Source organism: Lissotriton vulgaris, chromosome 12, assembly GCF_964263255.1.
Source record: "Lissotriton vulgaris chromosome 12, aLisVul1.2, whole genome shotgun sequence".
Classification (NCBI taxonomy): domain Eukaryota; kingdom Metazoa; phylum Chordata; class Amphibia; order Caudata; family Salamandridae; genus Lissotriton; species Lissotriton vulgaris.
The window spans coordinates 400,057,361-400,129,449 of NC_141700.1; positions in this window are offsets into that span (position 1 = coordinate 400,057,361).

A 72,089-nucleotide genomic window follows, 5' to 3' on the forward strand; every position below is an offset into this window, starting at 1 on the left:
GACTACCCCTTGACTACTGCACCTAACACAGGGACTACCCTCTCCTGCCCCCCAGTCCTGGCTTCTCAGACAGCCACCACAAACCCCAATCAGTCAGGAGTCAGGAGCCAGGACCCAGTCAGAGTGTGTAGTCTGTTCTACAGCTGAGGGCAGTGGGGCTAGGTGTGAGAGGAGGGCCAATGTGGATCCCCTGCGTAAGTCCACTGATGAGATGGGCACCCAGGCTGCCATACCACAGGTTCTGGCTCTGTACCAGGACTATCAAGGTGAGATTGGCCAGTTTGTCAGCGAAGTCAAGGAAATGTAGGAGTTGCACCAGTTCACATACCAGGGGGTTACAGATATCTGGGGCAATATGGCAGGCCTCAACACGAGGTAGCAGGCCTACATACTGAGGGTGGCAGGGCCCAAGCCGTGTTGGCTGGCATATGTTCTGTAGTAGCCTCCATGTTCATGGTGCTTAGGGATATCAAAAGCACTTTCTGTAGAACTTTACCCCCAACAGCACACTCACCCTGTGTGCCAATCTCATCACCACCACCAGCCTCTGCAGCTGACACAGGAAGGGAGTCTCTGAGAGGAGTTTACACTCATAGGCACCCCTGGCTCAGCAGCTCCTGATCCCCTCTCACCCTGAAAGAGGGGACATCCTTGTAAGACTTCAGCAGGAAAGGGTAGCAAGACCGGAGCCACCGGCAGAGAACCACCTCACCACTGATGTCTATGCTGTGTGTGCCACACATTCATGCTGTTGACTCCACCTCCCCATATTTCCTGCTCTGATGTGAGGAGTTATTTTGACCTTGGTACCCGGAAACTAGGGACTCTACTTCAATGTTTTCATCCACCATGATTGTGTCCTCCACTTAAAATGTTTTTTTTATCCCCAATCCTATCACTGGTGTCCTCACAATCGCTCATAATTTTTGTACTTGTATTATCATACACATAAATTCAGATATCGCCCAATAATGATACTCCCCAGTGTATTATTTCAAGTATTTTTTCATGTGATGAATCATCCATTGTCAAATAGCATTGTTTGTTTGTAAAGCAAAAATAGATTACTCCTATGGAAATTAAGTTGTGTGTGCACATAAAAAGGGTGCTGTCCCCTCAGTACAGTAGTAGCTCACATGAGGATAGAAACACATCATCTCATCACCTACATCACTGAATCTGTACATAATGAGACCGTCTAAATGTGTGTCAGGTCAGTTATGTATCGTCAGCAGGACTTGCTACAAAGCCTAAAATCTGTACGACCACTAGTTTTTACAACTTTGTATCATAATACAAAGTAGTCATCAACTCACTTCATGTGAAGAACAATTAATTAATCAAAGCAAATATGACATGCACATGTGGTTTGCCTCAAAGATCATTTAATTAAAATAGCAGATATACATTAAGTGCACAGGTACATTTCTTAACCACAGTCCTTGACCCCAGGAACATAACAATCATGTGTTGCCTACATCTGGTGGCATAACACATGTACAAGTCAGTCATGGGAGACAAGAAGACTCAAACATCATGATAAGACACAGAAACAGTCAAATGCAGGTCAGAGGCAATGAGGCCATGTGAAGTCATATTAACATTAACTACCTTATTCCAAGTTTTGTTGTGACACATGATGGAACACAATGAGACAAAATATCAAGAAAAACAAGGTACTTGCCAAACCATTGTTGTACAAGCTGCACTTACAAAGATGTGTCATACCCATCAACTATGACACAAATCCCCAGGAAGAATCCAAGGTCCCTCCATTTCCTCAGAAACAGCAACATATACCAGCTGCAGTCACAACTCGTTTATGAGCAGATGAAGACGACATAGTGCACGGACCTACAAGTGAACAATACAGTGATCAGTTCTGTAGTAAATATATACACATACCCCATTTCTGCTTTTTCAGAGGCTCAACATTTTTAAGCAATGACGCTTCACATTGGCATCAATAATCACATTGAAAAAGTGATACCACAGCACTTCCCCTTGTCTCAACATGGTTTTATTCACTGAAAACAATTCCTCTGTCTGTACTATATGGCATGAATGCAGTTATTTAGTCCCAGATCTCTGTACTGTGGTGCATGTATGACATTATTCTGCATTCTGTCCACCAACTGTTGATTTTGCATTTGTCACCCCGAGTGGGAAGGGTATGCTCAGACGTGAGTCCTGTGCTCTCCACACCACTGGAGTCAAACTATCCTGGCTGATGAAGGCTGATAGCCAGAAACCGGTCCCAGGATGCTTGATTCCGGTCCAGGGAAGACATGGCTTGGCAGTTCGGGCTGGATTGATCCCATGAGGCACAGGGCAAGGCTGATTTGCATATGGCCATGTCTGAACTGAGGTGGTGTGGAGTGCAAAAAAACGATGTATTTAGGCCCGGATCTCTGTACTGAGGTGAATGTATGACATTGTTCTGAATTCTGTCCATCAATTATTGTTTTTGCATGTATTGACATGCTGCCACACATGGAATGAGGCTACTCTGAATGATGTTAGTCATGTGTAATGGTCATCATGACAATTAATATCTGTTTGAAATAGATAGCACAGGCTCACCCATATGCTGGTCTGTTCGTAAACATGTTCATTGGAAACAATCAATGTTTCCCATTAGTATTGTGCTAAAGTGTCATATTTAAAAAATATTCCAGTGTATCTATTACAGTTGTCTTGACATATATCCCAGGGACTGGTGTGAAAATTATGGAGCTTAAATACTACACTTGTAAGGTACCCTTTCTGCCATTAAACTCAGTTTGAAGCAAAGAATTGTGTATTGGAACACCTATGAAATTTTGCACTCCATATTACAAGCATTCAACCTCTTCCTCAGTGAATTTGTACGTGGAACATTGGATACTGACTCAGTAATGTATAAACACACCAATGTGTCACATGGTGGCCCCTGCTAGTGTAACCGTGGTTCGAGAGAATGATGGTTTACATTAAATGTCATGTATGATTGATTTCAGTGGCAGATCCAGCATTGTTGTCATAAATAACAAGATGTATCCCCTCTGTATCCATGTTGGAACATGCTTGTGCTAGTACATTGATTCAGACAGGCTCCTCCTGACACTCAGGCCAGCGAGTACTGACATGCCTGAGGGGATAGCTGTCTCAGGCTGAATCCTCTGTTTAAACACAATCTGCCTCTCACACATAGGCGCCTTTATGCCATGGTACCAGCGCACACAGTCTCTGTGGTGTATTCTAAGATAGCTCAGTGATACCAGACCCTGATCATTTGTGTGCCTTTAGTGGTGGTTTTCATATAAAGATATTCGCAATGGACCAGATTATATTGTCACAGTTCATATTTCTGTTCAATTGGTATCTACAGTGACTGTGCTTACTAAACTCTTATGGTCACAAATGCATCCATGAGAATTACCACGTTGGAATATCACACAGCAATGAACAAATGTGTGTCCAATATGTCAATAACAAAAGTGGCACGTTGGAGATGTCCATTTTAAATGCAAGCTGGATGAAGGCTAACGCCTAAATGCGTTCTTGCTAATAAAACTGTAAAATTGGCCCGTGAGTGCAACAAATCTCTTTTGGGATGTGCGCGTGATTTATGAATATGGACCCACCACCATGTAACGTGTGCACCCGCCGTGAAGTGTGCAGCAGCAGCCCATGGCGGATTTGGAGCGGAATTATATATATATATATATATATATATATATATATATATATATATATATATTACCTACTGGCGGTCGCCAGTAGGTATATATATTTAGGATTTTTTTGAATAGGGATTTCTGAAAATTCTATGTTGAATAACTTTGGCGTTGATGGACGGAATTGGCTGACATTTTCAGGAAAATGGCACATTTTGTTTCTGAGCGTCCCCTGAAAGTTTGGGGGGGTTTTGGCAAGCGGGGGCCGAGAAAAAAGGGGGGTCCCAAAACGTGTTTTTAACATTGAGTTTTCCATAGGGCGGTTGGACTCACTTTTAGCTCGAACGGCTGAATGGATTTCCACAAAACTTGGCAAAATTGTAGGGACTGGTAGCCCAATGTGCCTTTGCTATGTCTCAAGATATATGCTCCAGTGGTTTTTACGAAAATTTACTTTGAAAAATATATATTGGGCTACATTGGGCTATATATATGTTAGAGCCCAAATGTAGCCCAATGTAGCCCAATGTAGCCCAAAGATGGCCACCAGAGACAAAAAAAACAAATGTAGCCCAAATATCAGCCAGATGTAGCCCAACTATAGCCCAGTGACAGAATGTCCCAGAGTGTTCTAAAGAACAACTAGAGCGCTAACAGTCTTACTTATGACAAAAGTATGGCACACCTGAAGTCATCTTGATTGGAATAAAGTGTTAACATTTGAAACATTTAATTTGGAAAGGAACAAAATGAGGGGTTTCATTTTGCCATAGAAATGTTATATATATATATATATATATATATATATACTAGCAGCCCGCCCCAGCGTTGCCTGGGGCAGAAAGGGGCTTGGGGCAGTACACCCGCTCCTGCCCCGACCCCCTCCCACACCGACTCCCTCCCGCCCGACTCACTCGCACCCCCCTCCTGCCCAGACTCACTCGCGCCCCCTCCCGCCCAGACTCACTCGCGCCCCCCTCCCTCCCAGACTTACTCGCGCCCCCCTCCCGCCCAGACTCACTCGTGCCTCTACCTCCTCCAAAACTGCTGCCTCCACACCTTTCCTTGGGCCCCGCAAACTTCGGCTGCTCCGAGCCCCGTTCAGTGATCTCAAGTGCGGACCCTCGGCTCCACCGCACTCCCCGTTTTCGCCATCTCGCACACAGCTCGCTGCAGAGCCGTAGTCATAAAAGAGAGACACGGCCCTGACAGACTGAAATCGAGGCATTACTGCACCGCCCTCCTCCTTGTCGTCATGACGCACGTCGCGTCGTGGCCAGCGCTAGGCACCGGCCGGCGCTACTTTCTTGTTGGGACTACTTTGTTTACAAACGTAATTTTTTTTATTTACTTTTTTTTTGTAATTAATATAGCCTATGTCCATCTACACACCCTGACATTTTCATAGATGTATCGGGTGTGTAGATTGGCCCTGTGGTTCCTGAGTTTACCTTGCCAAAAGGTGCAAGTTCTCTCTTTATAATAGTAGTGTATATATATATATATATATATATATATATATATATATATATATATATTCACTGAAAAAACCATAGGTTTCACACCAGTTATAGTTAGCTGGAAATTTTACTGATATAAAACCATTGAAATTCCCACGTTATAGTTAGTCGGACTCACTATAACTTGCGCGTACAATGCACTGCTGATGACATCACTCATGACATCACTGATGAGACCATCCAGTGAATGTGTGTCTTTCTGAAAAATAAATTTGTTTTATATATGTATTTGTAAAGGTCGATGGAAGAATAAATGTTTAAATAAGTGTGTAAATGGATGTTTTTTTAAAAAAAATTGGTTGGGTAACTGGCATATTATGTGTATCTTAGTGAATACATATATTAGCGAGTATTGTTTAAATATTTAAATGTTTGTATCAGTGTTTCTCTTTGTGTATAAGTGGCTGCATGGGGTTGGTGACTGACTCACTGTTTGTATGTGTTTTGAAGACAGCATATGTGCAGGACTGTATGGGTGGATGAGTGTATATATGTGTGTGTTAGTGAGTGAATGACTGTCTCACTAGTGTCTTCATTAGTAACGACATATGTTTTAATCTAGTATATGTGAGTATTGATGTATATAAGTGAGTATAGTATATATAGTGAGAGATTGTAGGAGTTCCTGTGTAAATAAGTATGTGTTTCTATAAGTGATTGTTTAAGAGAGTAAGTATGGGTAAGTTTCCTTAGAAGTAAGGTGGCAGTGTGTGTATAAATGTATATGCAAATAAATGGATGTTCAATAGTTTATTTGCATGTGTGAGTATGTGTGTGAGTAACTTTTGGATGATTGCTGATGTGTAACAGGATGTGTAGGTGTATCACTACATATGATGAGTGAGTATATATGAGTGACTATATAGAACTGTTGGTGAATGAGTGGATGTGTATATAGATGGTGGAATTACTGAATTGGTTGTTGTTACTGGTTTGGGTATCTCCATTTTTTTGAAAATGTTTGTTTCTATTTTTGAATATGTGTTTCAAGCGTTACATTACACTGAAATTAGGTCTGTCACTCTGTCACAAGGATGGTGTCATCAGTGATGTCATGAGTGATGTCATCAGCAGTGCATTGTACGCGCAAGTTATAGTGAGTCCGACTAACTATAACGTGGGAATTTCAATGGTTTTATATCAGTAAAATTTCCAGCTAACTATAACTGGTGTGAAACCTATGGTTTTTTCAGTGAATTTAATAGGTTTTTAAAATGCTAATTCCTAACTATAACTGGTGTGAAACCTATGGTTTTTTCAGTGAATTTCATAGGTTTTTTAAATGCTAATTCCTAACTATAACTGGTGTGAAACCTATGGTTTTTTCAGTGAATTTCATAGGTTTTTTTAATGCTAATTCCTAACTTTCTATACAGACTCATACCTATGTGTTTTTTAGTGAATTGCTAAAGTATGTTTTTGTAAAAATGAACACTATAATGTATATTGAGATAATATTTTTAATTTAAAATATTTTTTTTTTATATTTCACTTTGGTGCGCTTCCGGTGCGCGCACCGGTGCGCGTACCGTCAGCGCACTAACAAAAAAAAAAGAAAAAAAAATGAAGGAGTGACTGTGTAATAGATAGTAAGACAGATAAAAAGTTTAAAAGGAAGTAACTGAGAAAAGAAAAATGAATAAGGGAGCAAAAGAAAGAAGAAATAGGAAGAACACTAAAGTAGAGGTTAAGGGAGAATATAAATGGATATTGAAAGTAAAAAGAAGGACAGATAAGTATGAGAATGACAGGTAGTGACGGAATCAGAGGAAAAGAATAGCAGTGATTGAGGGAAAGTAAATATCAGTGAATATAAGTAAAGAGGGGTGAAACAGGGTACATATAAGTGAATAAGGGCAACACATGGGGAGTAATAGAGAGAAAGAAGAGAGAGAGTAAAAGAAAGACAAAAGGAAGAACTAACTGAACTACAGTACAATGAGTGTGAAAGAAAAAAAAATGGAGAAAGAGAAAGAGGGTTAGGAAACTAAAGCAGTGGTACTAAGAGAATATAAAAAAGATAAAAAGTGGTGGAAGGAACTGAGGAAATGCAGATAGTTCTTATTACATTAAGAAGTTGTGAATGAAGTACAGTAAAGAAACAGCAATGAAAAAAGAGTGTAAATTAGTAAAGAGAGGTAAATAAGGGTGAAGAAGAAAATGAGTGCATAACAATGTGAACACAATATAAATTACATAATGCAAACTACACAATAACTTCTACAATATGTTACATTATTTATTTTTGCTGTTCTCAGAATATATTGAATTCCACTTAAATTAGTGAGTTCAAAGTCTTCATCATATAACAGCGGGAAAAAAAAAACACAATCTAAAAGATTGTGTTTAAAAAAACCCATTCAAACATACATCTCATATATGTACACTAATCTTTGATTCACTTACTTTTCCATGAGGCCAAGTAGAAGATAGTGAAGGTCCTTTTGGTAGAAAAAAAGTCTGCTGTTCCTTATAAGTTCCATTTCATCGACTTCCTATGAAAAAAGATCTAAAAACATCATACCATACACAATCCTCACGGCCAATTTGTGTCTGATATATCGGTATTTTTTACTTTGAGATCCACTTAAAGTATCTACATGAGATAAATAATTTAAAATATTAGATTAACTAACTAACTAACTAACTTTTATTAACTATTCCCGTCTTCAAAGGCCAATTCCCCTTACTAAAACTTTGGTTTTAAAAACACTAGATAAGAATTTGTAGAGTCATAAGGCAAACGTTGTTTATAAGTTAAATGAGAATCATTGCAGTAACTCCATCCATTTTCAGATTTTAAGTAGCATGTATAATGTCCTGAGGTGGTCGAAGGTCCATCATGATAAATAATAGCTTCAGTTGTAAAGGTCCTTCCAGAAATTGATAACTGAGAAGCCACAAAATTTTTTATAGAAGTTGTCAATTTAGTTCCATCAGGTCTACATCGTTGGAAAACTAAAATGATATACTGCCCATACCTTTGTATAAATAATGTGGACAGCATTGTACAGTTACATTGGGTACACACCATATTATGATCTGCTGCTTTAACTAGATTTTTAAAAGACACTGAATTACAGTCTGGTAAAGTCAAATATATAAATCTTTCAGTGTCTATTCTAGTAGTACTTGATAAACTACAATTGTGGCAGTCATGCTGCCATTGATAAGAAAGACTGAAAAGATTATCTACATCTACTCCTTCATCTTCCAAAACACCAAACATATACATTAAAAATTCCTGACAATCCTGCTGAATGTTTTGTGAAAATTTATCTTGACCAGAACACAAATCTAAAATATTTCGAATTTCCGTTACACTTTCTATTTGTGGTGTACCACTGCTACATTTCTGAAACACAGAATTCAATAAACCACACAATCTTTGATCCCGATTTTCAACAATCTGTTCTTGTAAACTTTTAAGAAAAAAAACAACATTAACCACTACATTAGCATAGCAGTTGACACCAGAACTATTTTCAAACTGAAATCCAACAACATTTTCTCCACAATTCTTTTTCTTCCTGTTTTCAATTACAGTTTTCTCTACTTTTTGTCTTTTTGCAACTACCTCACTACAATTATCCTCATTTCTTCTTTTTCGGCCTACCACACGTTTTTCAAACAGAGGATATTGAGGCAAATGTGGAGCATACTCTCTTCTTAACCTATTGTATTCTTTAACACAATCTAGATCGGCAGAAATCTTTGTCTCATCACACGCAATCAAGTACAATCCTGATAAAGTTCTGACTCGAGATAATGCCACATATGCCATACCCTCTTTAAACACAGATCTTCCAATGTTCACCAATGCACTATCTACACTTAAACCTTGAGATTTATGAATTGTCACCGCATACGCTAAACAAACAGGAAACTGTTTTCGGCGAACATATAAGTCTTTTACAAGTAAAAATCTAGCAGAACAACGACTTATTTGTTGTACTTCTTCAATGCCATCAAATTTTATTTTTAAAAATTCAATTCCATCTCTATTTCTGTAATTCACAAAATCAACAACATAACCCATTGCTCCATTTACCAGACCGCTTTCAACATTTAAATTCCTTCTCAAAATGATACGACAATTTAAACACACATTCAGAGTCTTTTCAAAACCAGCTGTTTTTGAAATACTTTTCTCCAATGAATGCAATTTAGTTTTCAAATTTTCTGACAAAACAATTGTTGCACCCAAATGCTCTATTTTATCTATTGCTTCCAGTTTCACAATCTCTTCATTTTCTAAGTCTAACATTTTTTGATTGAAGATGGAACATTCTTGCAGAGTTGGCATCAAACATATCCCAGATTTCTTCTCAGTCATTTTTTTAAAAATATTTTCTGGAAGAATGTTTTCATTTGCATACAAATTTGAAATTAATCGACTATGCAAAGCTTTTTTCCCTTTCTCAGTCATTTTTCCAATTCTTACATCTTGTAGAATATTTTTATAATCTTCATCCTTGGCCTGTCGCATATTTTGAAGCAGTTCAGCATATTTAAAATTTAGCCATATATTAACATTTCCAATGCTTCCAAGGGACTTCCTGGTATCTTCATGCGTGAGCATTTTAAACACTGGTTGTCCTTTTACTGGAGTCAACTGCAATAGATCTCCAAAAACAATAATGTGTTTTCCTCCAAATAACACATCATAGTCTGTTTTAAGAATTTCTTGCATTCTCAAATGCACAAAAGCAAGCATTAGATTTGAGACCATGCTTACTTCATCTATGATAAGAAGTTTCATTTTCTTCAAGACTCTTGAAACTTCAGAACACGCATCTCCAGATAGCTTGTTGTAATGCAATTTATTATCATGTTCAACTGGCAGCATCAATAAACGATGTAGAGTAATCCCTTTAATATTATGTGCTGCCAGACCAGTTGGAGCAGTTACAACACAAGACAGTGGTGAATCAGTCCTTTTCTGCAGATAACTTGCAACGGCTTTAATTAGAAAACTTTTTCCTGTCCCCGCTTCTCCACTTACATACAGTCGGACAGGGTCAAATAATATACATGAGCACTCTTTTTTCTCATGTCTGAATCCATGTTCAATCTGCTCTGTGACTTCATCATATATCTTTTTCTGCTCAATGTTTAGTTGCTTTACCAAATCTTCTAAGTTAACTCCATCTTCTTGAGCTTGTTCCATAGCTCTTTCCACCTCATCCATGGCAGTGGCAGCTTCATTTTGGATAATTGGTCCTCCTAGTGGATCCTGGCTCAATGAAGTAGAACTCTGACTATCTTGAGAACTGTTTCTAGCTATCTCTTCAGCAATTGTGGTTTCTTGCTCCATTTCTTCATTCAACATTTGCAGATAATTTAGAAAAATAGGACATTCTATGGTATCCTTAGTTGCATTAAAAGAGTCTTCATAACACAGAAAATCTCCAAGTAGTTCCTCTTCTGTACGCCATGGCTTAAAGAGTTGCAAAAGAGCTAAATAGTAAAATTCTCTTTTGTCTGGAACTTCACAACTCAATTTTCGATGATTAATCAAATGGCCTTTTTTCTGCTTCACTAGACATCCTTCATTGCCAATGAGTGCATATTTTCCATTATTGATATCTTCTGTGATGTTCCTCTTATAACTGTAGTTTTGAAGAACTTCATACAAACATGTGTTCTCAAGGTGAGTACTTCTATTTGGATAGTATGTATCCAACATATTTGTCTTCAAAATATCTGTACTGTTTGGTTCTTTTTCCGCCAAATATTCAATTTCTTGTACAGATTTCAAAACTCGGTTTCGTGTTGCAGCAAGACCAAGACTCACCCAAATGATTGTTCTTGATTTGGCATAGAGACTTGCTGATGATAACCGATCAGAACATTCATATGCTCCAATTTCTCGATGCGACAACATCTTCAGACTGAAACTGTATAATTTCTTGCTTAGACTCTTTTCATGTGAAATGTCCTCCCACATTTCCTTCAGTTCTGTCTTTTCTTTTTTGGTGATGTAAGATGTCACATATCGAGCCACAGCAATAGAGTTGTCAGCAACGAACTGAATATCCATGTTAGCATTCCACATGGACAAAATCACTGGGTTGTAATCGTTGATGTACTTAGATTCTTCATTTCTTTTCAAATTATATGTGTTTTTGGGAGATTTTCTCGTCACAGTATGTCGTAGAGATGACATCAAATTATTTACTCTTCCCTTAGAAATCACTGGTCGAGGAAATGCAAAACGACATTTCGTGTAGTACTTTTCCTTGTTTTTAAATTTTCGACGACAGTACTTTCCACAACGATGAGATTGAAAACGTAAAACTTGTTGCCTTAAATTGTTTTCTTCAGTAGATTTTGGAACAGCACATGTTGAATACTCTTCAATGAAACTCATCACTGTTTCATCTGAATCTGATCCAAATTTGGGTGCATCTTTAATCCACAACAACATATGTATATGAGGAGCACCTCTCGCTTGATATTCCTTCCTCCAAAAGAAATCCAAAACCTCTCCAAGGGGAGGATTTTTTTTGTTGGTAATAAAAGACATCATAGCTTCAAATCTATGATTAAAATATCTGCAAACATTCACTGGATCTAAAGAACACAGTTCTCCTGGTGTTTTCAATTCTATATTTCGTATGTTTTCATTTGCCTCTCGTAGAAATTGAAGTAAATCGTCCCATGCATACTCAGCACAGCTAAGAGTGAGGAACCATGTAGGAGTTCCTAAGTTTCTTAGCATACATTTCAATTCTCCGTGACGACGAAACCAATACTCGTTGGTTCCACGTTGACATGCCATGAGATTGATTAGCTGAGATTCCAAAATACTGTCTTGCAGATTAACTTTCTCCATAAAGTCCCTCGCACAAACATTCTGCAAATGAGGTCCACTTTTTAATATATGATTAACTGCATAAGAAAGCCCAGACAAATCACTTTCAAACAGTAGATGAAATAAATAAGGAATGCATTGACGAAACCTTGGATCTTCTGCATATAATCTTAGAGTCCGGTATTCAGCTGCAGGAATTTGAACTGGTCGATCATCATATCGTCCACCACAACCTGTTGGAAATAATTGTGGAAAACAACGAGCTTCCAAACTTTCTTCCCATACACTAATGGGACTTCCTTTTGCTGCTTTCATTTGAAATAAGTCAATTGCATTTCCCATTACTTCTTTGGAATGCAAAGGATGAACAGTATAATGTTCATATATTTCTTCAGTTCTAGACACATCAACTTTTTCAATTTGACCAACTGAAGAATCACTATCTTCTTCTGCAGCTGTTTCCTCTACTCCAACACTTACATTTTTGTAGTACTCATTGTTTTTAACTAAATACAACGTTGCCTTCTTGACTTTTTTAACATCCACTAAATCTTGCCAAATTTTCTTACTCTTTGTTGGAACCCCATTAACTAGAATAACTAAAGGATCTTCTTCTACTCTTTCTACACCAATTGTATTAATATTTTTCTTTACATCTAGAGGCAAATAAACAACTCTTCCCTTTAATCCTCTCAGTAAATCTGATGGAGGCAATTTCCCTGTCTTAGGCTCCATGCGTACAATAGCCTGAAAAGGATGGACACATTGAATCAAAATAGATTCATAAGTATTTAGATCCATCAATTCAGAAGGGATATCTATCAACTGAAGATTATTATAAACTGCTCTTGCAGGCATTCTATTTTCATTTAATTTTTTCAAACAATAATTGCAAATACGCTGATCCAAACTCAAATCAAAAGAATTCTCCACCAACAAATAACTTACAAAATCCTCCCATTCACTATTATTTTCCAATTCACTTTTTGCATATAAATCAACTAACCTAGTCTGAATTTTATAATGAGTCCGTCGACAACACACACAAGTTACATTAGGCCTCTCACTTGATTTCACCTTAAACTTGATAATTTCCTCATCAAACTTTTCAATACTTGAAATTTGTCCATTATCTTCTGCATTACCATCCATTACTATATCTATTTCTACACTGTCCTCTTTGTTCCCAAAATAACAAAACTCAATTTCTTCACAAATAGTCTTCACATCCACTTCAGATCCATGCAAAAGAGCACTATTTAACTGTTTAACCCTATTAGTGCCCATTGAAAATCCTTCAGTGCTAAGCCATTTAATGACTTTTTGGAGTGTTTTGCTTTAACATGCTGTAGTTTGTGTAATTATGATTATAATGTTGGGAAACTATACATTTTTGGTTTCAGTACTTCTTGAACTATTAATTTGCATATAAAACTTACATTTATAAAACACCCTGAAGTCACATGACACAATTCAAGATGGCCGCCAGGTGACTGAGAAAATGATAAGTGTAAATGACCGCGTTGGTAGGGTAATAAAAAAAATAGTGTTTTCCAAAAGCAGATACTCAGAAATATTTATTAGTTCGTTTTCTCAATGGTAATAGGGCAGATTTTGATTTTGATTTTGTTTTTTTTGTGTTTTTTATGGCTCTTTGTCAAACTATGACATAGATATAAACACAAACATTTGTCATGTTTTTTCTATTGTTGTGCAGAATCTAAACTTATAAGCCTAGCAGAATTGGTTCACAGAAGTAAAATGGATGGTTCAGAGACTACCGTTAGTAAATTTATGAAAATACATATTTTTGCTGCTTTTGATAGCACTTTACATGCTACAAAATGGCCGACATGCTGTTTCAACTGTTGGGGTTTTTCATATAATGATCTCAATCTTGTTATTGGACATATGTTCAACATCTCAAAATATATTTTCTGACTTTTAGGCTCAGTAGTGATGCATATTATGTGAATGGTTGGCATATGATTTCATGCATATAACTCCTGAAGGTCACAGTCCTTGACCTTTGACCCTAAATGGTAGCTACTGGAAGTGTGCAAAGGAGATATCTTTGTAACAGTGAAATTGTTTTTGCAAAGTGAGGTATCTTTGTAAAGGTCGTTGTCTGATCTCTCAGGTCAACTAGTCAAATTTTATAAGAGGTGGAAAAAACGTGACCTTTGACCCCTAAATACACGTTTTTTTAACCTTTTTTCTGTTTATTCTGTTACCCTTGGATCAATTTCAACAAGTGTGGCATTATTGGATTCGGCATGCAAAGTACTATTTTTTCCCTTGTTCAAATTATTGTAGAGGTCATAAAATTTGACCTTTGACCTCTATTTGCCCTTATTGCAGATGTATACGGAGTTTATTCCATTACGGTGAGACCATTGTTTACAAGTGTTGCAGTGTTTGAATTGTAATGATAATTACTTACATTTTTGTTCATTAAATTGGTGGGAGGGGGGGTCATGTGGTTTGACCTTTGACCTCTATTTACACTGTTCTAAGTGTTTCATGGCCTTTAATCCATTACTATTAGATCATTTGTTACAATTGAGGCATTATTGGAATTGTAATGATGAGTACCTGCATGCTCCTTAGTTATAGTGTTGGAGGCGGTTATGCTTTATGACCTTTGACCTCTAATTATACTTGTTTAGGTGTATCAAGGTCGTTATTGCACACTACCCTTGGATAATGTGTTACTAGTGTCGCATTATTGTAATTGTCTTGATAAATACTTGTGCCTTCATTGGTTTCATTGGTGTCGGGGATCATGTCTGTTGACCTTTGACCTTTAATTACACTTTTCCAAGTTTTTCAATGTCATTAATGCATTATGGCTGGATCCTTCCTGCCCATATGACCCTCTACACCTCTACTTACCTCTGCTATCATTGGTCTCTCGCCTGCAACCTCCGGTGCCACGCCTGCAGACTTTTTGGCAAAAGAAGAAACTCTATTGAGAAGCATTGGGTGCCTGGAACTTAATTGGCACCCTGCACTTGGCCACCCCTGTGCCCCTGGTGGTGTATGTTTGGTTCTACTCTGAAGCCCCCCCCTGTGCTTGTGCTAACCCCCATTGCTTGTACAAAAGGGGGTGGTGATGGACGGAGCATCCAAATCAATCAAGCACTCACACCCAGTCAAAAGATCTGGGTTTAATCCATCACTGTTCTTTAGCCCACTCTGCCACCCCAGTTCAGACATGGCTATATGTAAATCAGTCTGACCCTGTGCCTCATGGGAACAGTCCAGCCCGAACTGCCAAGCCATGTCTTCCCTGGACCGGAATCAAGCATCCTAGGACCGGTTTCTGTCATTCCAGCCGTCTTCAGCCCGGCTTGCTTGAATCCAGTGGCAAAGTGAGCAAGGGACTCACGTCTGAGCATACCCTGCCACACTTATGGTGGCCAAAGGCGGTACAAAAGGGGGTGGTGATGGACAGAGCATCTGAATCAATCAAACACTCACACCCAGTCAAAAGATCTGGGTTTAATCCATCACCACCCCCTTTTGTAACCCCAAAGCTTGGCACCTGCAACCAATCTACTTCTCTGCAAGCAGTGTAGCTCTAGGCATTCCCAGTCTCCATTTGAATGCATTGGGCCAACCTCCGACTTTGACTTCTGTACTAAGCTGCCCCGGTGTCACTGGTGGTGCAGTTTTGGTACTCTCCTTACCCTTTGCCCTAGCTGACCTTTCCAAAATTACCATGAATCCTTAATGGCCACTGCAATAGTTCCTATCTAAGACACATGTGAAGCACTGCAAAATGGCAAAACATCTTATACAGTTTCCTGGTATCCTGGAAACTCCCTTAGAGGTATTCTGCACACAGGGAGAAAAAATGACTAACATTAAGGTATCTGGATGAATACGTCAGACAGGCAGACTCAGTATCCCATGGACACATGTTGAAACCCTGTGGTACCTCCAGTCGGGGTTGCATGTGCGGTCATATTTCATACTGGGGATAACTGTAAGGTGATTGATTAAATCCTTGTTAAGTGCTATGAATATATGATTCAAATGTATGTTGTGAAATAAAGATATGTTAAAAAAATAACATTCTTGGCAGAGCCAGGAGAGACAAAACAAGAGCGAGGTTGCCTTGAACCAACTGTAAAAGTGGTGCTGTGGCTCTGCTGGCAGTAAACGCAACTCAGTGAGGGCATTAGCTCAAGGAAAGCTGTCCTACAAGCAAGGAAAGCTGTCCTACAAGCTGTCCTTAGGCTAAACATATGTAGTTGATGGTTGTTGAAGTTCTGGTCCACCGAGAAGCGGAAAAAGAGAGAGGGAGTGTGCCCTCAACCTGTCTCTGTTCAAAACATTCATGGCAGAGCAAGGAGACAAAAAAGGGGAGGCAGGGCACCTTGAACCAACTGTACAAAGGGGTGCTGTAATAACTGACTAACATGTCCTCCACTCAAATTACTTTCACTTTTCACAATACAAATTCACCACTAATCCTTTTTGGGTTCCGGAGGAAAATAAAAGCGATTTGACGTCTGGTCAGGGATAGTAAACGCTAAATAATTGCAATTATAATTACACTTAGAATTGAAATGTTAAGAATAGACCTGTCTTTAGCCTCCATCACTACTATGTATGGGTTGCACCAGTCCAGCCACAGATATGCAGCCACTTTTAAAACTTCTCTCACTGTGCAGTCAGAGAAAGAAAAGTAAAGCTGGATACAATGGAAAGATTCAAAGCGATTAACTATCAGGAAATGGAAATAAGACCATCATTACAGTAGAGGTTAACATTACAAACAAATTCAGTCACCAGTATTAAAAGTATTATCAGCTATTCAAAATTAGCAGAGAAAATATATGTATAATACCTATTTCGCTATAAGCAGAATTAGCAGAAGAAAAATAAGTCATGTTGGTAATATCAAATTTGTTTTAGGCTATCTTTTTCAGTTTGTGAAAAATATATATGGCTGCGTTGCTTTTGAAAAATTACCTCAAACAGTTATTACAAAATGGCCGACTCTTTCCACTGAAAGGTGCACTGTGTCTGCTTGTCCTTCTTCTCTGTCAGCGTACTCCTGCCATGAGCAGCCAAAAAGATACATTAGCCCCCTCACTGACAGAAATTTCTCTGACAGGGATTTGGGTGTGCTGGAGAGTGGTTGGGTTTTTAGGAGCTTGTGAGAGAATTACTAATCTATAATTGTTTTGTTTTTTCAATGCTACAGATTCTTTTTTTGTGAATATATAGGGTGTGTTAGAATTCATTTTTCAATATTTTAAGTAAAACTTGGGCAGTGTGAAGGAGGGTTTGGATTGTTTTTCTGTTTGGTTTGGTTTTTTTACATTAACCATAGTCCTCAACAATTTTTGGGGAGTAGGACGTGTTGGTTAATCATTTTTACCTCACAGAAGTTACACAACTAAGGCTTGTCAGGGAGGGTGCTAATTTTTTCACCTGTGCATTTTTTCAAATTAAGAACATGAACACCAAACGATTTAAGATTGACACAGAGGAATCTTTGTTCAAATGTTTGGATGAAGCTCCAGATATTTATTCAGAGGGTGACAGTGACATTGAGGTGGATTCTGGGGAGGGTCTGGAGTCCAGCAGTGGGGAAGAGAGTGTAGGTGATGAGGACCTTGGTGAGTGTGGAGGAGAAGAAGAAGAAGATTTATCTCAAGAAGATCTGTATGAGACTGTCTGGGATGAAATTGCACCAGGCAATGATAATAACAATTATGGTATTGAGTTTATTGTGAGGAATCCAGGAGTCCGGAAAGTTCCACCAAGAAATTCCCCCCCAGTTGCATATTTGCAATTGTTTTTAACTATGGAACTGCTTGTACACATAGTTCGTGAAACAAACAAATATGCAAGAGATTTGCTGGACAAAATGGCAAACTGGATCAGTGAGCATCCCCATTCACGGCTACGTCGATGGATGAATGGGGGCTTGACTGTAGGCCTCTTGAAAAAATGGATTGGTTTATCTATTAACATGGGCCTCATAAAGAAACGTAACGTGAAACATTACTGGGATTTGTCACACCCTTCTCAGGCCACACCTTTCTTTGGGCAAGTCATGCCATTGTGGCAATACCTTATTGTCACAAGAATGCTTCACATAAATGACAATGCCACGGCAAAGGTGAGGGGAGTTGAAGGTTATGACCCGTGGCATAAGATTAGGCCAGTACTTGATTCATTGAACCATGCTTTCAAGCGGTACTATGTGCCACATCAGGTGATTTGTATTGACGAATCAATGATTGGCATGAAAAATAGGGTGGCTTACATTCAATACATGCCTAATAAAAGGCATGCTAGGTTTGGCATTAAGAAATTTGAGGTATGCGACAGCAGTAACAGTTATGTCCTTCATGTAGATTTATATACTGGGAAGGATAAAACAATAGGAACAGAAAAGGGGTTTGTGTTCAACAAGGTGATGAGTCTTCTCCGCTCATGTGATTTACTAGGTAAAGGGTATCATCTAATGACTGATAACTATTACACAAGTGTCAGTCTAGCGGAGGAGCTACTTGAGAACAAAACTCTATTAACAGGCACAGTGCGGGCAAACTCTAAGGGGCTGCCTCCAGAGATTGCAAGGGCCAAATTGCAGGCAGAAATGTCTAAGTATATGAGAAAGAAAGGGGTATTGGCATGCGCCTTTAGAGAAAAGAAAAGCCAACGCAAGCCTGTTCTACTGCTGTCCACCTCTAGCCTAGCAGATGATGTGACTGTACAGACAAGGTCTGGGAAGTCAATCATCAAACCTCAAGTCATTCTAGACTACAATAAAGGAATGGGTGGGGTTGATGTAAGCGACCGCAAAATATACGAATTCGCAGCAGAGAGATCAACACACAGATACTGGTCCAAGGTTTGGCGTAATCTGATTGATGTGTCGATCATGAATGCTTACGAATTGTATAAATTGAATACTGATCCATGCAATGTTCAGAGTCGCCACAGTTTTATAGTGAGTCTTGTAGAGGCACTTTGTCTACGGCAGAATGGTTTCTCTCAAGAACAAATACCTACAACACCACTACTTTCTCTTTGCAGTGAGGAGCACGGCTTTGCGCTGTTGCCTGGGCGAAAAGAGAGAGACTGTGCTGTGTGCTCTGACAGGAGTCAACCTGGGGGGAGAAAGAGGTCCCGCCACTGGTGTCCTGCATGTAAACTTGGTGTTCATGAGCAATGTTATCCCCAGTTAAGTCACTGTCATCCCTCTCCTAGTATTCAGGAGGAACAGAACTAGCTTTTTGTTGCCTTACAATTTTCTTCATAACTATCATAATATTTTACATTATTATTACTATATTACTATTTTAAATATTTCGGTGTTTGCAGTTTATTTGAAGTAGTTGTAGGTTGAGTAAGTAACAGTTATAATTTTTTTTTTAAAAAAACAAAAAAAATATAAAAATGTAAAAAATAAAAAAAAGTTTATTCTTTTTTTGTTCATTCTTTATAGTTCAAACCTGTAGTATAGTATATTTAAAGATTTTTTGAGTACCTTTTACGGAGGTTGCCTTGCACCAACTGTACAAAGTGGTGCTGTGGGTCTCCTGCCACCAAAAGCACCTCAGTGAGGGCATTAGCACAAGGCAAGCTGCCATAAACCTACAAGCTGTCCCTAGGCTAAACATGTGTACTTGACGGTTGTTGAAGACCCGGTCCACCTAGAGGGAAAAAAGAGAGAGAGTGTGCCTATAATCTGACCCTTTACTAAACATTGTTGGTACAGCCAGGAGAAACCAAAGCAGACGGAGGTTGCCTTGAACCAACTGTACAAAGTGGTGCTGTGGGTCTCCTGCCACCAAAAGCACCTCAGTGAGGGCATTAGCACAAGGCAAGCTGCCATAAACCTACAAGCTGTCCCTAGGCTAAACATGTGTACTTGACGGTTGTTGAAGACCCGGTCCACCTAGAGGGAAAAAAGAGAGAGAGCGTGCCTATAATCTGACCCTTTACTAAACATTGTTGGTACAGCCAGGAGAAACCAAAGCAGACGGAGGTTGCCTTGAACCAACTGTACAAAGTGGTGCTGTGGGTCTCCTGCCACCAAAAGCACCTCAGTGAGGGCATTAGCACAAGGCAAGCTGCCATAAACCTACAAGCTGTCCCTAGGCTAAACATGTGTACTTGACGGTTGTTGAAGACCCGGTCCACCTAGAGGGAAAAAAGAGAGAGAGTGTGCCTATAATCTGACCCTTTACTAAACATTGTTGGTACAGCCAGGAGAAACCAAAGCAGACGGAGGTTGCCTTGAACCAACTGTACAAAGTGGTGCTGTGGGTCTCCTGCCACCAAAAGCACCTCAGTGAGGGCATTAGCACAAGGCAAGCTGCCATAAACCTACAAGCTGTCCCTAGGCTAAACATGTGTACTTGACGGTTGTTGAAGACCCAGTCCACCTAGAGGGAAAAAAGAGAGAGAGCGTGCCTATAATCTGACCCTTTACTAAACATTGTTGGTACAGCCAGGAGAAACCAAAGCAGACGGAGGTTGCCTTGAACCAACTGTACAAAGTGGTGCTGTCGGTCTCCTGCCACCAAAAGCACATCAGTGAGGGCATTAGCACAAGGCAAGCTGCCCTAAACCTACAAGCTGTCCCTAGGCTAAACATGTGTACTTGACGGTTGTTGAAGACCCGGTCCACCTAGAGGGAAAAAAGAGAGAGAGCGTGCCTACAATCTGACCCTTTACTAAACATTGTTGGTACAGACAGGAGAAACCAAAGCAGACGGAGGTTGCCTTGAACCAACTGTACAAAGTGGTGCTGTGGGTCTCCTGCCACCAAAAGCACCTCAGTGAGGGCATTAGCACAAGGCAAGCTGCCATAAACCTACAAGCTGTCCCTAGGCTAAACATGTGTACTTGACGGTTGTTGAAGACCCGGTCCACCTAGAGGGAAAAAAGAGAGAGAGCGTGCCTACAATCTGACCCTTTACTAAACATTGTTGGTACAGCCAGGAGAAACCAAAGCAGACGGAGGTTGCCTTGAACCAACAAGCTGACCCTATGCTAAACGTGTAGTTGACTATTGTTGAAGTTCCTAGTACACTTAGGAGGGAAAAAAGAGTATGTCTATAACCTGACCCTGTGCTCCTCTTGTTGAAAGAGTAAAAACTAGATCCGGATTCCTAGAGCGTATACCAAGATGCTTCCCAGGAGGTCAACAGATTTGGTATACCTTCTAGTCACCGACTTACCTGAATGATGCTTCTTTGGCAACATCCAACAGTCTTTCCAGCGTGACATGATTATTCATCTTCTTCACCTTCATCACAGACACCATCCAAGTGTTCTCATGAGTACGGTTTCCAGCATGTGAAGAAAAAACATGATTTAATGATTAAGTACTACTAGTCACACATCCCCAAATCGCACAAATCCATTTATTTGATACTCGCCCTCTTACTATGCAGATTTGGATTGGAAGTAGCATTTTCAGAAGCAGCGCATCCCATCAGAAACTCTCATGCAGAACACGGTGGGTATTAGTGAAACCATGTGGTGCTAAACCAAGGGCAATCAAATCACGTCTAAAAAGACATTGGTCACTCTCTCTCACCCCATATCAAATGTGACTGACTTTGCACTGGTTTATATCCACCCACTTGTCAGTCAAGACAGTATGCTTCTCTTTATCCTTGCCTGATAAGTTAGACTGCTATTTATTATGCAGAGTAGAGCAGTTCTATTTACTCTGCACTGTCCATAAGGCATGCAAGGCTAAGCTCATTATTTATCCAAGCTGAGATCAAAAGATAGTCACATAACAGGACCCTTCCTTCTACACTAACAACCCATCTGACCATCCCCCTGCCAACAAGATACCAAGAGACCAATGCTTGCTTCAGGTTCACCAAACAAGCCATGTAGCTAGAGGCCTATGCACGATATCAGATATCCATGTTATGTCATGTTATCCCAGAAGGGTATCCTGGTGCTGAAGCAGGAAATATTTCGGCCAAAGTAGGTGCTAGATCAAGAGTCAGGGCTTCACTTCCTAGTGGAATTCAAGAACTGAGGTGGTGGATCTGATGCACAGGGGCAGATCATTCCTGACTTTAAGAGGGAGGAGAGAGCATGACTGCCAGATCTGCCTCTGTATATGTAGGGGTGTGTGTGAGTCAAATGCCAAGGTTCACAAACACATAATAAGGAGTCGGGCCAAAAACTGAATTTCTAATGAGAGACTAAGTGTGGTAAACTGAAAAAGATAATAGTGAGTAAAAGACACAGAGAGAGCAGTTAGGCTGTTTATGCCACTGTAGGTAGAGGACAGTTGGAGAAATTAGCTGGTTAACCCCTCCAGTGCTGATGACAAAGCCAGCTCGTCATGGGCTTTACCTGCCCTGTGCTTATGACGAGCTGGCTTTGTCATGTAAAGTGGGATTTAGTGAATGGCAGCACCCAGCGGGAAAACCCCTAGCAGCCAAGGTGTTAATTAGTGTGGTGCATGACTTACCTTGAGACTGTCTTTACCTGCCAATATGCCATCAGATACCCTAACAACGCCAACCCCTTTCACAGGTGGCCCAAGAACAACACTGTACCAGCACTCCAAGTTCTCTAAAAGCCTCTAGGCTCCCTCCACACAATTCCAACCTATACACAAAACAGGAGCGAGATTGGCTCGAACTAACTGTATAAATGTTGTTTCTTTGGCAACTTTCAACAGTCTTGCCAGCGTGACGTGATTGTTCATCTTCTTCTAGTAGTCACACATCCCCAAATCACATCCATTCATTTCTTTTATACTCACTCTCTTACCACGCAGAGTTGGATAGTAATTATTATTATTCATAGGTTTTTTATCACGCTAGCTACACCCAATGGTATCAGAGCGCTTTACATATCGATCTGTGTCATTACATAGAAGAAACATACAAAATAGAATGATCAACAATATAAAGGTAAATTATCAAAATAAACATGCCAAGGGAATAGATTATGCAGTCAAGAATCTTTACAGGGCATTAAAAACAGGATTATGGTGAAAGACAAAGCGGAAGCTGAAAAAACATCAGAATCATACGCCTGCCTGTAAGGACTGGAAGGATTGTGTGACTTAGGAGCAAGCTTAGGTAGAATCAGTATTAAAGTATTTGTTGTGTAAAAGGAGTTTAAGGTCCCGTTTGAAGCAAGGGAAGGATGGGTTACAGCGGAGGTCACTGGGGAGTGTATTCCAGAACCTAGGAGCATTACTAGAGAATGAGCGAATCTGGCCTCTATCCAGCATCACAGCTAATTTTCGACGGTAGATATGGGGAGAAAGCACACCTGCCCAGCCTCGACAAAGCTCACGATTGTTTTTGGGCTGATGAAAGCGTTACTAAACTTGAGTTTCAACTCGGGCACCTGCTTTCTTTATATCTGTAAGTGTTTCCTGTTGAGGTTTACTTTTTGTGACAGGAACATCATGCCAGAATGAACCCTGCCCTTCATATTTATCCAAGAAGAGGTCACCGGTGTGTGCGATACCTCTACTCAACTGCCCAAAATCCACCCTCGAGCGGATTTGCTAATTTTTCGGCAATTTCGCGAGATTCACGGATCGCGAAATTGCAGAAAATCCGCAAAATCCGCGAGCGGAACGGATTTTGCCTCCACGCTTACTGGCTTGGCAAAGTTGTGGTAAGGGGCTGAGGATATAGTGCTCTGATCCCTCGCTGAGGTAAAGCCCCGTGCAACGACCAGTCAGAGTGCATTGCAGCAGTGAAGCCGAGTGGAGCTCTTGATCGAGACACCAGGTGTGCGGTGTGTTCTAGCAGTCTGGGCTTGTTCCCTCCGATGGCTGGCAAGCCTTACATACTGTAACACTAATCGTAATCTGTTTGCATCTTTACAGCCCCTTACTTGCAGGTCAAAAGACATTTGGTATCCCCAGAAGGCCTATCTCCTTCAAATTAGCTTCACCCCTGCAGCAAAACAACCAGCGGGTATTGTCCCCATTGGTGTGAGTTAGGTTTAATTTTAATGGGGGGAGTGGCTAACCGTCAAGTATGGCGGATGTAGTTTAGCTGGGCTCCGAGCCAGGCCCTGTATCCTAGTAATAATTATGCTTTGGCTTGGCCACCTACTTTCCTAACCAGTTCAGAGTGACTCCGACACCACTGGATACCACAGCGGGAACAAAAGATATCTTCCAACTGTAACCGGCATCGAAGATATCAGGACTGGCGCTTGCAAACTTTAATCACAAAACCTATCTAGGAAAAACATTTTCTGACCAAAATCCACTGGAGATGACACTCAACTGGGGGACAATCCCCACAGCAGTACCTACATTGAGACTGCAGCCCTTAATTCTAGAAGATTCTTTGCCACACTATCAACAGCCAGCTCTAACTATTTTGAAGAGAAACACTGCGAGTTCCCGACAGATGGAATGGGAGGCATTTAAAATGGCAAGAAGGGGAGTGCCATTAGCACAAAAGTAGCTTCCCGTAGCACACTAGACAGAGAATTGCAAGAGATAGAGGATCGAACCTCTAACAATACGAAAAAGGTCGCTCTAGACGAGGCTAATGTTTGTCATGCAGAGCTTCTTGAACAGCTAAGAGTAATAGATTACGGCATGTAAACACAGAAGCAGCGAGAATTATAAAGGATGCACCGACAGTAACCCCTATACAGTAGATTGTTACTCTAGAGGGTATGATAGTAACTACGCAATAAGACATCAATACAGCATTCGGTAGATACTATGAGTCACTATATGCACTGCCAGCAGAGCTCCAAGAGGAGGAAATTGAAAGCTTCCTCGATGGGCTACAATTCCCCAAGTTACTATACAACCATAAGAAAGAGCTAGCAATGTCCCTACCCAAAGCAGAAATCAGTTCCGCAATTAAAGATCTTACATGCAACAAAATCCCGGCCTGGACGGCTTGCCAGTGGAGTTCTATGAAACTTTCTCAGCCTCCTTTTTGCACATGACTTGGAGCTGTCCTGGAATAGGGAAAAATTGGTCTGATACTGATATACTTTGTCTTGTTAACGAAATCCTTGCTACTCAATTATCCCCAACCCCACAATTGTGTCTCTTGGGCTATATAAGGCTGTCCTACCCGGACAGCGAAAATTGTTGGCTTTGTTGCTACTCCTGGCCAAACGGGGCGTTGTGATGCACTGGGGCAAATGACAGCCACCCACTACCACCTCTTGGATATTAGATGTTACAACTCAATACCTATTGGGAACTCCTGCCTATGGTTTCCCAACCCAAAGATATTTGGAGCCCGTTTCTTACATGGCTGTCCTCTCGCAGCACGGACACTACTCAAACTTCAGGAGCCAATATTGTAACTGATTGACTTGTCTTTCATATGTGTCCTCTCAACTTTTTTAACTTCTATAGACACGACACCCCGCCATTGATTTTTTCATTTTCTTTTTTCCAGCTCTCAAATAATTGTTTCATGCCGCAGGTTCATATTTAGATCAAATATGCATTGTAAATCTATTACTGTATTTTCAAAATGCTGCCACGTTTTTCTTTGCATTTCATTTTGTTAAATCAAATGTCAATCCTTGGGTTACATTATCATAGCATTCCTGTTATACACTGTATATGACCTTTTTTCAAATGCCAATAAACACAATTAAAAAAACAAAAAAGCACACCAATCACCCTGAAGACACTACGATACACCCAGAGATACCCTCATACACCCAAAAGAACAAAGACCAAGACTTCAGACATGAGCAATATCACAGACAGCCACATACATATCCACAGACAGCAACACCCAGTCTAACATTTCACAAAACAGTACATATAAAGCAACACTTATGAATACTCAAACACTCTCACAATGTATATAATGTGCTATTTGTAATGGGAATCACCTCCCTCTTTTTTCTTGTTTCAGCATAACAGGGGAAAGAGGTTGATGGGGCGAGGCACAAGATCACAAAAACTCACCTTAGTGATAAAACCACCTACCTTTTAACCAAACTCTTCTTGCACAACACAGCCTTGTGAATACGTAGCTCCTTCCAACCCAACAAGGACTGCAAATTTTAGTCTGTGAGGATGTTTTATTTTTGCAAAAATGCATGCATCTATTTTTGCAAATGGGTAGGAAACCGGGGGCCTCATTTATGAAAAGTGACGCATCGCTGCGTTAAAACAGCGATGCGTCACTTTTCACTGCGCACTCCTTGCGACACCAATGATGCGTCATATTTAATGTATGGCGCATCATGTCACAAGGACTTACAGATACGTCAGTATTTCTGACGCATCTGTAAGCGCAAAAGTGACGCATTGCTGGAGTGCGTCACAAAAGAGACGCAACTCCAGCAATGCGTCCTTTCACATGGGGAAAGCCCCATGTGAAAGGGCTTGCGTCAGTCTTACGCCTGCTGTGAGGCAGGCGCAAGATTTTGACGCAACCGCATCCTAAAAGTGACGCAGTGAAATCTCATAGATTTCACTGCGTCACTATTACGAGGCTTTTTGCGGGGGAACGCCCCCTCTGCATACATTATACCTGACGCAAGTATAATGTGGCGCAGGGGTTTAAAAAGTGACGCATCTACCTAGATGCGTCACTTTTTAAATATGGCGCAACAAGGCGCATGTTTTACGCTGCCGATGCGTCACAAAAAGTGACGCATCCGCAGCGCAAAAGTGACGCAAGGCCTCATAAATGAGGCCCCAAGCTTCTAAAGAGTAAACAGAGGCCGGTTGCTTTTGTGGCTTGCAATTGGGCCTCGGCTTCTAAATACTACTGTGTGTCTTTGTATGCATTAGTTGTGTAGTTAGCAAAAAATTTGTATGATTGCGATATCAAACAATAACATCTAACACAGTAAAAAAAAACTCACATACAACTACATATGCCAATATTCATATGATAGGTAGTGGGTAATAGGAGCCAGGTGTCTATAGCCACACTGGCCTTGGCATGATGTTTTGTACAAGCAGATTCCTTGCAGCTGCTAAATAATAACAGCTTGTGACATCAGGGAGCTAGACACATGAAGTGCTTTCTCAGAAACTGGCTAAGCATTATGTGCCTTTTTCATCTCTCAACTGGTATTACTGGGTGCAAGACTCTGACAGTCTGGGGCAAATTTCATTGCTGCTGGTAATTACTCAGCCCACCTCCCTGACTCAAACCTCATCAACCTTGTCACTGTGCCTGCTCCTTACATACAACCTGAATTCACAAAAAACGTACAGGTCTTTCTGAAAAAAGTAGTCTGAAGCCTATCAACAATTGCGGCCACAGTATTGAAAACACATGCATTTGTCCTTCCATCAACCCTACATGAAATAATTAAACTAGTTGTCTCCCTGTGTGTTCAAGTTGCAGGCTGCAAAAACATGTACATGCCACAACTTGAAAAAGTGTGAAACCACAGCTTGCAACCTTGAGCCTTTCGTTTGTAAAGCTGCTTTATGGGAAATACCAGTTAGGAAGCAGCAAATTGTGTTTTCATTTCATGAGAGAGATCTTTACTCATAAATCGTTCTTACTGATAAGCTTGTCAGGTAAGACAGGCCGAGATAATTGCACATCTACTAAAAATTAAATAATAGCGAAGTATATCTTCAGTTTGAATAGGTCAGATTGCAAAAGCACGCTCAACTGAAATGTACCCATTAGCGCAGGAAACATTACTTCTGTCACATGCATGCATCACTGTTCTCTTATTTGATCCATTTTATATTTTATAAGATATTCACTGCACACTTTGATGCTCGAATTTTAGCACAAATATTTTTTACAAATCGGCCTGCATGATTCAATGTAATGAAAGTATGGTGTGCCCTGCTTCATTCATGTCACAACCCCTGATTACTCTATGTTGTACTGCCCCATAAGAACATTAATAAATTCACCCCTGCTACAAATGTGTTAAACTTCAATACAACTCTGGAACTTGCCTGCGTATGCTATTTTCATTGTGCCATGCTTACAAGGCCTGCTGCCACTGCTGGGATATGAAAGAACGGAATGGACGAAGCTATAGTACATAGCTGCCATGGTTTCAGGTCAGTGACTATGAATTGTCATGAGAACATGAAGCAATGAAGACGAGGTAAACATAAATAATATCAAAAATTACACCCATTTGAGCAATTAGAAACTAAGAAGTCACAGAACTAAAGTGGGCCACAGGCAGCAGCTATAAACTGAGCAAAGTCAGACTGCGTGACTGCATAGTTCTTAGCGCTACAGGCAACTTAATTGAAGCATTAATGTTATTTATTCAGAGCAGCCTTCACCCACATTGCCCCCTGGATCCTCCTTGCTGCCAGAAATCAGTCAAGTCAAAGGCTGTGAGGCCCCAACATGAAAAACACGGACCAAAACACGGACCACAGCTGTATTGTCTCAGTAGTAAATACTTGTTCTCGAGTCTTGCTTATTCAGTGCTGCATGTAGTGCGATAGTCAGACTCACTGTGCAGACATCTTGTGCAATGGTAGCAGGCTTCGTGTCACTATTATTCAGTCAGTCCGCTGCTCCATGTGTGATTTCCAATTGTTTCCTCTCCCGGCTGGAGCTTTGGTGCTACCTGTTCAATAAAACTACATTCATAAGTAAAATGGAAAGCATGGAGCCTTTTTCTGTGTGTGGGCTGTTAGGCTCAATTCAGAGGGGAGGCGCCGGCCTGTGCCTTTTGAAAGAATAGTGGTGCAGTGCTACTGGCATGGAAGGCAGCAGGTGGGTTTGAACAACTTAGCCAAATTGATTCTGACAGCTCATACACAGAAAAAGGCTCAATGGTTTTAATTTTACGTACGTAGCCTGAGGCTGACACAATCGGGAAACAAGCAGCTGCACTCATGGAGCACTGGCTCCATAATAGTAACGGAAATGGGGAATCAGGGAAAGAGCATTTGTAAAAAAAGCAGAATACACGTATCACCCGAGATTCAAACGTAAAGTGAAAGTATTATTTGGGAAATAAATGAGCCCTACCTGCGCTGGTTTCTGTGTGTTTCTGAATCCCAAAACGAGTCAGTCAAGTCACGTGGCTGCACTGTCTCTAGGGCTGACGGCAGATTAGAGCAATGTCTCTGCGCCCTCTGCTGGTGGAGAAGGACCTGTGCAGCTTTGAGCAGACTGGGTTCTATCCTGTAAACATGATTTCTACGCAACGTTTTAGAAACGAAATATCTGCAAGTCTGACTGAATTAACACAAATACAGCTATGTGAAGAAAGAGGGACATGTTTTTGAGAGGAATTAGAGGTTAGTTTCAATTTTCAAGAGGCATAATAGTAAATAAACCCCTCCCAAATGAGTGCCTGCTCATGGGCCGATAAGATCGGCCTGAGCACTTTCACTTTTAACACAGGGCCGATTAGATCGGCCCGTGGCACTTCTTAGGTTAAGCTTAAGTGCAGGACTTTTTGCATAATACAACTTCCTCACTAATTTCCTTACGTTATTATGATGCACTGCTAACATCCTAAAATGATGAAAAACACTCCGACAAACTTTTCTAGAAAGACATGCTAGTGAATGCCCTTGCAAACCTGTGCTTTCTCTCACTCTGCAAGGATCTAACTCTTGCAGGATCTTCATTTTTTGTTTGAGACTTTTTTTACTATATGTACGTAAGAAATTTCGAAGCAAATCAATTGATTCCTGTCGCACACTACAAATACTACTGCATTTCCATGTGTACACTGGACCCTTAGTACGTCTCCCTAAAACTTCATCAGCTAACACCTCTTCTGCATCTCTAGATACAAGTTTCTCTTTTTCCATCACACAACTATCTTTCACCTCATATGCACGACCACTGGTGTCAACTGCATGCACCAAATCATTTTCCTGAAAGTAACTCTCCTCATTAAAAAAAGGCTCAGAACTTGAACTATGCATCCATTCACCAGAAAATACTTCACAAAAATTACTCCGATTAATAATTCTTTTCCATCTACTGTTCGATTTGAAAACATCCATTGCCTTATTAAGTATCCTAATTCTATTGATTATTAAAATAAATAATTTTTTCTTAACTTCAAAAGCCTGATCAACAATCTTTTCTACACTTTTCTTTTTCTTGTAAAAAGCAGCTTTTAGTTTACTTTTCTTATCATTTTTTAGCAAATTTAAAACTACCCTATTGCGAAACATTCGCCTACGAATGTCCCTAAAAACATTTACCCTTCTATTGCTAACCATTCTCTTCTCTCCTGGTCCAATGGAAACATTTTTTGTGGGCTTCTCTTTCCTTTTTAGATTTGTTGACTTTTTCTGTATATTCACATTAGCAATTTCATTTTTTTTCCTACGACATATGTTGCGAAGAAAGGACTTAATTGGCTTACCAGAAGCTTTTCTGGTGTTTTTTAAAGTACTTGTTGAAGAGGATTCCATAAAGTCTGTTGTTGATGTTCTCCTTTTCCGTATGGTATTTTTGATATTTCTTTGCCTTGAAGGCATTTTTGCTTCCTTTTCAGAAGTTGATTTGAATCTGTTGTTCTGTTAAAAAAACACATTAAAGACCACTATTAGCAAACAACAAAGTAATGTTAAAAAGCAAACAATATAAACAATAAATTGCAACATATTTAAGTTTATACAATAGCAACTCATGGCTTTATTTTTAAAGGCCTTGCGCCACAAGTGCGTCACTTATTACCCATGTTTAAAGTGATGCATCAGCTGCACATGGCATTCATAAATAAGGGCCAAATGCAAATACCAATCAATTGCACCCAAAAATCGATTTTTGAATAACATGTAAGAAACACTGCGCAGAACCTATGTACAACTACTCAATATCATCAAACAAAGTCAGGGTCTGATTTATAAAGGCCTTGCGCCACCAGTGCATCACTTATTACCCATGTTTAAAGTGATGCATCAGCTGCACATGGCAATCATAAAAAAGGGCCAAATGCATATACCAATCAATTGCACCCAAAAATCGATTTTTGAATAACATATAAGAAACACTGGGCAGAACCTATGTACAACCACTCAATATCATCAAAGAAAGTCAGGGCCTTATTTATGAAAGCCTTGCGCCACCAGTGCATCACTTATTACCCATGTTTAAAGTGATGCATCAGCTCCACATGGCATTCATAAATAAGGGCCAAATGCATATACCAATCAATTGCACCCAAAAATCGATTTTTGAATAACATATAAGAAACACTGGGCAGAACCTATGTACAACTACTCAATATCATCAAACAAAGTCAGGGTCTGATTTATAAAGGCCTTGCGCCACCAGTGCATCACTTATTACCCATGTTTTAAGTGATGCATCAGCTCCACATGGCATTCATAAATAAGGGCCAAATGCATATACCAATCAATTGCACCCAAAAATCGATTTTTGAATAACATATAAGAAACACTGGGCAGAACCTATGTACAACTACTCAATATCATCAAACAAAGTCAGGGTCTGATTTATAAAGGCCTTGCGCCACCAGTGCATCACTTATTACCCATGTTTAAAGTGATACATCAGCTCCACATGGCATTCATAAATAAGGGCCAAATGCATATACCAATCAATTGCACCCAAAAATCGATTTTTGAATAACATATAAGAAACACTGGGCAGAACCTATGTACAACTACTCAATATCATCAAACAAAGTCAGGGTCTGATTTATAAAGGCCTTGCGCCACCAGTGCATCACTTATTACCCATGTTTAAAGTGATACAGCAGCTCCACATGGCATTCATAAATAAGGGCCAAATGCATATACCAATCAATTGCACCCAAAAATCGATTTTTGAATAACATATAAGAAACACTGGGCAGAACCTATGTACAACTACTCAATATCATCAAACAAAGTCAGGGTCTGATTTATAAAGGCCTTGCGCCACCAGTGCATCACTTATTACCCATGTTTAAAGTGATACAGCAGCTCCACATGGCATTCATAAATAAGGGCCAAATGCATATACCAATCAATTGCACCCAAAAATCGATTTTTGAATAACATATAAGAAACACTGGGCAGAACCTATGTACAACTACTCAATATCATCAAACAAAGTCAGGGTCTGATTTATAAAGGCCTTGCGCCACCAGTGCATCACTTATTACCCATGTTTAAAGTGATACATCAGCTCCACATGGCATTCATAAATAAGGGCCAAATGCATATACCAATCAATTGCACCCAAAAATCGATTTTTGAATAACATATAAGAAACACTGGGCAGAACCTATGTACAACTACTCAATATCATCAAACAAAGTCAGGGTCCGATTTATAAAGGCCTTGCGCCACCAGTGCATCACTTATTACCCATGTTTAAAGTGATACATCAGCTCCACATGGCATTCATAAATAAGGGCCAAATGCATATGCCAATCAATTGCACCCAAAAATCGATTTTTCAATAACATGTAGGAAACACTGGGCAGAACCTATGTACAACCACTCAATATCATCAAAGAAAGTCAGGGTCTTATTTATAAAGGCCTTGCGCCACCAGTGCATCACTTATTACCCATGTTTAAAGTGATACATCAGCTCCACATGGCATTCATAAATAAGGGCCAAATGCATATACCAATCAATTGCACCAAAAAATCGATTTTTGAATAACATGTAAGAAACACTGCGCAGAACCTATGTACAACCACTCAATATCATCAAACAAAGTCAGGGCCTGATTTATAAAGGCCTTGCACTACCAGTGCATCACTTATTACCCATGTTTAAAGTGATGCATCAGCTGCACATGGCAATCATAAAAAAGGGCCAAATGCATATACCAATCAATTGCACCCAAAAATCGATTTTTGAATAACATATAAGAAACACTGGGCAGAACCTATGTACAACCACTCAATATCATCAAACAAAGTCAGGGCCTGATTTATAAAGGCCTTGCACCACCAGTGCATCACTTATTACCCATGTTTAAAGTGATGCATCAGCTCCACATGGCATTCATAAATAAGGGCCAAATGCATATACCAATCAATTGCACCCAAAAATCGATTTTTGAATAACATATAAGAAACACTGGGCAGAACCTATGTACAACTACTCAATATCATCAAACAAAGTCAGGGTCTGATTTATAAAGGCCTTGCGCCACCAGTGCATCACTTATTACCCATGTTTAAAGTGATACAGCAGCTCCACATGGCATTCATAAATAAGGGCCAAATGCATATGCCAATCAATTGCACCCAAAAATCGATTTTTCAATAACATGTAAGAAACACTTCGCAGAACCTATGTACAACTACTCAATATCATCAAACAAAGTCAGGGCCTGATTTATAAAGGCCTTGCACCACCAGTGCATCACTTATTACCCATGTTTAAAGTGATGCATCAGCTGCACATGGCATTCATAAATAAGGGCCAAATGCATATACCAATCAATTGCACCCAAAAATCGATTTTTGAATAACATGTAAGAAACACTGCGCAGAACCTATGTACAACCACTCAATATCATCAAACAAAGTCAGGGTCTGATTTATAAAGGCCTTGCGCCACCAGTGCATCACTTATTACCCATGTTTAAAGTGATGCACTAGCTGCACATGGCAATCATAAAAAAAGCCAAATAAAAATACAATTCATTTGCACCCAAAATCGATTTTTGAATAACATGTAAGAAACACTGCGCAGGACTTATATACTAACATACAATTTCACTTCTAAAACATAACTATCTGCTTCCAAATATTCTCCATAGAGCAAATAAATCTTTATCTAAATTAAATGAATCATTACTTACCTTTACAAATGCTTTTGGAGATTGAAAACAGTGTCAGACACACACACCAATTTTTCTTTAGCAGAGGAAAAGGTGTGCTCTCAATACACTGAAACCAAGACTGGCATAGAAAATCTCTATCTTTGTACACATATGCCTTAATTCAACCAATGAAAACTCTTCCCTCACTATTTTCAAACCAAAACCCATCCCCCTCTCAAACCTTTCTATCTGTTACCATAGCAACTCCCTCCTAACTGAACTGTAAGGTTCAAAAGTTTATCTTACAATGTTGCAAATTAACTCAGCAAGGATGTTTGACCTCTCAATACAGCAGCCTATACAGGGTATTTTTGCTTTTGGTGACTTTTTTTGAACCATTCAAATTGCTTCTTTCACACAACATAACCATGCACCCTAACTTTCAGTTTTCAACTATCTGAATCCACCAATCATTGCTTGTGATTCAAGAGCAGAGAAACTCCACAATTATTTTTTTGTAAACTCCTACTGTTCCAACTACCATTTCATTCCCACACTTCATCTGACTGGACCAGAACCTTCTCACATCATGTACTCTGTCTGGATTATTGGACATAGCTACATCCACTGGGCTCAAAGGTATGCAGCTAGCAGAAATTTTCATAACCTTGATTTATCAAATGTGGAAATCAAGTGGATTGGCCACAGAGGATTAAAATGTCACCAATTGATACCATTGGTGAAAACCTTTTTGCATCTGCCAGAACCTGACCTTATAATTGTGCACTGTGGTGGGAACGATCTAGGCACATTGACTGGGGTAGGTCTGGAAATGCTTTTAAAGGACACCTTTCATCAATTGATGATACTTTTTCCCCACACTGCCTTGGTATATTCCAATATATGCCAAAGACAGAAATGGAACTGGTCCAACCAATTTTGTCCACAATTTGAGAAAGCACGGAAACATGTGAATAAATCTGTTTCTGCTTACATGAGAGACTATGGAATGGGTTCAATATACAATAATAACTTGCGTTACAACATGCAAGACATCTACAGAGGAGATGGAGTGCACTTCTCAGATGAAGGGAATAGAGTATTCCTCCTGAATTTAAGAATGTGCATTGGAACCTACTTGTAGGTACCTAAATCAACCACAGAACCCAAAAGCTCTTTTCAGAGCTACCCTACCTCTGATCATTCAAAACGTTTATTTTTTTTAACTTTTTTCACTATTTTTCACCAAAGTACGCGTCCCGGTACGCTCCCCGGTGCGCGTACCGGGCGCTTCCCCCGCGAAAAATATCACATATTTTTTTTTTGTTTTCACCTTTATGAGCCTCCTAAGACCCCCTCAGAAAACGTAGAGGGTCAAGAAGTCTCTACTGTGCCCCCTTCTAGCCATACCGAACATTGATTGCCCTCCATCTTGTGACTCGATTGTCCCGAAACACAAAATGGAGGGCTCCCGTTACGCTGCCGGTGCGCGCACCGGAGCGCGCACCGGTAAGCGCACAATAAAAAAGGGGGGGAAAGTAAATTACGGAAAACGCAATGGAGACACTTTCATCAAATATAGAATAGGCCCTACTACATAGCAGTCCCTACCATTTGCCCAAATTTGGTGAAATTCCATTGAGACATTTAGGCTACAGGCCTGTCTAAATATCCTGAGGTAAATTACATGACAAAAACACACTTGTAATGTTAGAATTTACAACCAATTAAAAAGTATCTTTCATTTTCTACGATTATTTCCTGACGTTTGATTGGTTAAGTACAAGAATATATATAAAAGAAGAGAGGGAAACACAGCCATTTTGACTACTGCTTCCAGAAGTACATTTGAAAACAAATATCACTGACAACTTCAACTGATTTCTCTAAGGTAAATTGTTATTATGGAAGTATATTGTACCCTTTAAGTTAATTTCTGAAAAAATATTCTGTTAGTTATATGCTATCCCTCTTTAATACTTAGAGATAGAGATAGACTTCTCTGTAATAGTTATGGATTGAGTTAGGCTTCTCTGGTATACAGTACCCTAACTCTACTAATATAGTTATTTTCTATGCAATTTTCAGAAAGAAAATGGAAGGAGAAAATAAGGCAAATGATACTTCTATCAAAGTAAAGGTGGAAAAACCAGAAGAGCAAAAAAAAGAAGTTGATTTCATGGATGACTCTTTGGATGAACAGTTTATAGAATGTTTGGAACAAATGGAATCATGTACTTATAATTATGAGGAAATTCCGGACAATATTATGTTAGAAATTTTATTAAATTATGAAAAAGAATCAGAGGAATAAATTTTTATTTAATAATTTCAAATTGTTTGAGACAATATTCATTTTTATATGTAATTCATAAAGTATTACGAAAAAATTTTAAAATATAAAGTGAGACTTATAGTATACTGTTCAACTATTTTTCTATTATTACATAGTAAGTTTACTCATAGTTACTACCTTTCTCACACTATAGTATCTCCTATGTATATTTTACACCTCTTTTTCATAAGGGAGCAGGATAGACTACTCATGATCCCCTAGAAATTCTCAGGGAGTGCTTAAAAGATCTGTTTCTGCTTTCCAGACAGACTATGTTATAACTTCCATATACCACAAGAAATACAATAACAACATGCAAGATATCTACAGAGGAGATGGTGTACATTAAATTAAAGTCTCTGCATTGGTACCTACATGTAGGTACTTACAAAAAATAAAAAAAACAATTAATAAACATACAAGTTTTTTAAAGTGATTATTTTTCCAAAGTACCCTCCTTGGAGCGCTCCCCGGTGCGCTCACCGGTGCGCGTACCGGGCGCTTCCCCCGCGAAAAACGCAAAAAAAAAAATTTTTTTTTGAGGCCCCGCGGGGCCCTTTAATGGCCCCCAAATCAAACCTAGGGGGTCAGGGGGGGTCTACCCTACCCCCTTATGGTCAATTCCCCCCTTTGTTTTTGCCACCTCTTATGACTAGATTTTACCGATAGACAAGATGGCGGCCGCTCCGGACTGTTTAGAATGTTTACAGACAACTAAGAGCCAATCAGCTTTCTGCGCGCAAGTCGCGTGGCGCGCCCGGTGCGCGTACCGGAGCGCGTACCGGAGCGCGGCTACAGATATATATATTTTTTTGAACATTAATTACTCAAAATCCACTGGAGCACATATCTTGAGACATAGCAAAGGCACATCGGGCTACCAGTCCCTACAATTTTGCCAAGTTTGGTGTAAATCCATTCAGCCGTTCGGGCTAAAAGTGAAATCGACCGCCCTATGGAAATTAACATGGGGAAAACGCGTTTTGGGACCCCCCTTTTATCTCGGCCCCCGCTTGACAAATCCCCCCCAAACTTTCAGGGAAGGACCGGAACGCCGCGAGGCCATTTTCAGGAAATTTTCAGGCAGATTCGTCAACCGGCGCAAAAGTTATTCCAAATAGAATTTTGAGATTTAACATTGAAAAAAATCCTAACTATAACTACCTACTGGCGACCGCCAGTAGGTAATATATATATATATATATATATATATATATATATATATATATATATATATATATATATATATATATATATATATATATATATATATATATATATATATATATATATATATATATATATTCACTGAAAAAACCATAGGTTATAGACCATATATAGTTAGGAATTAGCATTTACAAAACCTTAAAAATTCACTGAAAAAACCATAGGTTATGGACCATATATAGTTAGGGATTAGCATTTACAAAACCTTATTTTACTCACCCAAAACCATTGAAATTCGCATATATAGTTAGTTGCACTAACTATATATCGCGCACCCGCAATCCACTGCTGATGATGTCACATATTACATCATTCATGACATGGTCAGTGACATCACTGATGACATCACTGATGACATCTCAAATGACATCACTGATGACATCACTGATGACAACATCCAGTGACTGTATGTTTCTGTAAAGTTAAAATATGTCTTACATATTGAAGAATGAGTGGATGTATAAGTGTCTGGATGAAGGATTTAGTAGGTGCATGACTGACTGTATGAGTGAGTGATTAAATGTGTCTCACTGAGTGCATGGGTTAGTGACTAAACTGTCTTAATTTGTGCATCATTATGTCTGTTGTTCTGTAAACTGCTGCATGTGTTGATCAGTAGCTATATAAGTAACTATATGGGTTATTGATTGGTTGCCCAAGTATTTGTTTGGGAGACTGAGTGTGTGTGTATAGGTGGCTGGGAGGTGTGTGACTCTGTGCATAGATGTGTGAGCAGTTGATTCACTAGATGTATGGGTTCAAAATTACATGTGGAAACAGCTGTATGGGCGGTTGACTGTGTGCATGAGTGTATTGGTGAGTGAATGGATATCTCAGTGCTACATGTTAAAGTAAGTACATATGTAAAACACAGTACATGTGAGAGTTGACATATATGAGGTAGTGTGGCTCACTGGTTAGAGGCGGCAGACCCGAGAGCAGAGGACGGCCCGGGACCAGGGTTCGATTCCCGGCGCGGCAGGTTTCTGGACCAGGGTCAGCGGACTCGATAATTCTCTCGCCTCGGTGCCCACTCTGATCAGCGATCACACTCGGCAACTCTGGGCATTAGCTTGCCTCATCTTCACTAACGGCCCCACCAGACCGCCGGGGATGCCTGGTCTCACCCTGGAGATACCCATTAAGGGACCATCTCTCAGGGAAGCCAGGAAGGGTTTCGCAGCGGTCGAAGCGCGGAGATACTCCCCCGGGAGTGATTCTAGCGCTATATAAACACGCAAATTAAATTAAATTAAATATAAATAACTGTGCATAAGAGCCAGTGAATGTGTGAGTGGCTGTATGGATCATTGTGAACTTGTATCAGGGATTGTATAAGAGAGTAAATATGTGTTGGTATATGTTTGAATAAGTAAGGTGTGTATAACTGTATAGTTGAGGAAATGGAGGTGTGATTGATTCTTTGCATGACTGACTAGGTGTGTGAGTAACTCCATGGATGAGTGACAGTCTGTGAGTGTCTGTTTACACTGATTGTATCTAAGGTTATATTAGAATCTGAAGAGGTTCATCGTATTATCACATGAATGATGTCATCAGTGATGTGATCAGTAATGTCAAATGAGATGTCATCAGTGATGTCATCAGTGATGTCATTTGAGATGTCATCAGTGATGTCATCAGTGATGTCATTTGAGATGTCATCAGTGATGTCATCAGTGAAGTCATCAGTGATGTCATTTGAGATTCCATCAGTGAAGTCATCAGTGATGTCACTGACCATGTCATGAATGATGTAATATGTGACATGATCAGCAGTGGATTGCGGGTGTGTGATATATAGTTAGTGCAACTAACTATATATGCGAATTTAAATGGTTTTGTGCGAGTAAAATAAGGTTTTGTAAATGCTAATTCCTAACTATATATGGTCTATAACCTATGGTTTTTTCAGTGTATATATATATATATATATATATATATATATATATATATATATATATATATATATATATATATATATATATATATATATATATATATATATATATATATATATATATATATATATCTGCAGGTACTGGATCCCACCAAATAGAAGGAGACAGAGACGGCACACCAGGAAATCTTGCACAAACCCTTTATTGTGCACTCGTTAACCCAAGACGACACATAACATAGGAAAACCAAGATGTGCAAATCCACCTTTGAATATAATGAAGCAAACAAAACTGTCGTACATATTTCAGATAGAACCCTAAACCACATTGAGATTTCGGTGCTACAATTAGGATTATCCTTTTGCCCCAGTACTCCATTGGACTATGTTGATACTAGGGTGGACCTTTTTCTCTTTATTAGAAAACTAAAATTGATGAAAATGTATGCAACTCGCTCCAGTAGCAAGCAACAAACCGTAGATCCAGTGGGTTCCACCAGTGCCAGTCTGCAGGTACATGACTTGTAACTACTGAAGGACATGTATCAATTGGAAATGGCAGATGGGAATGAGAGAAATGAGCATGCTATTTTACAAGCCTGTGGAGTAACAGGCGAGCGAGTCAAACACAGTGGCCTGAAATTAAAGACTAAATTCAATCCCAATGTCCCATTCGACAATATAGAAGCATACAACCAAGTGGTGATGAATGAACTTAAACGAACTCGAATGAATTTCAAGAATTCCAAATGGGATAACCTAACCAAAGAACAAAGAAGTGCACTGAAAGCGTTAGAAGATGATTGCTCTATTATAATCAAGCCCTCCGACAAGGGGGGCAATGAAGTAATAATGAATTACAAGGACTACAAAGAAGAAGCCATGAGACAGCTGAGTGACTCTTCATGTTATGAACTTATTAATTGGGAAAGGTACAGACGCACCATTAAGGAATATCACACACTACTTGGGGACTGGTATCACACTGGTCTACTAGACACTGATGAATACAAATTCCTAAAGACAGAAAATCCACGCATCCCTTGCATATACTTCCTCCCCAAGATCCATAAGGACCCCACTAGACCACCAGGGCGTCCTATCGTATCATCCAATGGAGGATTGTTGGAGAACACATCCATATTCCTAGATCTATACTTGAATGAATACGTTCAGAATCTTAACTCATTTTGCAAAGACAGCACAGACTTTCTTAGAAGATTGCATGATGTGAAATGGGAGGAGGGATACTTTATGATTAGCATGGATGTGTGTTCACTATATACTTGTATTAATCAAGTGAAGGGTGTGGAAACATGTATGCATTATTTAAGGAGTCGTCATGTGGATTGTTGGAGGCACAATACCATGCTTCAAAAAATGATGTTATTCTGTCTCCAAGAGAACATTTTTCTTTTTGAAAAGGCGGTATACCGGCAACTCTCCGGGACCGCAATGGGGACTTGTTTTGCCCCCAGCCTAGCGAATCTTTTCCTAGGCTGGTGGGAGGAACAGGTGGTCTGGGCTGAAGGGTCTGAGATGTACACTGACCACATTCTTATGTGGGTCAGGTACATCGATGACCTATTTTTAATCTGGAATGGCCCTGAGACACTAGCGAGACAGTACATCAGCCATTTAGGCAATAACAACCTTAATCTTAAATTCACTTATGTAATGAGCAACACATATTGTGAATTTTTGGATGTGGCAGTAGAGATAAAAAATGGTGAGTTGACTACACGTCTTTTCCGGAAGACCACAGTCGGAAATGCGGTCCTGCATGCGGCGAGCCACCATCCGGCTCCCCTGAAGAGAAGTATCCCCTATGGGGAGCTGTTGAGGGCCCGCCGCAATTGCAGCACCGACGTAGATTTCCATCTTGAACAGAAGGCCATGATGGAACGCTTCGCCCAAAGGGGATATAGTGACGAGGTGTTAAACAGTGCTCAGACCAAAGTTCAGGGTCTAAAACATGAGGAAGTCCTATTCAGTACATCTAAAAGTGACTCCAGACAGAAAGGATTGGAGAGTAGTACCCAACCCAATCCACCCCGGATGATAACCAACTATAGTAGGGGAGCCTGGGCTTTGGAGAAGATAATGCGAGCTAACTGGAAACTGGTAACATCTGACCCCATTATAGGTGGACTAGTGGGCAATAAACCTCAGATAACGTATCGACGGGCACGATCCCTAAAGAATAGATTAGTCCGAAGCTATCCAGGAGAAGATAGAAGCACAAAATGGCCCCCAATTCCCAATGGTTTCACTACGTGTGGGAGTTGTAAATGTGACCGCAATGGCAAATCTTGTAAAAATTACAAAACAGGATCAGGTCAAACACGCACGATCAGTCAACCCATCAATTGCAACACCGATTTCACTGTCTACGTACTGGAATGCCCATGCGGGCTCCAGTACGTGGGAAGTACTAAGCATCCTCTAAAAACTAGGATTCTGCAGCACCTTCGTGCCATCTCGAATAAAGACCATAATTACCCCATGGCCCGCCATTATGAAGAAATACATGGCAGCAACAATGGTAGTCTGAGATTCTATGGAATAGATAGAATACCAAGAACCATTAGAGGTGGGGACCGCGAAATACAGCTGAGGATGAGAGAGTCTAGGAAAATTATTGATATGGAGAGTAAGGCCCCAAAAGGACTGAATTATGGGGAAGAATTGGCATCCCACATAGGCTCCTAGAGCTGATCAGGGCTGAGCAGAAGTATACCCGCGTTGTAATGAATGGTTTGTGTGTTACACTTTTTCACGTTTTATTTTATAAGAATTTTCCTGTGTTTAGACATGCACTATACAATTAATGGGGAAGGCACAGCCTGTATGAGTTAGTAAACTATATCATGATATCCCCACTGTTTGAATTGTAAGCAATGCATATATTTATCGAACACAGGAATATGACACCATACTCAGGATAATGGATTGAAAATTGAGTTGGTTGTTAAGTATAATTTTAATGTTATGATATATATTTTTTTGAATTGTCACTGTATAAACACATTCATTTGGATTTGAATTTCTCACCTTACACTCATCCTGATTAACAGCACTCATACCTTGACCTTTACCACCAACTACCCCCTGGCAAATTTTACATGATGATCAATCTACGAGGGGAGCTCTCCTCTACTCATACAGCCCCATCCCAAGGCTCTATCGCGCATTTATAAGGGAGCTCCCATAAATAATTTCAGGACTACAGTCCCGATCCGCGGTATCTACCCAAACTACAATTCCCAAGATACCTAGCGGTGACCCGTCAGCACTTGGCTAGACATTGGCCAATGTGAGCATTGCGTCACGATGGTTATTTACCTTGACGGGCAATTTGATTAATGCGGGATATATTGCACGATAACTCACTTGCAATCTCTTCCCTTGGGAGGCTCACTGTCAATTATATATGACGATCATTGACAACCTTGCCAGCGGGGTTACCGAATACAGCCAACTTCTTTATCCCACGTACTCACCAAATTGCATACAATGATTGTCGAAATACAGACATAATGCAATATGTCTATTGTGTATTGAAACAGTTGTGGGACTATAAATATGGCAAAAAACAAAATGGTGGTTACTTGATAAAGGCTTACGCCGAAACGCGTCGTCTTGGGTTAACGAGTGCACAATAAAGGGTTTGTGCAAGATTTCCTGGTGTGCCGTCTCTGTCTCCTTCTATTTGGTGGGATCCAGTACCTGCAGACATTAAGGTAGCGGCTGCTGCTACCGACGGCATCAGCGTTGGCTGGTCGAGGGTCGTTCGAGCAGCAGTGTGAGCGTGATATATATATATATATATATATATATATCAATGAAAAAACCATTGGTTTTAGGCCATATATAGTTAGGGATTTGCATTTAGAAAACCTTATTTTACTCGCATAAAACCATTGAAATTCCATATATAGTTATAAGCGCTAACTATATATCGCGCACCCGCAATCCACTGCTGATGATGTCACATATTACATCATTCATGACATGGTTAGTGGCATCACTGATGACATCACTGATGACATCTCAAATGACATCACTGATGACATCACTGATTACAACATCCAGTGACTGTATGTTTCTGTAAAGTTAAAATATGTTTTACATATTGAAGAATGAGTGGATGTATAAGTGTCTGGATAAAGGATTTAGTAGGTGCAAGACTGACTGTATGAGTGAGTGATTAAATGTGTCTCACTGAGTGCATGGGTTAGTGACTAAACTGTTTTAATTTGTGCATCATTATATCTGTTGTTCTACAAACTGCTGCATATGTTGATCAGTAGCTATATGAGTAACTGTATGGGTTATTTATTGGTTGTCCAAGTATTTGTATGGGAAACTGAGTGTGTGTGTATGGGTGGCTGGGAGGTGTGTGACTCTGTACATAGATGTGTGAGTAGTTGATTCACTATATGTATAGATTCAAAACTGCATGTGGAAACAGCTGTATGGGCGGTTGACTGTGCATAAGTGTATTGGTGAGTGAATGGATATCTCAGTGCTACATGTCAAATTAAGTACATATGTAAAACACAGTACATGTGAGAGTTGACATCTATAAATAACTGGGCATAAGAGCTAGTGAATGTGTGAGTGGCTGTATGGATCATTGTGAACATGTATCAGAGATTGTATAAGAGAGTAAAGTAAATATGTGTTAGTATATGTTTGAATAAGTAAGGTGTGTATAACTGTATAGTTCAGAAAATGGAGGTGTGATTGATTTTTGGCATAACTGACTAGGTGTGTGAGTAACTCCATGGATGAGTGACTGTCTGTTTACACTGATTGTATCTAAGGTTATATTAGAGTCTGAAGAGGTTCATGGTATTATCACATGAATGATATCATCAGTGATGTGATCAGTCATGTCAAATGAGATGTTATCAGTGATGTCATCAGTGATGTCATTTGAGATGTCATCAGTGATGTCATCAGTGATGTCACTAACCATGTCATGAATGATGTAATATGTGACATCATCAGCAGTGGATTGCGGGTGCGCGATATATAGTTAGCGCTTATAACTATATATGGAATTTCAATGGTTTTATGCGAGTAAAATAAGGTTTTCTAAATGCAAATCCCTAACTATATATGGCCTAAAACCAATGGTTTTTTCATTGAATTTTCAAGGTTTTGTAAATGCAAATTCCTAACTATATATTGAGTATAACCTATGGTTTTTTCTGTGAATTTCAATGGTTTTTTAATAGCAAATATCAAAAGCTGTCAAATGTCAAGTACGTGATAGGTAAAAACGTTTTCGTGTTTATGCACGCTGATGTGCTTTGAACGCTGCCCCCCCCACTCCCCTCTTTTCTCTTAGTAGTACTCTCTTTGCAGATAGTGAACGGTAGTTAACTCAGACCTTTACCCCTGTTGTAATCCGTCGTACCTGCTTGTCTCTCCATTTGATTAATTATTATCCAAGCATTTACTGTTTTACAATTGGTTCTCTTTGGATCATTCTCTATTTACAAACAAGCACAAAGCCGCAATACTCTGTTTAGTCTTTGCAGATAGTGAAAAATCGTGTAAAAAAATAAAAGTAATCGAGCAAAATCAGTAGACCACTAATTCGATCTCTTTTTAACCTCGGTAAAATACAAACATTAGGAATAACCCTTCATGAGAAATACGAAAATAGTGAAATGAATTGAGCTCCACACCATGAGGGCTGCAAAACAGCTCGACTCCGCCACCCACACCGCCCAAAATAACGGCAAACCCTATGCAAATATTATAAATATACACAACACACCACCAAAGAAACAGAGTAAAACATTTTATTAAAAAACTATTTACATAACTATTTTATACTTTTTATTGCCCGATCCGGCTAGCTCAATCGATCGAGCATGAAAGTCATACACTGATAACAAGCTTTGAGAGTTTGTAGAATGATGGCTTCAGATTTTCCACATACGGTGTAGTGGCGCGAACTGGCAGGGGGCGTTTGGATTCTACCCCTTCTCCAAATAAGATTTTCATACGTGAATGTTCGTTCATGCTTTTTGTCCCTGAGTTGCTTCCATGTCACTGCCTTACATAAATGGCATAAGTCCTGGTTGTTGAGTGCCATACTTCAGAGTTCTAAGCAGCTCTTGTAACACTGTTTAAACCTTATTTGCACCTGCTGCAGCTTCACTATTCAAAGTAAGTGGGGTCCATTTGTGGACCTGACTGCATTGGAAAACAATGTGATACGGTGCCTCCCTAAACCGCTTGACGGAGGCCCCCGAGGGGCGATGAGATGGCGCGGACTGAGAGGGCGCGCTTGGCTCCTGCCCCCTCCCCAAGTCGTGTTGCCCTGGTGAGGCCTGAGATCGCCCCCGGCATAGGCGGCCGGCTCCCGGGGTCCGGCGGAATTTTTTCCCTTTTGAAGAATCTTTCATTCTGGACCTTGTCCCACAATCCGTTTCACCTGAAGACACGCTGTCGTAGGGCGCCCCTTTACCGTTTTAGTTGCCATTCCGCCCGCTTTTGGTACTCTGTGCCTCTTCCGCCATTCAGCTGTTTACCGCTCGCTCTTGCGACTACAACGTCTCCCTCACCATGTAGTTGAGTTGCTCCCGCTCTTAAGATTTGACCGAACTTTTTGGACTGCTGAAAGCGGTGGAATTCCGACCGCTGGTTGGTGGAGACATTTTGACTATATTCTGCACCTGCATTGTCGCGTAATGCGTCATATGACGCGACACGTTAGCGCACCCGGAAGTGCTCCGGTGCGCAAGGCGCAGCTTCCCGGAAACGATCCAGAGCGCGCTGCGCAGCGCGTAACATAAGCATAACAGGTCATGTGACTTGTTAATAAAACTTTTCATTGGTTCATTTTACTTTTGTTTTCCTAATGATGTAAGACTAGGTCATGTGACCTAGAAATAACACTTTTCATTGGATTAAAACATTTTTTTTCCCAAACGATGAAAGCCCCACCTTGTTTCTGGATGTTTCAGACTGAAGCTGGCGTCACCATGAGAGCACCACCATCTCGTAGCTCCGTCGTGGCCATTCCGCAAGCAATCATGGCAGCCGCTCCCCACCGGAAGCCTGCGGGAGTCGACGGCCCCCAAGACTTTTGTACAATCTTCAAGGCTGAGGGGACGCTTTCGAGAATGGAACCCAAGCCCTAGCAGACAAGCGTCCGAGTTCCAAGGTGTCCCAGGGCCATTTTACTGGACCAGGCCCAAATCCGAAGAGCCGGCCGCCATTTTAAGAGTCCTGTGGCAGCCGCCTACCGCTGCACCGCAAGAGTGGGAGCAACTCAACTACATGGTGAGCGAGACGCTGTAGCCGTAAGAGCGGGCGCTAAACAGCTGAATGGCGGAAAAGGCACAGTGTAGCAAAAGCGGGCGGAATGGCGACTGAAACGATAAAGGGGCGCCCCACTACAGCAGACAAGCCTCCGCCATGTGCTTCAAAACTGCATATGTATCTCGTGATATCAAGGTTGGGCAACCAGTACAGAACAAGCAGTTACGAGTCCCATTTACACCGGCGCCATTTTGGGCGCGGCCGGGCAGGTCCAGGATCTACTGAAACATAAAAAATGAGGCTGACGTCTCTGAAGCAGTTGACGAACAGAAGGACATAGCAAATAAACATGAACTCTCTAAAGCTGTTAACTCACTGCAGAACAAAACAAGTGAACCTGAAACCTCTGGAATAATTGTCGCTCAAAAGAACAACACACAAAACTCTGTAGAGCCTGAAGAAAAAAAAACAGAAGGGCACTGTAGTTTCAGACACACTTAACACTAATGACTAAACAAAGATATCGTCTGTTTATAAAGCAGTTATCATCTTGACAGAATTGACAAAGAACTGTACAGACACCAATGCATCAGCATTCTCGGAGATAACATCTTAAGGAACAAAGAAAGACCTGTTCACTCTTGACACCCCAGGTGCTGTGTATATTGCACTATAGTGCTGCATCGAGAAAACGGGCAACCCTATTGATGTGGATTTTTCATTATTGATTATTGTAAAGAAATGGCGACTCCCCCCTTTAGCAGATTAGCTAAATGTTTGCGTAATTTAGGCATAAAAGTTATATTATTGTTGTTGTTGTTGTTATCGTTATAGTTCTGGTTAATTTAAAAAAATGGTTAAATATATTTACAGTTTTTGTTGCGTTCGTTATATTTAAATATTAATAAAGTTTTAAAATGTAACTGTCTTGGAGTACTATATTTTTTAAAAAAAATCGGGTGAATGAGGCCTTGAATCGGGTTATTGTCATGTGTGGGCTTTGCAAGTGTACTGCTACAAGATCGGACATTTCAAACTCAAATGCACGTTCTTTTTCTTACCTTTCCGAAGCATGGAGCGCAATAGCAGGCAGAGAAAGGGTGATGCACGTGTTGAACACTGCCTGGCCTGCAAATTGCTGGCAATGCCCCCCCGCCCGCTCCTGAAAGAGGGCACACACACACCGCCGCCCCGAGTACTTCACAAATCTTTAAAAGACCATGCGCTTGTTCAATGGGAAGTGGATAACATGGCTAAGAGCATTTGCTGGATAATGCATGAATATCGCTGACTTTTCAACGATATTCATGCATTGCGGCCGTTTTTTATCGCATTTGCGATAAACCTTGCTAATAGCAAGGTTTATGTGCGATAAAATTCGCCGATGTGCGGCGATAATTTTTGTCTCTAAACAAGTTAGAGACAAAAATTACCGCTAGTTGTTGGTAATATGCCCCGGGGTTTTTCCTTGCAGGAATCGGGAAGCGAAAGACTAGCACTGAAATCAGTAGTCTCACACCTGAATCGGGAGGGTTGGCATGTCTGGATACTCTACAGCTGGAGCCATAAACTACATCCGCAGGGCTAGGTGATAGCCTAGGTCCGGCCTGGACAATCGGACACAGAGGAAGAGGAGTGTCAGAGGGTGCGGTAGTGAATAGGGTGAAAGGGAGGTGTCGGGCGGGCACAGGGTGTGATTCTCAGAGAAGAGCAGCGCAGATGGGGGAAGTATATATCCCATGCATGAGAGAGAGAGCGGGGGTGACCAGTGCGTGGGGGAGATGCTTGCGAGGGTGGGGAGCCATGCTGAGGATCGGCGGCGTGCAGAGAGTGGCCCTGGTCAAGGCATCTAAAATGGCTGTTGTACACGACAAAATTGTGGCATTGGACAAAAACGCAAGATGGCGCAGACAATGTTTATCAATAAGGATTCATTTATAACAAAATATTTACTCGCAGTGACAAAATGGTGTTCAACACTTCCTGATTTCCATCGAATCGAACGTTAACAAACGTCACGCAGCAAAAAAAAAAAAAAAAAAAAAAGCTCACGCACAGAGCAGTTTTTAGCCATGTTATCCAATGGAAGGTGGATAACATGGCTAAGAGCATTTGCTGGATAATGCATGAATATCGCTGACTTTTCAAAGATATTCATGCATTGTGGCCGATGTGCGGCGATAATTTTTGTCTCTAAACAATTAAAACGAAGCAAAAAATGGCGAATTCCCGTTTCGCTACCAGTTTGCGGCCCAGTTTGCGGCCCGTGAAGCGCTTCTACCGTGAAAAATCATTTTTTTTTATTTTCCCCACGGGACCCTTTAATAACCCCAACAACATTCCTAGGGGGTCAAGAGGGGTATACCTTGCCCCCTTTCAATAAATTCCCCCTTCGTTTTTCACCTCTCCTTCTCTCTCGATCCTACCGAGAGATAAGATGGCGGCCGCTCCGGACTATTTAGAATGTTGACAGACACCGGAGAGCCAATCAGCTTTCTGTTATCCAATGGAAGGTGGATAACATGGCTAAGAGCATTTGCTGGATAATGCATGAATATCGCTGACTTTTCAACGATATTCATGCATTGTGGCCGATGTGCGGCGATAATTTTTGTCTCTAAACAATTAAAACGAAGCACAAAATGGCGAATTCCCGTTTCGCTACCAGTTTGCGGCCCAGTTCGCGGCCCGGGAAACGCTTCTACCGTGAAAAATAATTTTTTTTTTATTTTCCCCATGGGACCCTTTAATAACCCCAACAACAATCCTAAGGGGTCAAGAGGGGTATACCTTGCACCCTTTCAATAAATTCCCCCTTCGTTTTTCACCTCTTCTCTCTCGATCCTACCGAGAGATAAGATGGCGGCCGCTCCGGACTGTTTAGAATGTTGACAGACACCGGAGAGCCAATCAGCTTTCTGCGCGCAAAGTTCCGTTTCGCGAAAAGTAAGCGGACCGGATCGCTGCCCGGAGCGCTGTTACAGATATATATCTTGTTTTGAACGTTAATTTCTCAAAAACTACTGGAGCACATATATTGAGACCTAGCAAAGGCACATCGGGCTAACAGTCCCTACAATTTTGCCAAGTTTCGTGCAAATCCATTCAGCCTTTTGAGCTAAAAGTGAGTCCAACCGCCCTATGGAAAACTCAATGTTAAAAACGCGTTTTGGGACCCCCCTTTTTTCTCAGCCCCCCCTTGACGAAACCCCCCCAAATTTCCAGGAGCTGCTCTGAAACAAAATGTGCCATTTTCCTGAAAATTCCAGCCGATTCCGTCCACAAACGCCAACGTTATTAGACATAGAATTTTCAGAAATCCCATAGGGAATTAATCCTAACTATATATACCTACTGGCGATAGCCAGTAGGTAATATATATATATATATATATATATATATATATATATATATATATATATATATATATATATATATATATATATATATATATATATATATATATATATATATATATATATATATATATATATATATATATATATATTCACTGAAAAAAAACCATAGGTTTTAGGGATGTTATAGTTAGCTAGACATTTCACTCGTACAAAACCATTGAAATTCCTCCATTATAGTTAGTTGTACTAACTATAACTCGCGCGCCCGCAATCCACTGCTGATAATGTCACATATTACATCATTCATGACATGGTCAGTGACATCACTGATTACATCTCAAATGACATCATTGATGACATCATCCAGTGAATGTTGTTTGGTTCCATATTTAAATATGTATTATATATATAGCAATCTGCATTGAAGAATGAGTGGATGTATAAGTGTCTCGATGTAGGATTTAGTAGCACTGTGATTGACTGTCTAAGTCACTAAATATATTGGATAGTGATTTCATTGTGTGGATCTCTGTTTCACTTTATCTCTTGTTGTGTAAACTACTACATACGTTGGTTACTAGGTGTGTGATAGTTTATATTAGTATTATTTAGTTAAGTGAGTATTTGTATGGGATAGTGAATGTGTGTGTGTGGTTGAGTGGGAGGTGTGTGACTGTCCAAAGATGTGTAAATAGTTGATTTAGTAGGTATATGAGGTTAAGACTGCCCGTGGAAACACTTGTTTGGGTGACTGAATCTCGTTATGGGTGTGGTGATGAGTAAATATATTTCTCAATGATACATATCCAACAAAGTAGAAATATAAAAGGCACTGTATATGACAATTGTTGTTTATAAATAAGTATACATAAGACTCAGTGATTGTGTCATTGACTGTACTGAAAACTGTATACTTTTAATAGTGATTTTATAACACACTAAGTATGAGTTACTATTTATGTCAATAAATAAAGTGGTGTTTCTATAAGTGTGTAGCTGAGTAAATGTAAGTATGATCAATTGTTTGCATAAGTGAGTAGGATGACTTCAAATGAGAATAGAATGTGTGCTGGTGTGTAATGTCGATGTAGGTGTATAAGTATATTTAATAGTTTTATATTGATCTTTGTTAGCATGTATGAGTGAATCTACAGGTAAGTGTTTAGATGTGTGTGTAGATGTGGGAAACACTGAGTACGTATTTAGAGACTTGTATTGGTGTGTCAATGGTTTGAAATATGGTATTCTCTATTTTATAATTAGTGTTGACAGGTTATAGTAGTGTATGATGAGGTGTATCAGATCGTCACGTAGATGATGTCATCAGTGATGTCCTTCGAGATGTCATCAGTGTTGTCACTGACCATGTCATGAATGATGTAATATGTGACGTCATCAGCAGTGGATTGCGGGCGCCCGAGTTATAATTAGTTCATTTAACTATACCAGAGAAATTTCAATGGTTTTGTATGAGTGAAATGTCCAGCAAACTATATAGCCCTAAAACCTGTGTTTTTTTCAGTGAATTTCAAAGGTTTTTTTAAATGATAATTCCTAACTATAACATGTCTGAAACCTATGTTTTTTTTCTGTGAATTTCAAAGGTTTTTTAAATTATACATTCTAACTATAACATGTCTGAAACCAATGGTTTTCTCAGTGAATTCCAAAGGTTTTTTCAATGATAATTTTAAATGTATTAATTATTTTTTTCATACTGTTTTACTACATTACTTTATCTATTTTTTTTAGATATTTTATTTTTTAAATTACATTAGATATATTCAATACAAATATATATTTTTTTAAATTAAAAAATATATATTTTTAATCATTTTATGTCCTTTTATATATATCTATATTATTTTCTTTATTTTTTTTAACTATTTTTTTGGAGTCGTGCACCCAATGCGCAGCCTTCTCATTCACTGCGCAGAACGTGTCCGCCATTTTAGGATTGCTGGTTAGGATCAGCGTACGGTGTGCGACAAGAACGATTTTCCCAATGTGGACGCTATGCGACTGGTACGCAACTTATTGTGCATACGCGACATGTACATATTACGCTGTGTTGTGCGGTTGCGCGTGATGTCATACGCGCATCGGACGCGGTGGGTGCGTGACCCCGGTGACATTTTTAAATGTTCAAAAACTATATTAATGAAAATACATTATCTGAACTAATTCTAAAAATAATATCCTTTAACTTTCAATAAAATTACATTACTTTTAAACGCAATTTTGCGAAGTCGCGCTGGGTGCGAGCTGCGTGCGTGCACCCTACGCGGACCCCATGTGACCAGAAAAAAAGAGATTGGTTCATTACACTTCCTATTGTAAGTATTGAAGGACCCCACACATTGCAATGACTCTTGTTAGACCTTCCTTAGGAGAAGACCTCAGCTACCAAGAACTGTTGTTTTTATTGATTCCAGGCCTGTTTGCCCTTAACATTACAAAAATGGCTTAAAATCAACCATCTTCTGATGCAGAGCAGTCCAATGAAGAGGGGGGTTTGTTCCTGAACAACTAAGCCACAAGAAATTTGAAACAATTGTTTGGACATTTTTTACATTCCCAGAAAGACTGAAGAAAACAAATGCCACAAAGGTAACCTGCAAAATGTGCAAGGTAGTTCTATCAAGAGGAGATCCCAACAAAAAATATTCTTGTGGAGCTGCCAGTGTGTTCAAACGTCTACATAGTTTGCATCCAGTGAATCTGGCAAGAGAGAAGTACAAGAGACTGCAACAGAGTGGACCACCAGCACCACATGTTGCAAGCACTTCTGGGGCGTCCACATCAACATCTACTTTGGACATCCGGCCCCAACTGGCTACTGCCAAAATTCATTGCATAAAAAGCAATTGGTTGCTTTGCCATGGGGAGCAATCAGTTGATTTGGGTTGCAGGGCTTTGGAGAACCATCACAGTTAGACTGGTTTTTTTTGCCCTAAAGTTCATTGTTCTGTTTGTCCCGTTCAGTTTTTTTTTCATTTAAAAAAAAACCCAAAAATATATATATTTTTTTAAAAAGTACAAAACTACAAAACAAAAAAAAGTACTTTTCAGAACTACTTACTCTGGTCAAAAAATGAGATAAACTTGTATGCTAGTGTGTGAAAGTTTAGGTGAATGTATCTGTAGTGCATAATTGACTGAAGGAATGCATTTGTAATGTGTGGTGAATGCATAAGTGCAGAACTATAAGGAAGTGCTGCAGCATGACACTTGTGATTCCTCATTACATTTATTTTTTCCATCTGAGTATCTTAGATTAGCGTTTTTTATTTTAGGTGTTCCTGCATTATCTGTATACAATGCTAAATCAATCTGAAATTTGGCTTGCTGGATGGTCAAATCTATTAACCATACTTCTATTGTTTTATCTGACCTTTTATTAGATGCTCAAGGTGAGCGTAGAGCCATTTTACAAAATAGAGCTGCAACAGATTACCTTTTACTTAACCCCTTCGATGCTGATGATGGAGTGGTTCCGTCATCAGCATCGGTTGGGCTGTGCTGATGACGGAACCGCTCCGTCATCAGCACCGAACTCGGGGGGAGCGCTGGCGCTCCCCCCTGGGGCACCGATCATGTTGCCAGTAGTGGGGGTGGCAGCGGAAGACTTTCCGCTGCCCCCTGCCCCCGAACTTCCTGGTGACGTCAGCGCGCTGTTGCGCGCGCCAACCTCATCAGGAAGTGCTAGACGCGCTGGAAGCCATTTGCTTCCAGAGCGTCGAGCAGGTAGGTGTGTTTCCTGCTCTCCGGTGAGGCGGGGGGGCCGTTCCTCGGTGCCTTGAGGCATCAGGGGAGAGGAAACACTGTTTCCTCTCCCCTGATGTCCCAATGCAGGGCATGCCTGGTTCAGGATCGCGCACAGCGTCGCGATCCTGCACCAGGAATGCCCCACTAGACACCAGGGATGTTTTTTTTTTAAAAGGAAGCGACCCCTTGGGCAAGGGTCGCTTCCAGGGGCCTAATAATTTGAAACAGACTTTTCTGCCCCCCCTGGGGGAAGATTGCCCAATTAGCGCGTGAGCTGGACCCGGGGGGGGGCAGAAAAGCCCACTGGACACCAGGGATTATGTTTTTTGATGAAAGGAAGCGATCCCTTGGGTAAGGGTCGCTTCCTGGGCATGTAATTTTTGTTTAGACTTTTCTTCCCCCCCTGGGGGCAGATCGACCGTTGTTTACGGGAATCTGGACCCAGGGGGGGCTGAAAAGCCCACTAGACACCAGGGATTGTGTTTATATTAGTAAAGGAAGTGACTCCTTGGGCAAGGGTCGGTTCCAGGGGCATAAAAATTCAGTATAGACTTTTCTGCCCCCCCTGGGGGCAGATCGCCCATGTTAGCACGTGATCTGGACCCAGGGGGGGCAGAAAAGCCCACTGGACACCAGGGATTATTATTTTTGTTGATTGGAAGCGACCCCTTGGGTAAGGGTCGCTTCCTGGAGCATATTATTTTAGTTTAGACTTTTCTGCCCCCCCTGGGGGCAGATTGCCCATTCTTTAGGGGAATCTGGACCCAGGGGGGGGCAGAAAACCCTACTAGACACCAGGGATTGTGTTTATATTAGCAAAGGAAGCAACCCCTTGGGCAAGGGTCGCTACAAGGGACATAAAAATGTAGTATAGACTATCTGCCCCCCCTGGGGGCAGATCGCCCATGTTAGCGCGTGATCTGGACCTGGGGGGGGGCAGAAAAGGCCACTAGACACCAGGGATTATATTATATTTATAAAGGAAGCGACCCCTTGGGCAAGGGTCCCTTCCAGGGTGCAATATAAATATTGTAGACTGTTCTGCCCCCCTGGGGGCAGATCGGCTGTTTTTTTACAGTTTCTGGACCCAGGGGGGGGATAGAAAAGCCCACTAGACTCCAGGGATTGTTTTTTTTTATAGGGAGCGACCCCTTGGCCAAGGGTTGCTTCCTTGGGCCCATTTGTTTTCAAAAGTATGTTCTGCTGTGTCTGTATTTGGCCTCTCTGCCCTCCGTAGGGTTGCTTCCAGGGGGCCCACGTTTATAATGATTTATATTCTGCCCCCCATGGGGACAGACACCCCATTTGTGACATACCCTGTGACATAGCCTGTTGTAATGTGTGTTGTTTTTGTTTCTTCTAATGTGTTTTTTTTATTTTCTCTTTAGATTGTTGCAGTGTGCGGTTCCGTTACTGGTGGTTCTGTTGTTCTGCTGTTTCTGTAGTTGCATGTGTTTGGTCAGAGATCTTTTTTTGTTCAATTGTAATGTAAATGTTTATTTTGCAAAGTGTGTAGTAATACAAGTATGTTTGGTTCCAGCGCGTCGAGCAGGTAGGTGTGTTTTCTGCTCTCCGGTGGGGCGGGGGGCCATTTCTCCGTGCCTTGAGGCATCAGGGGGAGGAAACACTGTTTCCTCTCCCCTGATGTCCCAATGCAGGGCATTCCTGGTTCAGGATCGCGCACAGCGTCGCGATCCTGCACCAGGAATGCCCCACTAGACACCAGGGATGTTTTTTTTGGAAAAGGAAGCGACCCCTTGGGCAAGGGTCGCTTCCAGGGGCCTAATAATTTGAAACAGACTTTTCTGCCCCCCCTGGGGGAAGATTGCCCGATTAGCGCGTGATCTGGACCCAGGGGGGGGGCAGAAAAGCCCACTGGACACCAGGGATTATGTTTTTTGATGAAAGGAAGCGACCCCTTGGGTAAGGGTCGCTACCTGGGCATGTAATTTTTGTTTAGACTTTTCTACCCCCCCTGGGGGCAGATCGACCATTGTTTACAGGAATCTGGAACCAGGGGGGGCAGAAAAGCCCACTAGACACCAGGGATTGTATTTATATTAGTAAAGGAAGCGACCCCTTGGGCAAGGGTCGGTTCCAGGGGCATAAAAATTCAGTATAGACTTTTCTGCCCCCCCTGGGGGCAGATCGCCCATTTTAGCACTTGATCTGGACCCAGGGGGGGCAGAAAAGCCCACTGGACACCAGGGATTACTATTTTTGTTGATAGGAAGCGACCCCTTGGGTAAGGGTCGCTTCCTGGGGCAAATTATTTTAGTTTAGACTTTTCTGCCCCCCCAGGGGGCAGATTGCCCGTTCTTTAGGGGAATCTGGACCCAGGGGGGGCAGAAAAGCCTACTAGACACCAGGGATTGTGTTTATATTAGCAAAGGAAGCGACCCCTTGGGCAAGGGTCGCTACAAGGAACATAAAAATGTAGTATAGACTTATCTGCCCCCCCTGGGGGCAGATCGCCCATGTTAGCGCGTGATCTGGACCTGGGGGGGGCAGAAAAGGCCACTAGACACCAGGGATTATATTATATTTATAAAGGAAGCGACCCCTTGGGCAAGGGTCGCTTCCAGGGGCAATATAAATATTGTAGACTGTTCTGCACCCCTGGGGGCAGATCTGCAGTTTTTTTTACCGTTTCTGGACCCAGGGGGGGATAGAAAAGCCCACTAGACTCCAGGGATTGTTTTTTTTTTATAGGGAGCGACCCCTTGGCCAAGGGTTGCTTCCTTGGGCCCATTTGTTTTCAAAAGTATGTTCTGCCGTGTCTGTATTTGGCCTCTCTGCCCTCCGTAGGGTTGCTTCCAGGGGACCCACGTTTATAATGATTTATATTCTGCCCCCCATGGGGACAGACACCCCATTTGTGACATACCCTGTGACATAGCCTGTTGTAATGTGTGTTGTTTTTGTTTCTTCTAATGTGTATTGTTTTATTTTCTCTTTAGATTGTGGCAGTGTGCGGTTCCGTTACTGGTGGTTCTGTTGTTCTGCTGTTTCTGTAGTTGCATGTGTTTGGTAAGAGATCTTTTTTTGTTCAATTGTAATGTAATTGTTTATTTTGCAAAGTGTGTAGTAATACAAGTATGTTTGGTTTCTGTTTTTTGTGATTGTAAAACATGTTTTGCATTTGTTTTTGATGTGTTCTTCTGTAGATGTAAGTTTTTTTTTCTTCTTTCTAGTGGGATATTGTTGCCTATTTGCTGTGTCTTTGCAGAGTAGGTGCTGGTGAGTGTAGTTGTCTGTTGAAGTGAATTGTATATTTTTTCTAAATATAGATATTTGTGATAAAGGCTTACATTTTTTAACTTACTTTGCACAGTGTTAGGGTTGTTGAGTTGTTTGTGCAGACTCCTTTATTTGTAAGGATAATGGCTAGCTGCCGGATTACCGCTCAGCAAGTTGTTAGAATGCTTTTTGATTCTTCCTCTGACCATGGTGCTGAGAGTGACTCTGATTCTGAGGCAGAGGTCGGAGGTGAAGATTCTGGTAGTGAGTTTTCTCTGAGCATGGCATCGTCTGATGATGAAGATACCCTGAGTGCTGATGAAGCTATTTTTGGTGTAGATGAAGTGCCTGTGGTAGAGGAGGACATTGATGTGCCAAGAGGCATCTGGGGTGCAGCGTGAGGCTCCTAGACTTCACGTTGGTGTAGTGCAGCAAGAGGCAGCTGGGCGGCAGCCTGGGGCTGCTAGAGTTCCAGTTGGTGTAGTGAGACAAGAGGCAGCTGGGAGGCAGCCTGAGGCTGCAAGACTTGTCGATGAAAGTTCTGACCTCTGGGTTGCCCAGGCATGGTGCAGCCGGCATTGCCTGAATTTACTGGTGTTCCAGGGTGTAGGGTGAACACTGAAAACCTTTTGCCAATTGATTTTTTCAAGTTGTTTATGGATGATATGTTTTGGACAGAGATTGTAGAGCAGACTAATTTGTATGCAGAACAGTTTTTGAGGGAGAACAGTGCCAGCCTTAAGCCCCACGCTAGAGCTACCCGGTGGACTCCCACAAATTTGGAGGAGATGAAAAAGTTTTTGGGTTTAACTTTTTTAATGGGCTTGCTTCAGAAACCATCAATGGCTTCATATTGGTCTACTGGTCCCTTGATGGCAACAGCTATATTTCCGGGAGTCATGAGTCATGATAGGTATTTGCTTCTGCTTCGGATGATGAATTTTGTTGACAATGGTGATGATTTGCCACGAGATCATCCTGATTGTGACCGTCTTTTCAAGATTCGGCCTGTCCTTGATCATTTTGTTGATCGATTTCCTGAGATCTTTTATCCTGGGAAAGAAATTGCAGTGGATGAGTCTTTGGTGTTGTTCAAGGGCCACTTGGTATTTAGGCAATACATTCCTAGTAAGAGGGCACGCTCTGGAATTAAGTTTTATATGCTGTGTGACAGTCGGACTGGATATGTCTCTAATTTCAGGGTGTACACCGGTAAGGAATCCAGGATGAACCCCCCTGGTTGTCCGTCCACTTTTGGAGTGACTGGGAAAATTGTGTGGGAACTTGGTAGAGGATTTTTTAACAAAGGCTATCATTTATATGTAGATAACTTCTACACTGGTGTGCGGTTGTTCAGGGAATTGGCCAAAGTGGACACTGTTGCTTGTGGCACAATCCGCTCTAACCGTAAAGGTTTCCCAAAATAACTTGTTTGTCAAAAGCTTGCAATGGGACAGTGCAGTGCATTGCGTTGTGAGGAGCTTTTAGCTGTGAAGTTTTCAGACAGGAGAGATGTCTACATGTTGACTACCATACATGATGAAAGAACTGCAGCGGTGACTGTTTGGGGTCAGGTTGCAGATGTGCGCAAACCTGTGTGCATTATGGACTATAATAGGCACATGGGTGGTGTTGACAGAGTAGATCAGAGGTTGGACCGTATGCTGCTCTTCGTAAGTCTTACATTTGGTACAAGAAGTTGGCTATCCATCTTTTCCACTTGGCAACCTTTAATGCTTTTGTTGTGTTCCAGCAATCTTGTCCTCAGTCAAAGATGACTTTTGTAAAGTTTCAGGAGTCTGTAATAGGCAGCCTTGTTTTAGTGGAACAGGCAAGTGTTCCTAGAGTTGAAGTGGTGGAGGATGTTGCCAGATTGAAAGATCGCCACTTTCCTGATCAAATTCCTCCTACAACCTCAAAAGACTTTCCCAGTCGGAGATGTAGAGTCTGTTGGCAAAGAGGTTTGCGAAGGAGGTTCGTATGTACTGCCCCGACTGTCCTTCTAACCCTGGGCTGTGTGTGCCTGCTTCTTTTAGAATGTACCACACACAAAATAATTTTTGGGAGCATCCATGAGTGGTAAAGTGAACAGCCTGGTCTCTATTCTTTAAAACTTATTGTTCAGTTTCAAAGTTGGCATTTGTGTAGTGTATTTAAATTTAGTTGTTGTGTTAGTAGATTTGTATAAATTTGCAATTGTTTCTGTTTTTTATTTGTATTTAAAAAAAACTAAAGTATGATGTTGGTTTGCGTGTAGTGTCCATTGTCTGACGGTGTGCATGGTTTGGTGCTTGGCTGGCGGTGTCTGTGGACTGGTGCTTGGCTGGCGGTGTCTGTGAACTGGTGCTTGGCTGCCGGTGTGCGTGGTCTTGTGTTTTGCGTGATCTTGCACTTGCCTGGTGCTGCTGGTGGTGTTCCTGGACTGGTGCTTGGCTGGCGGTGTGTGTGCAGTGGTGCTGTCCTGGCGGTGTGTGTGGACTGTTGCTTGCCTGGCGGTGTGCGTGGTCTGGTGTTTGGTTGGCGGTGTGTGTGGTCTTGCGCTTGCCTGGTGCTGTGTTTGGATTGGTGCTTGGTTGGTGGTGTGCCTGGACTGGTGCTTGGCTGGCGGTGTCTGTGGACTGGTTCTTTCCTGGCGGTGTGTGTGTGTGGACTGGTGCTTGGCTGGCGGTGTGCGTGGTCTGGTGCTCGGCTGGCGGTGTGTGTGGTCTGGTGCTTGGCTGGTGGTATGCGTGGACTGGTGCTTGGCTGGCGGTGTGTGGGAAGTGACTTAATGCTGGTTACTACACACAGTGCAAGCTGAGCGCCACTCCATGTAATCCATGACTTTGTGTAGTTGCTGTGTCAGGAATGTGTGCGTGTGAAAGTGATGGGCCCTTGATTGGCGTTGTCTGCTGGTGGAAGTGTAGTAATGTGTTGGGTCCGCGGCTGGCGGTGTGAATGTTTTGTATGTGTCACATGTATGAAAGGTGTATGAATGGCCTGTAAAGAGGTTGGTGCCCCTTGTCGTGGCTTTACAGCTCACGAGCTGTGAGTCAATGGTTCTGTTTCTTGTCCTTTCCATTTTAACAGTGTATTTCATTTTTTGTGAAATCACTTGCTAATACAATGGTATATACTGAACCATCACTCACCCTCGTGCCAAATCCAACCAGTATGTATGTGTGTGTGTGTTTGAAAACTTGATGTCTGTTTTTTTTTTTAAGCTGGACGCACCTTGCCACTTTTTTTGTAAATGTTGTGATGTGTCGATTTTGTGCCTGGTGGTGTGAATGGTCTTCTGCGTGTCTGGTATGAAAGGTGTGTGAATGGCCTGTAAAGCGGTTGGTGCCTTGAAGTGGCTTTACAGCTCACGAGCTGCGAGTCATTGGTTCAGTTTTTATGTCCATGTAATTGACAGTGTATTTCATTTTTGAGAAATCTTATGTTAATTTAATTATATATACAGAACCATCACTTGCCCTCATGCCAAATCCAACCAGTATGTGTGTGTGTTTCAAGAATAGATGGCTGTTCAGGGTTTTTTTTTTTAGTCTCTCTACCAAGTTGTACATTCCGCCTACAAATAACCTGCCAAATGTAGATATTGTTAAACCCATGGGACTACATGGTGATGTCTCTCTGGTGAAATTTAACAATTATTTTTATCCACAGTATCCAGCAAAACTCACAATGTCCATCATATTTTCCTTGCAATATTGCGGCCAAATTGACACGCTGCACAAGTAAACAACTAAATTTGTCAAAACGAATTGGTTTAGCTGGGGGGGTCACATGATTTTTTCACTCCTTCCTCGGTTGCCATCTAGGGAAACCTTGCAAACCCATACTTTTTTGGAAAGTAGTCACCCGGGGGCTTTCAAGGGGGTATGGCTTGCGTGTATCCTCCAACGTTCCTTTTCTCAGAATCCCTTGCAAACTTTAAATGTAGCTGAATTTATTTATTTTTTAACAATTTTGTGTGTAAAAGTGTGGTATTACTGGGCTTACACAAATTTCCACCCACCCAGCCTTTCCCCAGGTCTCACAAAAAAAATGGTACCTCGCTTGCCTGGGTCTGTCTACTGCCTGAGACAGGAAACAGAGCAAAACGGAACGTGGTCGCACCACAATTTCGCATTGAAAACTGGCCCTTTTTTGGCAAAGTGCCTACCTTTTGTCTTTGAACCCTCCTGCTGCCGGCACCTAGGGAAAGTTTGCAAACCTATACATTTTTGAAAACTAGACACACTGGGGAATTCAGGATGGGGTGACTCGACTGCCTCCCACCAGGTTCTGTTACCCAGATTCCCTTGCAAACCTAAAACATTGACAAAAAAACACATTTTCCTCACATTTCTGCTGTGGTAAGTTCAGGAATCTGTGTGGATCAACAAATTTCCACCCTACCAGCAATCCCCAAGGTCTCCCGAAAAAAATGGTACCTCACTTGCATGGGTAGGCATAGTGGCTGAAAAAGGAAAAGGGCCAAATCGTAGGGTGGAGACTTAAAAATTACCTTTAGCAAAAATTACCTTCTTTTTTGGGGGGGACCTGATTTTTTGGCCCGGGGCTCGGCGGCCATATTTGAAAACTACCAAACCCAAACAGATCTCAAAACTAGACACCTGGGGGAGTCCAGAGAGGTATGGCATGCGTGGGTCCCCCAACGTTTTCCAACCCAGAATTCCCTGCAAACCTTAAAATTAGGTGAAAAAACCCACTTTTCCATACATTTTCGCGTGGAATCTCCGTGCCGGCACAAATGTCCTACCACCCAGTGTTCCCCTTGTTCTCCCGAGTAAAATGATACCTCACTTGTGTGGGTGGGCCAAAGGCCTGAGACTAGGATGACCCTAAAACAGTAGAATTCTATGTGCTTAATTTGACAGCCCCAAAAACTACAATTTCTTAAAACTACATTTTTAGCCTGTTCCGCTTTGGCCCACCCACACAAGTGAGGTATCATTTTACCCGGGGGAACAAGGGAAACGCATGGTCATTTGATATTTGTGTGGGCACGGAGATCCCATGAAAAAATATATGGAAAAGTGGTTATTTTTACCTAATTTTAAAGTTTGCGAGGAATTCTGGGTAGGAAAACGTTGGGCGATCCACGCATGCCATACCTCCCTGGACTCCCTTGGATGCCTAGTTTGCAAAACTGTTTGGGTTTGGTAGTTTTTAAAGATGGCCACCGAGCCCCAGGCCAAAAACTCAGGTCCCCCCCAAAAACAAGGTAGTTTTGCTAAAGGTAATTTGTAAGTCTACACCGTACGATTTGGCCCTTTTCCAGTTGCAGCCACTATGCCTACCCACGCAAGTGAGGTACCATTTTTATCGGGAGACCTAGGGGAACGCTGGGTGGGAGGACATTTTTGTGAGCCCAGTGATGTCACGCTTTCCCACACAGAAATGTGTGAAAAATCTGAGTTTTATCAGCTAATATTTAGATTTGCAAGGGATTCTGGGTAAAGGAACGTTGGAGGAACAACGCAAGCCATACCTCGTTGGAAGCCCCCGGTGTCTACTTTTCAGAAATGTGTGGGTTTGGTGGACCTGAGTTTTTGGCCCGGGGCTCGTTGGCCATCTTTAGAAACTACCAAACCCAAACAGTTTTGCAAACTAGACACTCGGGGGAGTCCAGGGAGTTTTGGCATGCGTGGGTCCTCAACCTCCCTTTACCCAGAATCCCTTGCAAACCTCAACTATATCTAAAAAAAATCGGATTTTTCACACATTTCTGTGTGGGAAAGCGTGTCATCACTGAGCACACACAAATTTCCTCCCACTCAGCATTCCCCCAGGTCTCCCGATAAAAATGGTACCTCACTTGCGTGGGTAGGCACAGTGGCCTCAAAAGGAAAAGGGCCAAATCGTACGGTAGAGACTTAAAAAATACCTTTAGCAAAACTATTTTCGTTTTTTTGGGGGGCAACCTGAGTTTTTGGCCCAGGGCTCGGTGCCCATCTTTGGAAGCTACCAAACCCAAATAGTTCTGAAAACTAGACACCCGGGGGAGTCCAGGGAGGTATGGAATGCATGGGTCCCCTAACGTTTTCCTACCCAGAATTCCATGCGAACCTTAAAATTAGGTTAAAAAAACACTTTTCCATAAATTTTTTCGTGGGATCTCCGTGACGGCACAAATTACCTACCACCCAGCGTTCCCCTTGTTCTCCCGAGTAAAATGATACCTCACTTCTGTGGGTGGGCCAAAGGCCTGTGACTAGGATGACGCTAAAACAGTAGAATTCTATGTGCTAAATTTGACGGCCCCAAAAAGTACAATTTCTTAAAACTAAATTTTTGGCCTGTTCCGCTTTGGCCCACCCACACAAGTGAGGTATCATTTTACTCGGGGGAACAAGGGGGTGGTTGGATATTTGTTTTGGTACGGAGATCCCACGAAAAAATATATGGAAAAGTGTTTTTTTTCCTAATTTTAAGGTTTGCAAGGAATTCTGGGTAGGAAACCGTTGGGGGACCCACGCATACCATACCTCCCTGGACTCCCCCGGGGGTCTAGTTTGCAAAACTGTTTGGGTTTAGTAGTTTCTAAAGATGGCCGCCGAACCCCGGGCCAAAAACTCAGGTGCCACCCCCAAAAACAAGGTAGTTTTGCTAAAGGTAATATTTAAGTCTCCACCATACGATTTGGGCCGTTTCCTATTGCAGCCACTATTCCTACCCACGCAAATGAGGTACCATTTTTATCCAGAGACGTGTGGGAATGCTGGGTGGGTGGAAATTTGTTGATCCACGCAGGTTCCAGAACTTTCCAAAACAGAAATGTGAGGAAAATTAGTTTTTTTGTCAATTTTTTAGATTTGCAAGGGATTCTGGGTAACAGAACCTGGTGGGAGGCAGTCAAGTCACCCCATCCTGAATTTCCCTGGGTGTGTAGTTATCAAAAATGTATAGGTTTGCTAGGTTTCCCTAGGTGCCGGCAGAGCTAGGGTTAAAAATTGAAAGGTAGGCTCTTTGCCAAAAAAGGGCACGTTTTCACGGCAAAATTGAGGTGCGACCACGTTGCAATTTGCGCTGCTTCCTGTTGCAGGCACTAGGCAGACCTAGGCAAGTGAGGCACCATTTTTTGGGGGAGACCTGGGGTAATGCTGGGTGGGTGGAAATTTGATGATCCACACAGATTTCAGAACTTTCCACCACAGAAATGTGAGGAAAATGCATTTTCTTTGTCAATTTTTTATCTTTGCAAGGGATTCTGGGTAACAAAACCTGGTGGTAGGCAGTCGAGTCACCCTATTCTGAATTCCTCTGGGTGTGTAGTTTTTGAAAATGTATAGGTTTGCTAGATTTCCCTAGGTGCCCGCAGAGCTAGGGTTCAAAAAAGAAAGATAGGCTCTTTGCCAAAAAAGAGCACATTTTCACTGCAAAATTGAGGTGCGACCATGTTGCGTTTTGTGCTGTTTCCTGTCGCAGGCACTAGGCAGAGCCAGGTAAAGTGAGGTACCATTGTTTTCAGGAGACCTGGGGGAACGCTGGGTGGATGGAAATGTGTTGATCCACGCAGATTCCAGAACTTTCCTCCACAGAAATGTGAGGAACATGCATTTTTTTGTCAATGTTTTAGCTTTGCAAGGGGTTCTGAGTAACAGAACCTGGTGGGAGGCAGTCGAGTCACCCCATCATGAATTCCCCTGGGTGTGTAGTTTTAAAAAATGTATAGGTTTGCTAGGTTTCCCTAGGTGCCGGCAGAGCTTGGGTTAAAAAACGAAAGGTAGGCTCTTTGCCAAAAAAGGGGACATTTTCACTGCAAAATCGAGGTGCGACCACGTTGCGTTTTGCGCTGTTTCCTGTTGCAGGCACTAGGCAGACCCAGGAAAGTGGGGTACCATTTTTATTGGGAGACCTAGGGAAACGCTGGGTGGGTGTAAATTTGGTGATCCAAGCAGATTCCACAACTTTCCACCACAGAAATGTGAGGAAAATGCTTTTTTTTGTCAATTGTTTAGATTTGCAAGGGATTCTGGGTAACAGAACCTGGTGGTAGGCAGTCGAGTCACCCCATTCTGAATTTCCCTGGGTGTGTAGTTTTCAAAAATGTATAGGTTTGCTAGGTTTCCCTAGGTGCCAACAGAGCTAGGGTTCAAAAACGAAAGGTAGGCTCTTTGCCAAAAAGGGCACTTTTCACTGCAAAATTGAGGTGCGACCACGTTGCGTTTTGCGCTGTTTCCTGTCGCAGGCACTAAGCAGACCCAGGCAAATGAGGTACCTTTTTTTTTGGGAGTCCTGGGGGAACACTGGGTGAGTGGAAAATTGTTGATCCACGAAGATTCAAGAACATTCCACTACAGAAATGTGAGGAAAAAGCGTTTTTTTCATCAATTTTTTAAATTTTCAAGGGATTCTGGGTAACAGAACCTGGTGGGAGGCAGTCGAGTCACCCCATCCTGAATTCCCCTGGGTGTGTAGTTTTCACAAATGTATAGGTTTGCTAGGTTTCCCTAGGTGCCGGCAGAGCTAGCGTTCAAAAACAAAAGGTAGGCTCTTTGCCAAAAAAGGGCACGTTTTCACTGCAAAATTGAGGTGCGACCACATTGCATTTTGTGCTGTTTCCTGTCGCAGGCACTAGGCAGACACAGGCAAGTGAGGTACCATTTTTTTCAGGAGACCTGGGAAAACGCTGGGTGGGTGGAAAATTGTTGATCCACGCAGATTCCAGAACTTTCCACCACAGAAATGTGAGAAAAATGCATTTTTTTGTCAATTTTTTATATTTGCAAGGGATTCTGGGTAACAGAACCTGGTGGTAGGCAGTCGAGTCACCCTATTCTGAATTCCTCTGGTTGTGTAGATTTCAAAAATGTGTAGGTTTGCTAGGTTTCCCTAGGTGCCCACAGAGCTAGGGTTCAAAAAAGAAACATAGGCTCTTTGCCAAAAAAGGGCACATTTTCACAGCAAAATTGAGGTGCGACCATGTTGCATTTTGTGCTGTTTCCTGTCGCAGGCACTAGGCAGACCCAGGCAAGTGAGGTACCATTTTTTTGGGAGACCTGGGGAAACGCTGGGTGGGTGGAAAATTGTTGATCCTTGAAGATTCCAGAACATTCCACCACAGAAATGTGAGGAAAATGCATTTTTTGTCACGTTTTTTAGTTTGCAAGGGATTCTGGGTAACAGAACCTGGTGGGAGGCAGTCGAGTCACCCCATCCTGAGTTCCCCTGGGTGTGTAGTTTTCACAAATGTATAGGTTTGCTAGGTTTCCCTAGATGCCGGCAGAGCTAGGGTTTCAAAAACAAAAGGTAGGCTCTTTGCCAAAAAAGGGCACGTTTTCACTGCAAAATAGAGGTGTGGCCATGTTGCGTTTTGCTCTGTTTCCTGTCGCAGGCACTAACCAGACCCAGGCAAGGGAGGTACCATTATTTTCGGGAGACCTGGGGGAACGCTTTGAGGGTAGAAATTTGTTGATCCACGCAGATTCCAGAACATTCCACCACAGAAATGTGCGGAAAATGCGTTTTTTTGTCCATTTTTGAGCTTTGCAAGTGATTCTGGGTAACAGAACCTGGTGGGAGGCAGTCGAGTCACTTCATCCCGAATTCCCCTGGGTGTGTAGTTTTCAAAATGTATAGGTTGGCTAGGTTTTCTTAGGTGCCGGCAGAGTTAGGGTTCAAAAACAAAAGGTAGGCTGTTTGCCAAAAAAGGGGACTTTTCACTGCAAAATTGAGGGGCGACAAGTTTGTGTTTTGCACTGTTTCCTGTCGCAGGCACTACGCAGACCCAGGCAAGTGGGGTACCATTTTTTTCAGGAGACCTGAAGGAACACTGGCTGGGTGAAAATTTGTTGATCTACGCAGATTCCAGAACTTTCCACCACAGAAATGTGAGGAAATGCATTTTTTTTGTCAATTTTTGAGCTTTGCAAGGGATTCTGGGTAATAGAACCTGGTGGTAGGCAGTCGATTCACCCCATCCTGAATTTCCCTGGGTGTGTAGTTTTAAAAAATGTATAGGTTTTCTAGGTTTCCCTAGGTGCCGGCAGAGCTAGGGTTCAAAAACAAAAGGTAGGCTCTTTGCCAAAAAAGGGCTCATTTTCACTGCGAAATTGAGGTGCGACCACGTTGCGTTTTGCGCTGTTTCCTGTCGCAGGCACTAGGCAGACACAGGCAAGTGAGGTACCATTTTTTTTTTGGAGACCTGGTAAAACGCTGGGTGGGTGGAAAATTGGTGATCCACGCAGATTCCAGAACTTTCCACCACAGAAATGTGAGGAAAATGTGTTTTTTTTGTCAATTTTTTATATTTGCAAGGGATTCTGGGTAACAGAACCTGGTGGGAGGCAGTCGAGTCACCCCATCCTGAATTTCCCTGGGTGTGTAGTTTTAAAAAATGTATAGGTTTACTAGGTTTCCCTAGGTGCCGGCAGAGCTAGGGTGCAAAAAATACAGCTAGGCACTTTGCCATAAAAGGGTCAATTTTTAACTGCAAAATTGAGGTGTGGCCACGTTGTATTTTGCGCCATTTCCTGTCGCAGGCACAAGGCCGACCCACACAAGTGAGGTACCGTTTTTATTGGGAGACTTAGGGTAATTCAGATTTGTAAATCAACTGTTATTACCTATTGAGTTTTTAGGCATTTCTTCCTTCCCAATGAAAGACATTGTGTAAAAAAAAATATTTTTGAAAAAATGACCAATAATTCCCAGGCTAGTATGAGTATTCCCAATTTTGAAAATGTGCAATTATATACTGTATCTAAAATCTATAATTTGTACCCAATTCAGAAATACATAGGTGTCTTTCATACCGATTTTTCCATGTATACATTTTCAAAGAATAAGTGCTCTATACCCAGGAAATAATAAAATACCATTGCAAGTTGCTGCTCAGTTTGTGGCTCTGGCTTCGTCGGGTTCTTGGTGAAACTACAAGTTCTATATACCCCCACAACCCGAAAGATCAAACGGATGTAATGGTATATTGCTTTAAAAGAACTGTCAAAATTACAAGATGTTATAGGTGAAAACGTTGAGACAAAAGACAGTTTTTTTCAACTAATTTTCAAGTATTCCAATATTTAACTGTTAGTTTCTATAAAGAAACCTTCAAGGTTTTAGGCAAATGACCCTTTTCTGAATTCGGAATTGTGTCTACTTTTTGAAAATGTATAGCTTTCCAGGATCCATTATTGCTTTCAAACTAATTTCTACCATTAACTGGAAGAATGTTGAAAGCTCTAAAAATAGCAAAAATAGGCTATGTCCCAGAAAAATGCCAGAACTGTGTGAAAAATGTTGGCTCCCTGACAAAAGACTGTCATTCCCTAAAAGCTGAGTAAATGGAGATTTCAGCCCCACAAACCCTTTTTTGATAACATTTTCAGGGAGAAACCCAGAGGCTTTCATTTGCAGACCATTTTTCCAATTTTTCTAATAGAAATTTAAATTTCAAAGTATTTTGCTTGATTTCTGGGACCCCTCCAAGGGAATCCACAAACCCTGGGCACCTTTAGAGTCCACATGATGTTGGAAAATATGACGCAAATTTGGCGTGGATACCTTATGTGGTCAAAAAGTTACAGGCGCCTAAGCGCACACTATCCCAAATCACTAAAAAAAAGGTTTAGCACAGGAGGGGAAAAGACCTAGCAGCGAAGGGGTTAAACATGGTCATGGCTGCTCAGATTTTGAGGGCCTTTGTTGTTTTAATTTGTCGGACCATTCTAACTCCATCCAGTCCATATTGATAAACTTCATGAATTAACTAAAGAAGTTAGGCAACATATAGATCAAGGGTGGTTTGATTGGCTTTTAAATTAGTTGCCCGATTTACACTCCCTGAGTCAAGTGTTGGGGGATGTCTTGATTGCTGTTTCTATTTTAGTTGCTATTTGTTGTTGCATTCAATGTGTCCCTTCCTTAATTCAAATTTTTAGACCACACACTGTGTCTAGGTCTGTCAGTTTTTTTTCTTACTATTCTTCATCAGATGTTCGCTCAGTTTGGCAGATGTTAGTTGACGAAAGTCAAGGGTGAAGTCTAGTGACCGGATATTTCGTCCTATTTCTGAGTGATGGTGACTTTAGTCTACTACCATCTTAGTATAGTGGATAGACCCCTATCTTCAGCCTATTATTAGGGTTAGCCTATTGACTGTGACATAAGAATATGTCCTTTCATTATTTTCGGGCTTGAAGGCCTATATTAGAGGGTATATCCTTTATTCCTGATACTATATTACCTATTGGTAGGGCTTGTTTATGTATTTAGATAGAGCTATGCGTCTCTTTCATCTTTTTCGGGCCTACAGGGCCCAAACGAGAGAGACTCCATTTTCTTTCCTGCCTCGACTGTAGGTCAAGAGTGATGTTTTAGTTATGAGCTGTTGTTCACTGGAGAGGAACCGGTCAGAGCTGGCCCTTGTCGGAGGAATGTAAGCAGAGCTCGGGTTTTAGACGAAATAGGAGTTGGCCACTCTGGGAGCGTCGGAGGCTCAGAGCCTAGCACAGGATTCTGATGGGCCGCAGGTTACTGTCTGGAAATTTCCATGAACGAGGAGCTATTTATATTATCGAGGTGTAGAGAGGAGAGGCAGGCAGAAAGCAGTCAGCAGTTGACAGTTGCAGTTGCAGATGACAATTGGAGTTTGGAGCGATCGAAGGCTGATGATCTTTTGGAGAGACTGAAACTACATTGTGAGTCAGTCTATTAGAGCAGTGGAAGATAGTTAAACGTCGGAGTTAGAATAATCAGAGTGAAGAAGTTAGTTGAACAGATGGTTTCCAGAGCGGCTGAAACTATATCATTAGATTGAAGTCTGGAGGTGAAGACAGTTCGTGGGAGAGAAGAAGCAGTGTAAAGTAATCGGTGCAGAGCTGAGACACAGAGAAGAAGAAGACGGGAGCAGGGTTCCAGTGCTTTGAAGGGGCATAGCGGTGCAGACGTGTATCCGTGGGTGCAGAGTAGAATCTGAGATGCGCCAAGGCACAGACGAGAGAGGGACCCAGATGACAGCTAGAACCCGACTCTGTAATTATAAGGTGAAGTCTGTCCTGCTATTATATTGTATTTATGCTAATTCTTTCTTTTACTTTTCAGGCTATGCTTAGATTGTTAGGTAGTATTGTGACTTAATAATATAATATTTTCTTTGTATGTTATTGTGTAATAAAGGGACCCCAGTTCGTAACGAACACATACTTGATTATTATTTTCATGATATGATAAAGCTAACCTTTCTTTACAGCCAGGTGCTATTGTATGGAAGGATGGCCGATTCCCTTCCAACAGGTAACTGATGCGGGAGATTGATGTGAGTTTTATATCAGGGAATCATTCTTAAGTGTAACAATTTGGCAGTTGTTGTGTGAGAGGATCGGATCTCCTATCTATCACATGAGGGATAACAATTTATATAAGATAGACCCCTAGTAAATATTAGTTATAAAGATACTTCCCCCAATAGAGAGAGAGGAAGGTATTAATAGGACAGTGAGATCGCTCAAGATAGGGCGTTAATGAGAACACCAATTGGGAATGGTGTGTAACGAGATTGCTCAAGATAGGGCATTAGTGAGAGTACTGATTGGGGATGGTATGTAATGAGATCGCTCAAGATAGGGCGTTAATGAGAACACCAATTGTGGTTGGTGTGGTAGAGTGAGCTGCTCTCCACCATGAGAAGGAGGGTAGAATAGTCCGGGCCAGATTGTTGCAGGGCTATACGGTAAGATCATAGGATGGGACATGGAATTCCGTAGTTATTAGTGACTATTCTTAGTAACCCCTTAGATCTAGCAGTGTTTTTGATGATATGAGCTTGTGTATTGCGAGTGCCTCATTCCCGAGTAAGTATTCAGGAACCATTGTAAATGGGGTCCGGGAAGGGATGGTGTTACGTTTTGGTCGGGTTGGTTGTATCTAGGTGAGTGGGTGATTCTTGGTCTGAGAATCCGGTCATTACACCAACTGAGCATCATTACAAAGTGTCCAGCCTTTGTCACTTTTTAGATAGGCAGTCTAATGTCCAGATGTTGTGGAAGGACCATCATGGAAAATGATTGCTACTGCTACAAAAGTCCTTCCTGATATTGATAGTTGACTGGCTATAAAATGTTTTATTAAAGTGTCCAATTTTCTCCCATCAGCTGTACAACGTTGCATCATTAAAATTATATATTGTCTATATCTTTGTATAAATAATGTTGATAACATTTCTGATTTGGATTGGCTACACACCATGTTTTGATTTGCTGCTTTTACTAATTTATTGAAAGACACCGATTTACAGTCCAGTAATGTCAAATATATAAACCTTTCAGTGTCTACATTAGTGCTACATGGATACATACAATTTTCACAATGTTTTTACCATTTATAACAAAGGCCAAAAATATTTTCTATGTCTACACCTTCATTTTCCAATACAGTAAGCATATACATTAGCAATTCCTGAGCATCTTGTTGGATATTTTGCGTAAATTGTGTAGAACCAGAACATACGTCCAAAAGATTACAAACATCAGAAACACTTTGTATTTTACTTTTATTAGTTCTCAATTTTTCATAAATGGAATGCAACAACGAACACAATCTTCTTTCCTGATTCTCCATAGTTTGCTGCTGCAAACCTTCAAGAAAGAAAACAACATTGAGCACTACATTAGCATGACAGTTGACACCTGAACTATTTTCAAACTGATAACCAACAATCTCTTCAACTCTGTCCTTTTTCTTTTTGCTTGTAGTGATAACAATAACTTGTTTTTTTCCCTTCTCTATACCTTCACTACTGATATTGCCATACCTTCTTTTTCAAGCTACTACACGCTTTTCAAGGATATTGACCTAAATTAGGAGCATATCTTCTTCTTAACCTATTATACTCTTTCATACAGTTTGCATCTGCAGTAAACTTTAAATCATCAAAATCAATCAAAACAAACCAGATAAAGTTCTTACTCGTGACAAAGCAACGTATGCCATGCCCTCTTTAAACACACTATTTCGAATGTTCACCAAAGCACTCTCAACACTTAATCCTTGAGATTTATAAATAGTCACTGCATATGCCAGAGAAAGTGGAAACTGTTTTCTATGGACATATAATACTTTAACAAACAAAAAATGAACTGAACACCAACCAATTTGTTTAACTTCTTTAATCTGATCAAATTTAATTTTTAAGAATTCAATACTATCTTTATTCTGATAATTAACAAAATCCACAACTTTACCCATTGCTGCATTAACTAAACCTTTTTCTACATCCAAATTATGCCTTAAAATGACTCAACAGTTTTAACATGCATATAGATTATTTTCTAAACAAGCAGTTTTCGATATCAA